At 41.1% G+C, this 53,272-nt stretch overlaps 1 protein-coding gene across 1 annotated transcript; it reads left to right on the top strand.

Moving 5' to 3' along the window:
• The first annotated feature begins 16,229 nt into the window (after nt 1-16,229).
• On the top strand, nt 16,230-49,521 carry nipsnap1 (nipsnap homolog 1 (C. elegans)). Its single transcript, XM_052032087.1, has 10 exons — nt 16,230-16,442; nt 18,860-18,993; nt 19,090-19,135; nt 22,277-22,371; nt 27,062-27,132; nt 28,493-28,633; nt 32,997-33,028; nt 40,543-40,637; nt 41,356-41,439; nt 48,385-49,521. The coding sequence occupies exons 1-10, from the start codon at nt 16,363-16,365 to the stop codon at nt 48,447-48,449; spliced, it is 843 nt and encodes a 280-aa protein (XP_051888047.1). The 5' UTR covers nt 16,230-16,362; the 3' UTR covers nt 48,450-49,521.
• Nucleotides 49,522-53,272: the final 3,751 nt, after the last annotated feature.

Here is a 53,272-nt window from a genome sequence, read left to right as displayed (position 1 = left end):
GATCCCTTCTGATGCCCTCAAAATTGGCCTTACTCCAATTTAAATCTCAACCTGAGGACTAGTACTATCCTTCTCCATAATTATCTTGAAGCTAACAGAATTATGATCATTAGATCCAAAGTGTTTCCCTACACACACTTGTCACCCACCCTGTCTCATTCCCCAAGAGATCCAGTATCATACTCTCTCTAGTTGGGGCATCTACATACTGATTAAGGAGACCTTCCTGAACACATTTGACAAACTCTATCCCATCCAATCCCTTTACAGTATGGGAGTCCCAGCAAATATATGGAAAGTTAAAAATCACCTACTATCACAACCTTATTTTTCTTGCAACTATCTCCCTACAAATGTGTTCCTCTAAATCCCATTGACCATTGGGAGGTCTATAATAAAGTCCCATTAATGTGGTCATCCCTTTCTTATTCCCCACTTCCACTCAAATTGCCTCAGTAGACAAGTCCTCCAGTATGTCCTCTCTGAGCACTGCCGTGACATTTTCCCTGATGAGTAAAGCCACCCCTCCCCCTTTAATACCTCCCTCTCTATCATGTCTAAAACAACAGAACCCCAGAAGATTGAGCTGCCAGTCCTACCCCTCCTGCAACCAAGACTCACTAATGGCCTCAACGTCATCATTCCACGTAACAATCCATGCTCTAAGTTCATCTGCCTTACCTACAATACTCCTTGCATTGAAAGAGACACATCTCAGAACATTAGTCCCACATGCTCATCAACCTTTCAATTCCAGTCTTTGCTTGTAGGCTTAACATCTACTTTCCCCACAGCCACTCCACTTGCTGTACTGCTACTGATTCCCACCCCCGTGTATTGTGGAGGGCCAAGGCTGTCACGTGACAGCACGGCCCAGCACCTGGTCGAAAGCCACACCACTGTCAATCAAGGCCTAGCTCCACCCCACCCATCAGGGCACACTTGATGACTGGCCTTGGTAACCACCTTTGTACCTGGCCTCAGGCCATTGGCCTGTTTGAACTACCTGGGCTGGGCCACCCCCAGCACCATAAAGAGTGCTCCATGTGTTGGTTCTGTCTCTTTGTTGCCCTGGAGGAATTGTGGAATAACGCTGAAGAGACCACTGGTAAGCTGTGCACTTCAATAGGCTTACAAGCGTTTTAAGTTGGGATTCCCGGTGACGTGAAGCCGTGCCTGCACTGAGTCAAGGGGTGGTGGGTAGTGTAGTGCTTTTCCATGATTGTTTGTACCCAGTTCATTGTGTGTGTGTGTGTGTGTGTGTGTGTGTGTGTGTGTGTATTTTACCCGTGATGATTTTCCCACGCATGCTATCACCAGTGTGTGTGTTGCCCTCATCAACTTTTCCCACGTTTGTCTTTGTAAATAAAATCCTTCCTTGCCAGACTGTGTTCAGAGTCCTTTACTTTTGAGAGCTCAAACTTGTCTCATAACACTCTGCAACTCTATTTTAAATGCTGCCCCCACCCGAGCAGCACTAGCAAACCTTCCCATGCAAGGATATTGGTCCCCCTCCAGTTCAGGTGGAGACCATCCCATTTGTACAGCTCTCACCTGCCCTGGAAAGGAGACTAATGATCCAAAAATCTGAAGCCCTCCCTGCTGCACCATCTCCTCAGCCATGTGTTAAATTGCACTCTCTTCCTATTTTTTGCCTCACCAGCACATGGCACAGGTAGCAATCTTGAGATCACCACCCTGGAGGTCCTGTCTTTTAACTTAGCATCTAAGTCCCTGAACTCACTTTGCAGGACCTCATCACCCTTCTTGCCTATGTCACTGGTGCCGATGTGGACCACAACTTCTGGCTGCTCACCCTTCCTCTTAAGAATGCAGTGGACTCAATCCGAGACATCTCTGACCCTAGCACCTGAGAGACAAGATACCATCCAGGAGTCTCGTTCTCATCCATGGAATCCCCTGTCTGTTCCCCTAACCAATGAGTCCCCTTTCACAGCTGCACTTCTCTTCCCTTCTGAGCCACAGTGCCTGACTCAGTGCCAGAGACCTGTCTGCTGTGGCTTTCCTCTGGTAGGTTGTCTCCACCGCCAACCCCCACCCCCCAAACAGTATCCAAAATGATATACTTATTATTGAGGGGAACGACCACAGGAGTACCGTGCACTGACTGCCTATCCCTTTCCCTCTCCTGATGGTCACCCAGCTACCTACATCCTGCAACCTAGGTGTGACTGCCTCCTTGTAACTCCTGTTTATCATCTCCTCAGTTTCCTGAATGATCCAGAGTTCATCCAGCTCCAGTTCTGTAACGCAGTCAGTAAGGACACACGTCTCACAGGTGTAGTGATCAGGGACACTGGAGGTCTCCCTGACTTCCCACATCCTACAAGAGGAGCATACCACTACCCCAACTGCAATTTCAGTGCTCTAACTGGGGAATAAGAGAGAAAAAACCTTACCTGAATCTCACCTTAGTCTCTGCTCACTGAAGCCTCCTGAGCCAAAGCCAAATCTATGATAATAACAAAATAAAATCAAATCCCTTACCTGTTCTTACCTATGCCTTCTCTTGGAAGCCTTTTTTCCTAAAGAGCTGCTTTCACTCTCCAAAATTGGACCACTTACTCCACCTCTTCATGCCAAAGCCTCCGCTCCCCACTCTAACACAGACCAACTCACACAATGGCTGCTCCACAAAGGCCACTCCACTTAACCCCAACTTCTTTTTATTGCCTGCTACTAATTAGCCAATCAATTATTACTAACAATATGCAAGTGTGCCTCTAAGTCTCCTGCTAGTTGAAACTGAACACAAAGCCCCAACATTCACCTCTTATGAAATCTCCCACCTCTCGTTCCAAGCAGTGGCTCCTGCAGGGTGAGCCAAGCATTTTGTTAATCCCACTACATAATGCAAATTCTCACGCTTCTTAATACCTACATGTAGTAATTTTCATGTCATAGCAATTGCATATCTTTGATTCATCAATGTGGCCAAGCAATTTTCAAATTAGTTCATGAACTACTTATCGGCCAATATACCACTTATTCATACTGTGAAACATTTACCAACTTTTCCTCATGTTTTACTTTCTTGGATACATGGACAGTATCAACCTTTTCAAACACGTAATGATTTCAATGCTAAAAGTGAATAAAAGTCCCAAATGCAAGAACCAATTTTTGTGCCAAGGTAGCCAACTGAACAACCTCAACTTACTGCAATTCACCTACTGCAAAAACAGATCCATGGTGGACACCATCTCCCTGGCTCTACACTCATCATTGGAACATCTGGATAACAAAGACACCAGAGTCATGAAGTGGGGCAGAATGCATGCATATGTCTGTATCAATGGTGCTGAGGGTGGAGCTGGTTAAGAGCTTCAAGTTCCCAGGTGTAAATATAACCAACAATTTGTCCTGGTCCAACCACATAGACGCTATGACCAAGAAAGCTCTACTTCCTCAAAAGGCTAAGAAAATTTGGCATGTCTCCAATGGCTCTTACCAATGTTTATAGATGCACCACAGAAAGCATCCTATCCAGATGAGTCACAGCTTGGTATGGCAACTGCTCTGCCCAAGACTGCAAGAAAGTCCAGAGAGTTGAGCACAGCGCCGTCCATCACAAAAACCACCATCCCCTGCATTGACTGTCTACACTTCCCGCTGCCTTGGGAAAGCAGCCAATGTGATCAAAGACCCCTCCCACTCCAATCATTTTCTCTTCTTCTTCCCCACCCCCCCCCCAACAATTGGGCAGAAGACACAAAAACTTTAACACATACCACTGGGCTCAAGGACAGCCTGCTGTTATAAGACACTTGAACCAACTTCTTGTACAATACAGAAGAACTCTTGATCTGTCAATCTACCTCATCATACCTTATTTGTCTACCTGCACTGTACTCTGTTACCATAACACTTTATACTGCATTCTGTTATTGTTGTACTACCCTGATGTACTTGTGTATGGAATCATGTCTGGATGCCATGGAAACAAAAGTGTTTCCACTGTATCTCGCTACATGTGACAATAGTAAACCAATGATATTCGTTGTTTCAAATTTCCCCACTGGCAAAAGCCAAAACCTTTAGCTGCCTCTCAGCATTCAATAAAGGTTTTGATACCTGTGTTAATTAAAATGTAATAAAAGATGTGGGATCCTACAGAATGAATTACAATGAAAAGTTGCCTGCCTCTCAGGTGTGCAGCAAAGATTTTAATCCAGGTAGTTATCAAGAGATAATGGTCGAGGATAATTTGGACTCCAGTTGAATGAAAAACTGGACCTTCCTTTGGGCAAGTTGTTTATAAAATATCCGCCAAAACAAACATTTCGCGGTAAGTATATTTTTAATGGAGAATTTTTGGTTAGAGAATGCAGGCCTTGCATGTTAATGTTTGCTGGTTATTCATACGACTATGAAGTACTTCTGGAGACACAAGAGACTCCGGATGCTGGAATGCGGAGCAACAATGCTGGAGGAACTCAGCCGGTCAGGCAGCGTCTGTGGAGGGGAATGGACAGTCTACGTTTCGGGTCGAGACCCTTCATCTGGTCCAGAGGCCTAACGTAGTCCATTTCCCTCCACAGATGCTTCCTGGCCCGCTGAGTTCCTCCAGTATTTTGTTTGTTGCTATAAACTGCTTTTCCAGCTTGCTTACCTATTCATATTGCAAAGGTCCTACTAACGCATTTTGAACTCCATTGGTACCATGCCAGCCTTGGAGCTGTGCCCCTCCTTCCCTCTCCGCTTATTGGCTCAGCAGCCGCATTGCGCTCAGTGCTGCGGTTTCATTGGTTGCCGCGCACGTCTATCATAAGCCGTGCTCAAATCGGCTGCTGGTGAAGTTTGTGTACGAAGCAACGCCGGATTGCAGTAAGGGATATTTGCACTCTGTATGCTTTACTTTTCCCTTTCTGTTTGCTTATTCCAATCAAATAGACGGAAGGAACTTTTTAAAAGGAGAGAAGGAGGGAAATAAGTTTAAGGTCTGACTCCCAACTATCAGCATGTGAAGAAAAACAAACGCTGTGGACATTAAACAAAATACTGTAAACGTGTACTAATCTGATTGATGATTTGTTTAAAATTTTATTATAGTTTTTCAATATTTTAAAACATTCTTTAGATTTAAATGGATTAAATATTAAAATATAACCTAATACAATTAAACACTGATTCAACACTATAAAATTTAAATATTTGCCATCACAAGCCATGTAACATTTAAAAATATAAATTTAAATTTAAAAAGTAAAAACTTAGATCAGTGGTTTGTAATGGATTGTTTTCCCTGGAGCATCAGAGGCTAAAGGGATACTTGACAGAGGTTTATAAAATTGAGAGGCATAGATTGGGTAGACAACCACAATCTTTTTCCCAGGGTAGAAATGTTGAATACTAGTAATACTAACTACCGTGTACCTCAGTGCTCTTTGTCCCTTGGTTTTCCACCATTTCCCCAATGTTTATTGCGGCTTATGCATTGAAGACGGATACAAAATACCATTTATTGCTTCAGCCATTTCTTTATTCCTCATCATTATTTCTCCTGCCTCTGCCTTTAAATGACCCATAAATATTTGTGCTACTCTCTTCCTTTTCATATAGTTGTAAAAGCTCTTGTTTTATATTTCATGTTATTTGCTTTCATTCAACATCTATCTTCTTTAGCGATTTATTGGTTGACCATGGCTGATTCCAAAGTCTGCCCCCATCCTCAGATTGACTAGTCTTCCTGGCAATACTAGGGGTTTCTTTTTTTAATCTAGTCTTATCCTTAGTCTTTTTAGCCACAAATGGATCATTTTCTTCCCAAGAAATTTTTATTTCAAAATTGAATGTTTATTTGTCAAAAATTTGAAACATTTCTTTAAAACGTTTACCATTATTTATCTCCTGGCAAATCTTTAATTACAGTACCTCAGCAAATTCTCCCATTATATCGATGTAATCAGTTCTATTTAAGTTCAGTGCTCTGGTTTCTGATTGAATTGCGTTCCTCTGAAAGTGAATACATAGAACTCCGACAATCCACTACCTGAATATTCAGAAATCCCAATAATTTGGCATCTGGCTCACCAGGTGATGTTTGCTGTGCTTCCTTCCAGATCACTGGGACCCCAGTGCCGACATTCCCTTCCAGCTCGTCAGGGCTCCATTTCTGGCACTCCCTTCTGACTCCCTGGGGCTCTGGTTCCCGCACTCCTTGCTGACTCACCAGGGCCGCAGTTCCCGTTCTCCCTTCCAACTCACTGGGGCTCCGGTTCCTGTACTCCCCATTGACTCACTGGAAAATATATTAAAATTCTGTGCAACATCCAAAGGTAGATAATTAAATGTGTGTTGAGGTATTTATAGGAATAACATCCTTTGGTCTGGAAAATCTGCTAGTCCAGCACAAGCAAAGTCCCAGACTGTATTACATTGTGATGACTTTTTCCTAGAGGGTCCCCTACTATGATGCAACAACTAACAATGCCTCATTATCCTGGTCCTAAATTCTACCACAAGAGGAAACATCCTCTTCATACCCAGTCTTCAAAACCGCTCAGAATCTTGTGTTTCAATCAAGTCTCCTCTCGCTCTTCTAAATTCCAGCAGATACAAACCTACCCTGGGCATCTTTTCAAGACAAGTCAAGTTTATTGTTATGTGCACAAGTCCAGTGAAGAACAGGTACAATGAAAAACTTGGTTGCAGCAGCATCACAGGCATGGAAGTCAGACAACACACAGAACATAAAATGAAATGGCACTGGAGAGAGGTGATATTCTACAGGCAGCAGAACACTTCTATATTCATGTCCTGAAAATGTTTGTCACATCTGCCCATTCAAGGTATTAGTCCAATAAGTCTGCTCTGAGCTGCTTCCAATGCATTAATATCCTTTCTTAAACAGAAACCAATATTGTACAGTTTTCCAGATTGTGGTCTCAGCAGTGCACTATACTACTGAACCATAACCTCCCTGCATTTGTCTTCAATGCCTCTAGCAATAAACAATAACATTTTGTGAGCTTTCCTATTTGCTTGCAGTACCCATGTACTTCCTCTTGTGAATCATGCGTGAGGGCACCCAGATCTCTACAATTTCTCGCCACTTGAATAATATGCTTTTTTCCCCCCACTTTTCCTGCTAAAATTTAAAATTTCGCATTTTTTCATCGTTTGAACCTATGCTGTTTCCTGTAACAAAATGGAGGGTGGCGGCTAGGGGGGTATGCTAAGGCCTCTTTAAATGGAAGGAAAGGGTTCTCAGCCTCTCCTGGTGGGGGAGGGAGGTGTGGAGTGATCGGGCATCTATGGTGAAAATAAGTCAATTGAGGACCAGAAACAGGAAATTGTTAACATGGTGTTGAGAAACAAAAGTATTGTGGATATAGGTGGAAACAGATAGTGACAAATTAGAAGTTAAGATGGGAAGAAATGAACTCTGTATACTGAAATGATGAGTATTTCAGGTTCATTCTGCTTGAGGTTCTTAAAGGAAAAGAAATTGACTTTGTCTGGTTGGGGACTATGAGATTAGGGAATGTCTCCAAAAGAGGGAATGTTGATAACTGTCTGGAAAACAATAGCCTGATGCACAATGGTGTTGACATAGTCAAGAGGGAGGCACGAGGAGGTGTAATAGAGAGAGATTAAGAGGGAGGTGTCCAAATGGTTCAGAAATCATGAAAGTAAGAGAAAGGGTCTACCATCAGGGGTGAAAACTGCTGGCAAAAGAAGTGAGAAGAAGAGCTCAAATGCTTTTTGAGCTCAATCTGGAAATTCATTAAGGTGGGGACACAACAGAATAAGGCTAAAAACTCTGCTGAATGCCTCCTGCAGGAATTTCTTTGTGGCTTCATGTCTACTTCAGGGCTTTTATCTATTTGTCCTGGGAGGAATTTAGAGTTATCTTATAAATAATTAACTTCCAGAAATGCCTGTGCCATTTTGCAATGTTGCTTTATAGTGATAAAGTGGGATTTTAAGTGAAAGTGCAATCTTTTTTTTACACCTTCATATTACATAAGCTTTCAGATAATGGGAAATGACTGTTATATCATGTGTTTTGTCTTTTTCAAAGGGAGACAAAAAAGTACGCTGATCAAATTAGCCTAATTGTAACCCAACAAACCCACTTATGTTAGGTAGAATACATAGTCAGACTACAACTTTTCAGCATGATCTCTCTATTCATACTGACCCTTATGCCATTAAGTAAAATTTCCAATATTTGAATCTCAACTACCTGCAAGTTAGTCTAAGTCAGTACAGAGATAAACAAGTTTTGGTTTTGAAAAGCATGGGTTCGACCAATCAATATTCAAGTTCCTGGTGACACAAGGTGGTGATAGATGCAGGTAAGAGATAGTGATAGGGAGGTGCAGGGGAGGAGGGGAGACCAGATTCACCAGGGGATGGGTTAAAAGTAAGAAGGAAAAAAGGGGATAGAAAAAAGAGAGAGAGGCTAGGAAAGGGAGGAAAAGAAGAGGCATGGTTGGGAGTGGTGTGGGGATTACTTAAAGTGGGGGAATTCAATGTTCATGCCGTTAGGCTGCAAGGTACCAAGACGGAAATGAGGTGCTGTTTCTCTACTTTGCGCTTGGAATTCTCCTGGCAGTGGAGGAGGCCGAGGACCGACATATCTGTGATAGTGTGGGTAGGGGAGTTGAAGTGACTGGCAACAGGGAGATACGGATTGTGGTTACAGACAGAGCGCAGGTGTTCTGCAAAACAATCACCTAGTCTGCGTTTGGTCTTGTCGTTGTAGAGGAGGCCACACTTGGAGCACTGAATACAGTAAGATAAGGTACCTCTATTAGTCACATGTACATCGAACCACACAAGATGATATTAAGGGAGGTGAAGGTGAATCTCTGTTTCACCTGAAAGGACTGTTTGGGTCCCTGGATGGAGGTGGTGCAGGGGCAGGTGTTGCACCAATGGCAGGGGCATTGTAAAGTTTCCGGTGTGGAAGCGGGATGGGTGGGGGAGGGGGTGGGGAGAGCGTGAATGAGGGAGTCATGGAGAGAGCAGTCCCTGCGAAAGGCAGAAGGGTGCGGAGGGGAAGATGTGCTTGGTAGTGGGGCCCCACTAGAGATGGCAGAAGTGGCAGAGAATGATGTATTAGATATGTAGGCTGGTGGGATGAAATGTGAGGCCAAGGGGACCCTATCCCTGTTGGGTCTGGAAGGGGTGGGGGTAAGAGCAGAGGTGCGGGAAATGGCAGAAATACAGGTGCGAGCTCTCTGGACTACAGTCAGGTGGAAGCCCTGGTTATTAAAGAAGTTGGACATCTCAGATGTCCTGGAGTGGAAAGCCTTATCATGGGAGCAGATGCAGCGAAGGCGGAGAAATTGAGAAAAAGGATCGCATCCTTGCAAGAGATAGGGTGGGAGGAGCTGTAATCGAGGTAGTTGTGGGCATCAATGAATTTGTAGAAGATGTCGGTGGATAAGGAAGCTCCTGAGATGGAGACGGAAAGATCCAGGAAGGAGAGAGAGGTGTCAGAGATAGTCCAAGTGAATTGGAGAGCAGGGTGAAAATCTGTGGAGAAATTGATGAAACTGTCGAGTACAGGTTCAAGAGGTGGCACCAATGCAGTTGTTGATATCGAGGGGAAAGAGTTAAGGTGTGGCCTCCTCTACATTGGCGAGGGTGTCCCAAATGTGGCCTCTTCTACAGGCACAAACTGGAGGAACAACACCTCATTTTCCATCTTGGAACCTTGCAGCCTAACAGCATGAACATTGAATTCTCCCACTTTAAGTAATCCCCACACCCCCCCCCCCCCCACCATGCCTCTTCTTTTCTTCCCTTTCCTAGCCTATCTCTTTTTTCTACCCCCCCCCCCACCTTTTTCCTCCTTACCTTTGACCCATCCCCTGGTGGATCTGCTCTCCCCTCCTCCTGCGCACCTGCCTATTACTATCTCTTACCTGCATCTACCATTCACTACCTTGTGCCCACCCCGCCTCCCCTCTTTTGTCCACCTATCACTGCTCTGCTTTTCCTTCCTATATATTGGGCTTCCCCTTTTCCTATATTCAGTCCTGAAGAAGGGTCCTGATCCAAAATGTTGATCGCCTGCTTTTCTCCATGGATGCTGCCTGGCCTGCTGAGTTCCTCCAGCATCAGTGTTTTTCATCATTGATCAGCTTGTTTTGTCCAAATCAGTATTTTCTGAGCTGCCTCTTCCAACCACAGGGCCATACTTAGTTTCACACTAAACCAAATGTGGTCAACTTGCATCCCGTTTACAAGTGTGGTCTATGCAAGTAAAACAAATTAGTCCAAACTAAGAACCTTGGGACATACCACTCCTACTTCTCTTTCACTCTGACATCATTTGTCTTTCCATGGTAGTCACTGCATTGGTTCTGTAATTGCCTGAATCAGTTTGAATTTCTTTCTGAAAATGAGCAACATTGTGGCCAGTTCTCAAATATTGGTCTCTATGGTGTCCAGTAGCTCCCCTTATAATGACATCAAAACTTTACAAATTTTCTTCATAGTCTTTGGGATAAATACAATTAACTTCCAGTCATTTTGTTCTGATCATTTTCAGCACTTTTACATATCCAGTTTAAATTTACATAATTGCATTTGCTTTGATTGTGCCTTTTTTTGGTGGTGATGATAGTCAAGCACTCCCATGTGAAAAATTAGAGTAAATAGTCATTCATTTGATTATCTTGAGGTTAACTGCAGTCTTAGATTATTTTTGTGTTTATTGGATATACAGCTAACATTGGCAGACTTCGCAAAACTTCACGGCAGATTTTGCGATTACATCTCAGGATAACTGCTGTTAGTTAGACTTTCCTTTGCATGTTAAGGTTTTTTTTATTATTCTGTGCAAGTTGCTTAAAGTTCATGGTATCTTCTGCAGGGAGGGAAGGAGGACATATGGGATCTACATGAGCAGGGCAACCAAGTGTGCACCTACTAAATCAATTGAAGGACTGCAAAATTAAAAATAACTTCCAATTTATATAATCAGCTTTAACACAAAAAATCCTCCCAGAGAGGGTCATCAAGCAACATTTGCTAACAAGCAATGTAGGAAGATGAAAATATATCTTAAAAAAACTGAGATGCTGGTAATCTGAAATAAAAACAGAAAATGATGGAAATACTCAGCAGGTCAGGCAGCATCTGTGGAAAGCAAAATGGTTCATGGTTCAGGTCTGAGACCCTTTATCAGAACTGGGAAAGAGAAAACAAGTTTGTTTTGAGTTGCAGAGCAGATGGTGGAGAGGTGAATAGGACAAAGGACAGATCCAGACTTGCCATTGGTGTAAAGTCCTTCAGGACACCATCTGGATGATAGCTTAAGAGTAGTTTTAGAGAGGAAAAAAAACAAAGGGACATGTAAAACGCTGTGAGATGCAGGTCAACCTTGTTGGAAATATCCAGCATGTTAGGTAGTTTTAATGGAGAGAGAAAAACTGAGTTAATATTACAGGTGGATAACCTACAACAGAACCAGCTAGTTCCAACACAGACAGAAAGCCAGTTGACTGAAATTGTTGAATTTGAATGTTGAGTCCAAAAGGCCGCAGTGTGCCCAGACAGAAGATGAGGGGCTGTTCCTCAAACTTACACACAAGGGGCCACAAGCAGAAGGTCAGAATGAGCTTAGGATAAAGAATTAAAATGACAGGAAAATGGAAGTTCAGGGCCATCCCTACAGTCTAAAAGCAGGGGCTCTGCAAAGCAGTCAACCAGTGCTCCAATGCAGAGAGACCATAGAAAGTTGTACATTAGATTGGAGAAGTGCAAATGAATTGCTGCTTCACCTGAAAACACTGGAGCCCTGGATGGTGGGAAAGGAAGAGGTAAAAGAAGTGATGCATCTATGTTTGCATGGTAAAGTGTTTTGAGAAGGAGACTGGCTGGTGAGGTGGAAGAGCAGACCAGAATCGTGAAAGGAATGGTCCCAGTGGAATGCTGAAAGGGGAGGGGAGGGGAAGATGTGTCTTCAGGTGGTATCTCATTGAAGGTGGCAGAAATTGTAAAAAAAATGTTAAGTATGCAGATGCTGGTGGGGTGGGAAGCGAGAGCCAGGGGAACTTTCTCCTTGATCTGACTGGGAAGAAAGAATGTGAGAGGTGCAGAAAATAAATGAGATGCATTTAGGGACTGTCAACTGTGGTAGAGAGAAACCCTAAGTTAAGGAAAAAGGAGGACAGCTCAGAGGCACCTGTATAGAAAGACTCATCATCAGAGCAAATATGATGGAGATGGAGGAAATGGGAGAATGTAATCTGGAGGCAATATAGGAGAAGTATATCAAGATAACTGATGGTTGTCACTAATCCACCCTGATATGGAGACAGAAAAATCCAAAGAGAGAAGAATTAGAGATGGACTATTTAAAGGTGACAACAGGGTGGAAGTTGGCAGCAAAAGTAATGAAATGTTCAAGTTCTGCACAAGTGCTGAGCTCAGTTTTATCATGCACATCTCTCTCCCTCCCTCTGTTCTGGGAATATCAAAAGGCCAGAACTGGACAATCACAGATACCTCAAAAGGTTGTAGGGCTGCAGAAAATTACAGAAAGAGGATGGAATGGGAGCATGGAGAGATTTTAAAACAAAATTGAGAATTTAATAATCAAGACATTATTTAATTGAAACCAAGTGCCAGGCCAAAAGTGATGGATGAATGTGACTTAATGCATGTAAGGATTTAGGCAGCAGAATTTTGATGAAACTTCAAAATTTTATCAAAATTTTTCAGTGGAAGGACCCAGTCTACCCAGAAGTGCTTTGGAATGGCTGCCTAAAGGTAACTAAGGCATGGGTGATGTTTTCAGCAACAGGTGAGCTGAGGCAAGAGCAGAGTTAGGGCATTCTTATTGGCAGCACAGGCAAATGACCTGAATTTCATGTTGGGGGCAATGTTATTTGTGTAAACAGTGCACCAGCCTCAGGCAAGTGACAGATTCAGTTAAATATGCATTTCCAAAATAGGGTTTAAGTTAAGCTACTCCACCAATTATTTTGCAGAAGCAGCATCTCATTATCTGTCTCACCATCAAGGTATGTGGTTGGTGCAGTTGCACCATAGCTACACATTAAACTGATCATGGTTTGTTTAATCTGCACATTTCAAGAGTAAGTTCTTCTTAAAATGACAACTATTAATTATTTCAAGTGCAGTCTTGTTGGAGATTTTGAAAAGTAATGTTTTCTTCTTTCAATTCCTTTCTTTTTTTCTCCCTTTTCCTCTCCTCTCTTTCCTGATTTGCCATTGAACTTACGTACTCTATTGTACAGCTCAAATAGTAACAGAAGGAAATGCAAGTTAGAGTAGGTGAATTCAATGTCAAATCAGGTGCAGTAGTGAAGGGGAAACACATTAAGGGAGAAAGAAGAAACAGAAAAGTTACCTTTTTAAAAGTGATTTTTAATATTTCCAACAATGAGACTTTACACTTGAAATGAGAAATTTTTCAGTGCTTGAGTAGTTAATTGCAGTAATTGTTAAAATGGTCTTTTTAGACGGTCCCTCAGGTTCAAGGTAACTCCCTTCCACTCAGATTTTGTGGACTCTGAGGTGGCTGTTGAGGCCAAAGTGGGGATTGCAGATCTGCTACAGATTGGTGGGGGGTGTTTCTGAAGGGCGAGTGGTTAATGAGGTGGTGTTCACTCCATTGTTTACTTAGGGTTTGTGTGTGCTCCCAATGAATGGGTTCTAGATTTTCAATATGTCAAGTGCTCCTTCTCCACCTTGAGTAATCATGGGCCAGAAGTTCCCAAAAAGGTCGGTGTGAATGTTGCATTTTTACAAGGTTTTGAATCTTTTCCTCTCTCTGCCTGGCAATCTCTTTTAAGCTCAGAACAGAGTGTCTGTGTCAGAAGTCTGGTGTTGGGCATTGCAAATAATATGGCCTGCCTAACATAACTGACTGAGTCTGATTAGAGCCTTGATGTAGAGGATGTTGTTCTGGGAGACAAACCCATTATTGGTTCACTTCTACTTCCAATGAATTTGGAAGATTTTGTAGAGAACATTGGTAGTATCTTACTATTGCCTTGAGGTCCCTGCTTTAGGTAGTCCAAGTCCCAGCATAATGGACATCAGGAGTCAATGTCACCTGGTAGCACTTGAGTTTTGTGTCAAGTCTGAAGGATTGATCTTCAAACACACTTTTGCTCAACTGATCAAAGGCTGTGCTAGTGTATTGAAGGCAATGGTGAATTTCACTATTGACATCTGTGTTCACTGAGAAGTGGCTCCCAAGACTGAGCAGTGGTCCATGTTTTCCAGGGTCTCATCATGAATGTTTATTGTCGGAGGGTGATGTTGTATATGAGGGCAGGTTAGTAGAGGAACATTGTCTTGCAGATGTTGATTGTAAGGCCCATCTTCTACTATGCTTCAGTGAATGAGTTAATAATGGTTTGAAGTTCAGCCTTTGAGATGCACAAATGCAAGTATCATCTGCACATGACATCTCAACTACTGAAGTTGCTTCTGGAGAGTAGTTAACCATAGGTTGAACAGTTTCCCATCAGTTCTGTGTGGCAGGCATGGTAGTGTAACGGTTAGCGTAACGCTACTACAGCGCCAGCGACCCGGGTTCAATTCCGGCCACTATCTGTAAGGAGTTTGCTTGTTCTCCCCGTGACTGCGTGGGTTTCCTCCAGATGCTCCAGCTTCCTCCCACATTCCAAAGACGTACAGGTTAGGAAGTTGTGGGCATGCTATGTTGGTGCCGGAAGAGTGATGACACTTTCGGGCTGCCCCCAGAACATTCTACACAAAAGGTGCATTTCACTGTGTTTTGATGTACATGTGACTAATAAAGATATCTTATCAGTTCTGAAAATCAACTCTACTCCCATGGGTAGTTTGTCAGAGGTGAAGTCCAGCATTTCAGCAGGAAAGACTGGGGAAAAAGTCTTTCAAGGCAAAGGCACCATCCTTTTTAAACACCAGTCTTCATAGGGATTGGTTCTATTGTAAACCTGTTGGTTAGAATCATGACTGACTTGCCTTCATGAAGGAAATGCAAGATGGAGACAAATTTTTGCATGCAACTGAATTTCTGGAAGGTATTCCATAGTCCAGATTAATGAAGTCAAAGGCTTTAGTGAGGTTTAAGAAGGCCATGCATCATAACTGCTGCTGCTCCCTGCCTTTCTCCCAGAGTTTTTCCACACAGTGCAGACCATGTCTACTGTGCCCTGGATAGATGGAAACCACACTGAGATTTGGGAAGCAGCTCTTTGTCCATTGGGAGAGGCAGTAGAGGAGGTCAAAGGTGATGACTTTCTGTCGTGCACTCTCTGTAGGTCAACAGTTGGACTTGTCTCCTTTCTTGAAATAGTCACAATTACAGCCTCCTCTTCCTAGCTGTGAATGATGAGATTGTGAACCTGGGACTGAAACTCTTTATTGCCAGTTTTTAGAACTTCAGTGGGGATATGGAGTGGTTCTGAGAACCTGTTTTTATTTAGTTGATATGTGATGTTTTGGACTTCTCGTCAATCAGTAGTGACAGCATGGCTGGACCCAACAGGCTGCTATCAAGGGCAGAGTTACGGTTGAGGAGGTCTTTGAAGTGTTCCTCCCCATGGGTGTTGATGGCCTTTCTGTCTCTGATAATTTTGCCTCCATCCTTAGCTCTCAGTGAGGTGGACCCTTGAGTGTTTGGATCATGGGTGGCCTTGACAGTGCTGAAGAACATGAGCATCTCATGGCTGTCAGCGAGGTGTTGAGTCACCCATGCCCTCTCCACTCACTATTTGAAATTGTTAAAATAGTACTTGGACTTCAAATGACAACATTTACCTCCTATGGAATATTTAGGTTGCAGTTACGACCCAACTTCCTGCCCTTCATGGCATTTCTATTGTCAGATGGCAATATGCAGTTTCTCCAAAGTTGGTGGCAGAGAGGCACGACTCAAGAAACAATTTCTGGATATTCATATTTAAATGTACATCTGTCCCTATCTGAAACTGCGTGCCCTATTTATTCACATATAACACTGAGCACCATTATGCACATCATGAAAAGAAATCTGGCACAATATCAAATGCCACAGTTCTACCTCTTTCAATATACGTTTAATGTTTAGACCAATATATTCAAAAATTTGTTGAAGTAGATTTGAAGAAAAAATGCATTCCTGTTGTTTCTAGAGATTTAACAATTAGGTTCCAAAATATATACCATACTGCATCGATCTGAAATTGTACCTCCAAAGTTCAATGATACAGTGAGACAGGAACACGACCAGAGCATTTCCCATTTCCTGCCTATGTGCACAGCTGTGGCGCTCACGTTCCCTGCTGAACGACGTTCGCCGAGAGGACTTTGGCAGACCTTGGCAAAAAAAACACACACACAAACGCCGACCTTTCCACCAGGAAAAACAAGAAGATGGCGGCGATATGGCCTGCTCGGATGTGGAAATCGCCGGCGTTATTAACGCGGAGTTCGGTGGCGTTGACTTTCAGCAGGTAGTGTGGGGCTGTGTGGCCTGGGTCCCTGCCTTGCCCATGTTACCTGTCCATTAACAGAGGACCGTGTGGAACAGGTCCGACCGAATGCTCCGCTCATGCAATCATTGTCGCCTGCTCCGTGTCCTCTTCAGATAAAACGTTGTTACCATTCTGTTTCAGAACGTCGTGTAAATGTAACCAGTTAAAGTTGGCACTTTGATACATTATCATGGTTCCAACCAGATCCTCACAAAGCCAGGCGCATTACTTAGTCCTTGCTGTTGTCTGCCAATGAGAAGTTAGTTTTCTGCATGTGTGTTGGGGCTCGCTCACTCTTCTCAATCAATTCATTTAAGTTAGTGTAATCATGGTGTTATTTAGATGTTTTATTTTTCATTTCGAGGTTTTAATTGCGATTATTTGGCAGTGAAAATTGCTTACTTTTCAAAGATGTTCAAAACAAAGAAAGGTTATTGTCTAAATAAACGAATATTCTCTTCATTGTTTCTAGCTGATTAGGCATTCACACTGTAAATGGAACTTTGGTTCAAAAACTAGGTTTTCTTTACCACCAAGTTAATTAAAGTGTAAATATAGCCTGATTTCAGACAAGTAATAGTTAAACATTTCTGAAATTGGGGGAGCCATTTAATCCATATTCATTAAAGTTTTGAAATTACATGCGTGTTTTCATCGCTATACTTTCTCTCCAAGTAAAAGATGCTTGGAGAATGGTTGGATAGTTTGCTTACATACACACAAGCAGTTCCAACGATAAACTGTGGGGTCTGATAAAAGCTGTCTTTGCTGAAGTACTCTGGTCGGATTACATTGTGGTTTGTTGACATAATTTAATTGGTTTGAGCACTTGGGTGACTTCAGACCCATATCTGTTAATAATCAACATTATTAGCTCCTATGGCGTTATTCTGATATGAATAAAGCAAAATTAAAAGAAAACAAGTCCAATTTCTAATGTATTTGCTGATTTTTGTTTTAAAGAGTAGTTTCTCAAAATAACTTGCTTTTAACACTAAGTACTGCAGTACAGAAAGCAGCCATTAATTTTGGTCAAAAATACCTTGCTTCTGAAATCTTTCTAATGTTAGGATAAAACATCTGCTTCTCAATTTCTTGGCATTAATATAACCATCAAAATAACATAATAGTATGCTCCAAACTTTGATGCCACCTTTTAGACTGAAATAATTTTCCAGAATTTTTTTCAATTGTGCCTGTCAGTTAACAGACATTGATGTTGAAGAGGTAATAGAAATTTCAGCAATATGCATGTCTTGAAATAGAATATCTTTCCCTTTCATTGCATTGATTGGTTTTAGGATTACGATAACCATATGATGTGCAACCCTGTAGCAACTTTGTTGCATGAGCTATGACAATATTTACAATGTAGTTCAAAGAACATATTTTGTATTACAGATTACAATGAAAAGGTTGAAACTCCTTATTGTATCTTTTCTGATTAAACTGTTTTAAATCAGATTATTTGATAAATATTCTCTTTTTAGTTGATGCATCAAATACATTAAAATAGAGACTTAACTAGATTACCTGTGCATTCAAAATCAGACTGGATGATAATCTCTACCTAATTTATTTTTTTCTTCTTTTTGAAGCCTTTGCTGTGACCACATTACTGATATTGTGGTGAATTCAAGAAAGAGTGATGCAGAGTTTATCACACTTTGATTTTTTTTTACTGTGGAAAATGTGGCAAGTGCTTTGTGGACAGCAATTATTAGTATTATTAAATTTCACCAAATGGATGTTATGCCATCTTTTCCTTAAACATCACAATAATTATTTTCTCCCTGGATGCATTATTATAAAGTTCAGACTCATTTTCCTAACAATCCAAAAACAACTAAACATTTAATTTGCCTCAATCCTACTGTCTCCTGCAAACTACATGGTGAATTTGTGATGCCCATCAGCTGCCAGGTTCTGCACTAGGACCCTCGCTTGAAAGCTGACCCCTTAAAACCGAAGCTTGTGCCAACTTGAATGTTTATTTTTTTGTCTTGTCCTTTGATGTAGAATTCAGTTTGTTTTACTGCAAAGAGCCTTTCAGCAATAAAGAAATGATACCGTTGCTGCGGTGCTATCTTCCAAGTGATAGTCAAGGCCAGTTCAAGATGGCTTTGAAGAGATAGGATTAATGTGCATCTGTGAGATTTTTGTCCTTGTTGTCCCTCTGTTTTGATACAGCTGCAGCCTGGAAATAGCCCTGCTACCATGTAGTGCATGGAATACCGTGCTTCATCTGCACAAAGAAGCTGAAATATTTTCCACTTCAGTGCCTGCTCATCAATGCCCATGCACTGGCCTCTGGGCAAAATCAGTCCACAATTATGCTTCTCCATATCTATGTGAATCCACATTCATTTTATTATCATTTTTTTGTGCTTTTTCAGGGCAAATAGTAAAGGAGAGAAAAATGACAAAGGATGGTTTCGGTCATTATTTGTCCACAGAGTAAATCAAAGAAAAGATGCTCACTCTAATCTTCTTTCCAAGAAGGAAACCAGCAACTTGTACAAAATGCAATGTAAGTGAGAAAACTTCTGCCAAGACTTTTACTCGTTATTATCAAAAGTCTACTGGTTGTTCAAATTGTACTAAAAATATTTTTTTTTTGTCTCAGTTCATAATGTGAAGCCAGAATGTTTAGATGCCTACAACAGCTTATCGTAAGTTCCAATCTCTTAAAAATTAGTTGATTTTGTTCAGACAGTGCCCATGGTCTTTGAAAGAGTGATGTAGCATTTTGTTTATTACTTTCACACCAGGATTCCTCCACACCTGAATATATCATGCCATTACATATTCTCACCACTGCTTGTGTCTATAATTTAGTCCATCTCTGCTATCCTAAGAGGTGTCTCAGCCACACTAATTGTGGTCTTCTGGGCATTCACCATTTGAATCACTGTTTTCAGCTGCTGAGGTCCTAAATTCTGGAATTTTCTCCCTTATTTTCTCAGCTTCTATTTTCACCTTTAAGATACCTTAATTTTTCATCGATTAAGCCTTTGGTTATCCACTGTAATATTTCCTTATGTGGCTCAGTGTTAAATTTACTGGATAAAGTACCAATGAAATACCTTAAAGATGTTCTATCAAATGAATGATGCTGTATAAATGCAGGTAGGTGTTGTAGTTGTTGCTATTGCTAATTTAGAAGCAGAGAACATTTACAGCAGACCAAAAGACCATTCGGTCAATCATGTCTGTGTTGGTCTGTAAAAAAAAAGGGCTTTCCAGCCTATTCCCACCATCCAGCACTGGATCTGTAACCCTGCAGTTCTCAGCTCTTCAAGTTTGCACTTAAATATGATGAATGGTTCTGCCTCTACCACCTTTCCATTCAGTGAGTTCCAGGCTCCTGTCACCCTCATCTCCCCTCTAATCCTTCCACCAAATACTTTAAATCTCTGCCCCATGGTTTTTGATCCCCCTGTTAAGAGAAATGTCCTTGCTCTTTAATCCTTCTAGGCCTCTCATTATTTCATACATTTCAATTAAATCTCTGCTCAATCTTCTCTGATCCAAAAGAAACAAGGGCAGCTTGTCAATGTTTCCTGAACTACAATTTTCCAGTCCTGACCACATCCTCATAAATCTTCACAGCACCCTCTCCCCTACAATTACTTCTTTCCTAAAAACATAGAGACCAGAACTGTGTACACTACTCATAACGTCTTGCTCTTGTATTCTATGCCTCGGCTAATAAGGGAAAGCATTCCATCTTAATTGAATTGACCTACATTTAAGGTTCTGTGGACATGTGCTCCAACTTCCTTCTGTTCCACCACATAAATCAATGTCCTTGCATTTATTGTTTATACATGTATTTTCTTGCACCTCCCTCAGTGCATTACCTGAGTCTTCACTGAATTAAATTCCACTCGCTACTTTTCTGTATAGCTGACCACACCAACTATATCTTCCTGCAGTCTAAATCTTTCCTTCTATCAACATTACGGGTATTTTGTTTTATTTTCCAGTTAACCCAATCCCCCAGCGTAGGATTACTTCCTGCATGCTTATGCACACTTTTATCAGAAATAATGAAACAATTAATACATTATGCTTGCACTTGTTTTGGTCAGATTACAAATGAACATTGGCCCAGTTTTTTTATAATCCATCACTCTTGCTCTGGCAGCAGAATCATGAGTGCAGTTCTTTCTAGGGGTGTTGAATTTCCCCTCGATGAGGAATTACTGTATATTTAGTAGGTTAATTCCAGACTTAGTTGACATTGATAGTCTCTATTTAATCTGACCTAAAGAAGTGTCAGTCTGTAAACAAAATTATAATTTTTTTTTACAATTATGAGGATTCAATTTTGACTGCCATTAAACAAAGGAATCGTTACTTACTGAAACAGGAGGGATGTTTTCATTGAATTTCAATAAACATTCACCACTCTACATTCATATAATTCAACTGATGAATGATTTTTTGGCTTGACCAGCGTGCATGAACTGACATGTGTAAATTGTAGTTTGGGCATGTTGCTTAAGTATGCATCTTTTTGTTTACTTAATTTTATGTGATGTGAGTACTTACATTTGACTGCTGAATAATGCACTGTAATCCAAGAAATCCATACCCACAAACACCCTGCAGGTTAACATTTATTTTGCTTTCTTTATATATCCCCCCACCAAATGTTTTGTAATTTTTAAGAAATATTTATTCCGAGCAATACTGACAGAATCATATAAACCCTTATTTCTAGATGCCTTGAAAAGATTTGGCCTTCTTGAAAAGCTATCGACCTTGATGTGATCATGCTTTTTCAATCATGGGAGGCAGAGAATCTCAAGGTCTTTACCCTCTGAAGCTCCTGAGCCATTCTGTCTTTCCTCTTACTATTTTGTTTTAAGTCATTGTCTTAGAACTCAGTTACTTTCTAAACCAATGCAGAGTGCATTTAACATCAGTGACATATTAAATCTAGGTTATATTTCATGGTGCCAAACAAAGGGTATGTGTAGGCCAGTTGAGTTTTTACAACATTGCGCATGACAGCCCAAAATTAGTATTTTTTCACAATTGCTGTGTTAGGATTTGCACAATCATTGGGTTGCTAGGCTTTTGTCCAGTAGATCCCAATGAACTTTGCCATTCCCAGCTGTGATTGGTGTTGTGCAAGGTTTGTCTGATCTCTTCTACTTGACTCACTCCAGATGATTCACACAGAACAAAATTACTGTAGTTTCCTTGCAGCAACCAGCAGAGGAAATCAGTAATGAGGTATTCTGAAAACCTGGAGATGAGTCATTTCAAAGTCTAAGTGTGATTATTTCCTTTAATTTCTAAGCAAGTGCAACAAAACATGATAAACTGGAGGAAAACTTATCTATTTACAACTGCGTTAGTTTTTCACACCCAACTCCACTTATTTCTGTCCATAAAATTTTACAATCTGACTTGCTGAGTTTCAGTAAATTCAACTCAATGATGTAGCAATATTTCATCATTGGTGGTCTTTAGGCCACTAATCCTTCAGGTCCTGGCAAATTATTTGCAGGTGAAATTTTGCACTGAAGGTTTGGTTGTGTTCTTTCTATACCCTCTTAAATATTAACAAACATTATTTTGTGTTTTCTGTAAACATCAGTTTGATTGTAAGATTAGAGCCTAACCAAATTAATAAACATGTAATTCCAAATTTCTTAGTAAATATACATTTTGTCATAAAATATTTTAGAATCAAATTATTTATGTTGATTAACAGCTTCACTTAAAGAAGCATTTGATGTGCTTAGATCTAGATTGTTTACTCTTGGGTTTAAAAAACCTTTTAATAATGACCACAGGGAGAAAATATTGCAAAAGCTACACAATGATCCTGACTACCCATGTGAGGTCGTAGGGAGCTGGAATACATGGTATGGTGAGCAGGATCAAGCAGGTAGGTCTGCTATCCAAGCTTAACTTAGTTCGTCCTAACCTTCCTTCCTACCATCATATTTAGTCCTTCATTATCATTCTTGGCCACAGGTGGATTTTCATCTTCCTACTTAAGCCTAGAGCTACTGCTGTGTCAGTTGATCACTGTGGAGCCTGGCCAGTTATTCCAGTTGATGTCAATGGAAGTGAATATCAGGTAGTTCCCATAACTGACACTGATTCACAGAACAGACTTTTCAACCTGACAGCAAAGTCAAAGTTCTACCTCACCATCTTCACTAAGGCTAAAGCTGCCTCCAGAGACCTCTATTCTCTTTATCACCAAATATTCCTCTTCTCTTCAGCTCTTAGAAGAACAAAATTTGAAGACTACTTTCATTATCTGCCCTCTAATGCTTTCCACACTTCTGAAGGTAAATAAAAACTGTTGATAGGTAACCATTCCCTAGTACCAGTTATCCTTTCAGTGTCACAACCATTTTGTTCCTCCAACTTTTCTCTTTGAAACCAAATGCACATTCAGGCATGCTCTCCCTCTGCTTTGTTATAGAACACAGAACAGTACAGCACAGGAATAGGCCTTTCAGCCCATGATAAACAGTCTACTGCATTCTAAATGACCTACTATTGAAATAAAGCCTTGCTGCTCCATATTTTTTGAATCTCAGAACTGTGGCACTACTCACCTACCTTCCTGTTACAATTTCAAGCCTTTAAAACCCAATAATTCTCAATTTGCCTCAGCTCTTTTATTCTTTCTCATCTTGATAGTCATAGATATTATGATACAGGAGGCTATTTGGTTCATCGAGTCCATGCCAACACATTGTTAAGCAATCCAGTCAATTTCATTTCTCCCCTACCCTGAAAGCTCAGTAGCCCTACAAGTTTATTTTATTAACACACATATCCAACTTCCTTTTTAAATTCAGTGATCATTTTAGCTTGCAGAGAGTTCCGGATCATTATCACTTTCTGTGTAGAGGAAGTTCTTACTCACGCCTCCCCTGCATTTCTTGTGCAATGGTCACCCATTTAAGACAGGTAAGGATTTTTTTCTGTCAGAGGTTCACAAGTTCTTTAAACTCTTTTCCTGAAATAAGTGTTCTTTTCAATATTTTCATTATGTTGCATTACCCTGATCTCAAGAACATTGATTTCAGTAAGTTAGCGCTGATAGAACTTGCTTTGTGCCAACACTGTGATAGGGTGGCACCGTGGCGCAGCGAGTAGAGCTGCTACCTTGCAGTGCCAGAGACCCGGGTTCAATCCTGACCAACAGTGCTGTCTGTGTGGACTTTGCACGTTCTCCCTATGACTGTGTGGGTTTCCCTTGGTCTTCTGGGTTCCTCCCACATGTCAAAGATATGGGGATCAGTAGGCACTGTAAATAGCCCATAGCATGTAGGTGAGTGGTAAATTTATAATGAGTATATCTGCAGAGAGTAGCTTGCAATGAGTCACCACGCTCCGGCGCCATCTTGCAATATATTGTTACAATCTGGGGGAGCTGATGAGAAAGTGGGGACAATAACAAAATGAAATTAATGTACGATTAGTGTAAATGGTCACATTGGGCTGAAGGGCCTTTTTCCCTGCTGTACCTCTGTATGATTCTATGACTCTGTCATTGAATATTTCTAACATTCAGAGGATACTTCATAAGCAAAAGGTTAGGAGCTTACAACAGGTAAGTGATAATGCAGAATTGAACTTGTAATAAGATCAATCATGATTTTATTAAATGGCGGAGCATCTCCATGGACTCTGGTTCAATCTGATGTCCGGAGCTGTGTATTTGGGGTTTGCACATTCTCTTCCTGACCATGTGGGTGCTCCAGTTTTCTCCCATGTCCAAGGGATGTGTTGGCCGATTAATTGGGTACTATAAATTAGCTCTTGGTGTAGGTAAGTGATAAAAAGATTCAAAGGCGAGTTGATAAGGAGAGAGAATAAGTTGAGGGGTCCAGGGAGAGGGATGGATGGGATTGCTGTAGTGGGAGCCAGGATGGACTTGAACGATCAAATGGTCTTTCTGTGTTGCAATGTGTAAGTGAGTAAGCAGGCCAGAGGTGCTGAGTGGCTTTTTCCTGCTCTGAATTCATATGTTATTGTGTTCCTTAGTAAAGATCATCCATAAAAACACTCACTATTTTGGCCATATTTTGCACCTTTAAGAATAAATACCTGCTCTATCCCTAATGGGCCCAGCCTTATTCGTTGCTGATCTAATTTTCCTCTTCGCTTCTCCTCTCAACAGCGAGTTTTACTTGGACTTTGCTTGAAGAAGCCATCTGACTTGCAAAATAAATTTTGTTTTATTTCAGCATATTCTCTATCTCCCTGTGATCCAACAAACCCTGGCTTTGGTCCCTCTATCTTTCTCTTTTGTGAGACTTTATCTAGCCTAGAACCAAAACATCCCCCCCCTGAAACTTTCCTGTTATTCCTTTGCAGTTTTGCAAGGCTGCATTTTGGCCTGGCAAGATTCCCTCTCCACAAGTGAAATTAGCTTTCTCCCAGATTAAAAGTTCTACTTTGAATTGTTTCTTTCTCTTAGGATATAATGATCACTTTTACCCAGGTGTTCTACCACAGCCACTTAGAACTTTGAACAGTACAGCACAGGAACAGGCCCTTCGGCCCATGATGTCTGTGCCAACCAAGGTGCCAGTTTAATACCATCTGCTGGCACATGGTCTATATCCCTCCATTCCCTGCCAGTTTATGTCCTTGTCTAAATGTCTCGTAAACGTAGCTATTGTATCTGCTTCCACCACCTCCCCTGGCAGCATGTTCCAGGCATCTACCACTCTGTGTTTCTTAAAAAAAAATCTTGCCTCATAAATCACCTTAAAGCTATGCCCTCAAGTATTTGACATTTACAACCTGGGTAAAAGACTCTGACCATCTGCCCTATTTATGCCTCTCATAATTGTAAATAGTTCAGGTTGCCCCTCAGCCTCCGACACTGCGGAGAAAGCTCTCCAAGTTTATCCAGTCTCTCTCTATAACTTAATATACTCCAATCTAGGCAACATCCTGGTGAATCTCTTCTACGCCCTCTCTAAAGCCCCCATATCTTTCCTGTAATGTGGTGACCAGAACTGTGCACAGTATTTCCAAATGTGGCCTTTACCAAGCTTTTAAACAGCTGCAACATGACATCCCAACTTTTATACTCAGTGCCCTGACCAATGAAGGAAAGTATGCCATCCACCTTCTTTACCACCCACTTGATTCACTTGCCTTCACTCAGGCAATGCCTTCTTCCTGGTTAGACCAAGAATGTACTGGTCAAAAATAATTCTCCTGAGCACATTTCAGCAATACATTCTTTTCTATTCCCTTTACTCTAACATTGGTCCAATTGACATTTGGGCATTAAGGTCTAACAATATCACCACTTGAAAGATATTGCACATCCCTGTAACTTCCCTGCAAGTTTGCTTCTATATCACTTTCCCACGATTTGGATGTTTGTACAATTCAACAAACACTACAGGAGCTTCCTAACCCCTGAACATCCTGCTTTTGCTTCTCTTTTACTATCTTGAACTTTGCCTGTTGGGTAGTTCCCTCTTGGAACGTAAGATCAGGAAGCTGCCATTCTTCCTGACGTTTTGCGGTGACCGCAAATACTTCCCAAACTTTGGAAACCCTGAACTCTAGCTCAAATACCAGAACCACTCCAACAGATGTACTTCCTTGAGGCAAATGCAGTTCCCTGCAGTTCCCACATGGTGCAGGAATTGTAAGCAGCAGGTCTCAGCTGCCCGTCCTCAATCTTACAAAATATTCTGTTGCCTCCTTCAGAAGCCAATTAGTATCTTGTTTAAAGTATTATTTTAAATTAATGCCATTGAACCTCTGCTCTTGGGCTTCCCTGTTCATTTCTCTCAGACTGTTCCTTGTTTTGTAAAGCACCTCTTCCCTCATTGCACCAAATCTCCCACTTGCCAAATTCTGCGTTCTGAACTCTGTGGAAGGAGTACTCATTTGAATCGAACTCTGCTTACTGACATATGGCTGACCCATTCTCTTTGGTTTCCTAATTTAGAAAAAGAAATGCATTTATGTGCAGAATACTCACTGCATTCAAATGTATATAAGTATGCATTTTGTCTTCTGACTAAATGGGCCTTTTAGAATCTTGGTTGTTAGAGTTAAATGCTCCGCTCCACATGTTTGGTTCCAAGTTCAGTGGAATCGGACATACAGAAGTAAGTACAACTCTGTTTAATGAATTGTACTTAACCTTAATGAAGAGTGAACGCCACACCTCCACCTCCCCATAAGAATTGCTTGAGGCTGTTGCGTCCAGAGGTGATCACTCAATGCATTCCTTGATGTTTTTAAGCAATTTGTTACCTGGTGCCAATTATGTATAGTGGAGGATCCATTGTATCATATCTAAACAGCGTGCTTCTGTGGAGGGGAAAACAGGTTGGAGACTTGAAACCTCAGCTGTTTTTCTCCATAGAATCTGCCTGATCCGATATTCACATTTCCATCATCAGCATTATTTTGGCTTTTACATTGTATTAGCGTGAATAAAGTTTCACTATTATCATGAGACCAAAATGCCTGTGGCATATAATTTATTGGTGAAAATATACAGATTTTGTCTTTCGTGCAGAATCATCGTTTTTGTGAAGTCTGCAATTTTGTCATCTTTTTATTTTGGACAGTGCATTTATGGAGGTTTTCTGGTGGTTATCCTGCTATGACAGATGCAATGGAGAAGCTAAAACAAAATAAGGTAATAGATGAAAGAAATCTCTTAATTATGAAGCATGAAATAATTAAATTTGGTTTGGATTGCAGAGTTGACAGCAAGCTGTGCAGGTACTTATGTTCTAATAAGCAGAGATCCTCTCCAGGTTACGAACGCCTGACTTGTATACAGCCCGTACGTACGAGCGAGCATTTGAGCTGGACTTGGTGGCTGCTGCAGAGCTGCAGAGATCTTCTGCCGCCTGAGAACTCAGTTCACAGCCACATTTCCAACATGCAAACTGTTTGGGTTACGGAGGCATGAGTAAGTTAATTGGGCCCTCTAGCCTGGTGCACCATTAAATAAGCTTGGGGCTGATCTTGATCTCAACACCCCTTATTTGTGTCTTCCAATACCCCATGGTATTTAAATGTCTGTAAGTCTCCATCTTGAATTTATTCAATGACTCTGCCATCAATGTTCCCTGGGATAGAGAACACTAAAGATCATCACCTGAGAGAAGTTGTTCCTCCTGATCCCTGTCACATATGGGTAACCCCTTTTTCTGAATCTATGCCCCCTAGTTCTAGAGAACCCCACTAGGGGAAACATCCTCTCAACATTCATTCTGTCAAGCCCCCTCAAAACATTGTTTCAGTGAGGTCATCTCTTGTTCTTCTAAACTCCAATGAATACAGGCCCAACCTACTCAATCTTTCTTCATGCACCAAGGCCATCATCCCAGCAATCATTCTTGTGACTTTTCTCTGCACTGCCTCCAATGCAAGTACATCATTCCTTAAATATGAAGACCAAAACTGTAAACAATACTCCAGGTATCGCCTCCTGTAAAGTTACATCAATATTTCCCTACTTTTGTACTCCAATCCCTTAGCAACATTCTATTAACCTTCCTAATTCCTTGCTGTAGCTATATGCTAAATTTTTTGTTTCATGTACTACAGCCCCTCCAGATCCCTTTATACCACAACAATTATTAGTTGCAGTAAATAATAATTTGTTTTTTCAATCTTCCATAATCTGACATCTTGCAAAATTATACTCCAACTGCCAACTCCTTGCCTACTCACTGAACCAATCTATACCCCTTTGCAAGCTCTTTGAGTCTGCCATTCAGCTTGTCAACAAATAAATAAATGCAATTAGTTTTTTGTCTGAAAAGACTGGTGTAATTGTCTATGCACTGGAAACCTTGTAACTCCTTCCAGTATACTTATTTTTGGGAATCAGGATTTGACTCCTCAGGACAGGTTTTGAATCATAGACTGTTTTGAAAGAGACTTAAGAATTTGAAGCAGGAGGAGGCCACATTGTGCCAAGTGCCTCCTCCAACATTCAGTAAGATTGCAGCTGATCTGGTGTCTATATTTTTCGATACTTTCAGGAATATCTGGAATTCCGAAAGGAAAGGAGCAAGATGTTGCTGGCTCGTAAGAATCAAATACTCTTGGAATTCAGTTTCTGGAATGAACCACTTCCAAGGCCAGGACCTAATATATATGAGCTGAGGACATACTACTTAAAGGTAGATTGCTCTAGTGGATAATTTTGTGTCCAATTTCTCATAGTAATACGCAGTAGTTTTCAAAGGCATGGCACGGTTAGCTAATTCAGGGAACAGGCCAAAATCCAATGGGCTGAATAGCTTCCTCTAGGTGGTAAGATTCTGAGTTTCCTTAGATTGCATGAATAGTTTCCAACCAGCAAATTTTTGTGGTGGGAAAGGAGCAGTTCTAAAGAGACTCCCAACCTCTAAGTAAGCAAATCAGTTGAACATAAGGAAATGCCTGTAAAAGCAAGATATCATTCTGCTGGAATGATGCTGAAATTCTACAGCGGATACAATTGTGATGTAGCACCGTTTTGTGTCTTCAAATATAGCTTTTGCATGGATGTATATTTGTTACCTTTCCAATCTCCCCCTCTGAGGGTGACTAGGGATAGGTCATTCCTTTTTTTTATTGACTCCTCTGCAGAACCCTCTCACTCTGCATTCAATATCGTCCCATGGGAATAAACTTCATTTGATTCCTAATTTGATCGTACTATTTTAGAAGATCAATAAATAAAAAGCCATATTTCCTTAAAGAAATCTTAGTAACAGTGGAGAAGGAAAGAATTTTGGGAAATAATGAATTGTCAAATTACTTATGAGATTTGGGGGTACATAACAAAGGGGGGAGTATGTTGTAGAAAAATACACCACTGAAGGCTCAAAGCCAAGGGTTGAATTTCTGTGTACTGTGGCAACTGACAAGCCACCTGCTGATAACAGGTCTAGGAGCAGATCCACACTGGAAATAATTTGTGGTACAAAGGGCATAAAAGGAAAAAACTGTACTCATAACCAAAAATTTATTAAAGATCTGCAAACAAAAAAAATGCACCTTATACTCAGCTCTGACCATGAGAATGGGCAATAAAACGTGTTTTTAATCAGGACTGTGAAACTCTGAATGTCCCCATCATCACAGAAGCCACTCTTTAGCTGATTTGGTTCCCGCGTTCTTCAAAAATATTCAAGGTCATTGAATACAGTAAAGACTGTGGGATCAGACACTGTTGTGGTTTTAACGATTTGCACTCTAGAATTTGTGATACCTCTATTCAAGCAATTCCAGTACCATTACAACACTGGCATCTACATGACAACGTGTCCAGGTATGTCTTGTATGCAAAAAGCAGGACAAATCCAATCTGGCTCGTTACTACCCAATAAATCTGCTCTCAATTGTCAGCAAAGTGCTGGAAGGAGTTGTCAACAGTGCTATCAAGTATCACTTAATTCACTGATTACTTGCTTACCAGTATGCAGTTTGGACCAAACAAATTTATTCCAGAGGTGAGGCATGAGTGACTGCACGTGGCATCAATGCACATTCAGTCGTAAATGGCATCAGAACTCCCTGTGAAAAATGAAACAAATGAGGAAAATACTTCATTGGCTCACCACAAAGGAAGATGGTTGTGTTTGTTGGATGCCAAACACCTCAGTCCCAGAGCATTATGGCAAAAATTCCAACCAATGGTGTCCTGGATCAAATCACCTCCAGTTGCTGCATCAATGATCTTCCTTCCGACATTGGTCAGAAGTAGGCATGTTCATTGATTATTGCATGATGTTGAATTCCACTTGGAAACCCCTCAAAAATGAAGCAGAGTGACCATCCTCAGTGAGAAAAAGGCTAACCAGTTACATTCAGTCAAATCACCATAACTAAGTTCAGTGTGGGAGGTAACATAAAAGCTTTCCTCACCCTTCATCCTCCCCTTCCCACATCTGGCTCCATCTGCCTTTTGTTTTGTCTGCCTCCAGCTATCATCCACCTGCCTCTCTCCCAAATCCATCCCCTACCTAGACTGATCTCTTTGCCCCCCCCCCCCCCCACCCCAATGGTTCATCAATCACCTCTGGTCCCTGTTTCACCACTCCCCCTCTCTTAATACTGGCCATCTCCGTTCTCCACATTTAGTCCTGATGCAGGGTTTCGACCCCACACATCGACAATTACTTTCCTCCCACAGATGCTGCTCGACCCACTGAGTTCCTCCAGCACCTTTGTGTGTTGCTCTGGGTTCCAGCATCTGCAGTCTCTTGCATCAGCATGGATAGCAGACAGGAAACAGAGAGCAGGCAAAAATAGATACTTCTCCAGTTGGCAAGATGTAGTGAGGAGTGTACACAAAAATCAGTGCTAGAGCCTCAACTTTTTACAACTTGTACAAATGGCTTGGATAAAGGCACCATGGTTTGGTTGCTAAATTTGCTGATGACACAAAGAAAGGTAGGAAAGTAAGTTGTGAAGAGGACATAGGGAGACTACAAAGTGGTATGGATAGTTAAGTGGGCAAAGCTCTGGCAATGTGGGAAAATGTGAAATTCTCTATTTTGGCAAGAGCATTTAAAAACAATCATATAATCCAAATGGGGAGGGACTACAGAGCTTTGAGGCATCGAGGGATCTGGATGTTCTGGTGCGTGATTTGCAGAAATCTGATTTGGAGGTACTGCAGGTAAGGAGGAAAGCTAACAGAATGTTGTTTATTGCTGGGAAATTAAATACAAAGATAGGCAGTTGTGCTTTACTATAGTTGAGACCACATCCAAAGTACTGTATTTAGTATTGGTCTTCTTTATGGAAGGATGTGAATGTGTTGGAAGCAGTTTGGAGAAGCTTTACTAGACAAACTACCAGATGGCAGGTTGTCTTATGAGGAAAGGTTGGATAGGCAGGACTTGTATTTGCTGGAATTTGCAAGTGATTAAAACATGCAAGATCCTGAGGGGTCTTAACAGGGTGGATGTATAAAGGATATTTCCTCATGTGGGGAAATTTAGAACTGGGGTAACTGTAAAGGTAAGGGGTCGCCCATTTAAGACACTGATGTGGTGAAATTCATTCTCTGAAAGGGTGGTGAGTCTTTGGATCTCTGATCCTCGCATCAATGAAAATCCTTCTATTTCTTTTCTTTCAGCAGTTATCCAGGTTCCTCTTATAAATACATCTCTGCCTTTCATCTCAGCTATCTCTGTGGTAGAGATTTCAGTACTCTAACCACCATGGATGGAGCGTGTCCTGAATATCTCCTTGCATTCACTGGAGAGTATTCTTTAGCTATGGCCTCTTGTTCTTTTCTCATCCACAACTGGAAACATCTTCCTACACCTACCCTTTCAAGTCCCTTCATGAATTTATGGACCTTTCAAGTCCCTTGTCTAGTCTATCTAGCGTTTCCTCGTAAGACAACCTGCCCATCCAGTTGTTTGACTAGTAAAGCTTCATGAATTTATTGACCTCTTCACTCCATTTTTCTAAAGAGAGCTTCATCCAGTTTTAGCTTTCCTGGTTGGTATAACCTCTCAGTGCTGGCATCATTCATATATCATTGTGACTTTTGCACCTTCAGTGCTTCAATATCCTTTTTACAATATGAAGACCATAATATACAGAGTACTTTATTTGGTTTAGACCAAAATACCAAACAAGGTTTAAAATAACCTTTTTCTACAATCCTATCCCCCGGAAGTATATCCCTATACCATGTTCGCATTTCTCATACCATTAATCTGTGTCATTACTTTAAGCAATTTGCATTCCCAGATTTTGTTTTTAAAAAATTTGTACATATAAAACAGAGCATATTAAATTCATATGACAAGACAGAGCACTCCATTTAGTTACAAGATTCACCTATCACAGCATGATATGATATTTCTTTTACATAATTTCCATGGCTTTGCAGAGGTTTTTGACGTGAGTAATGAGGCGAGGCCCTAAAACTGTGACCTTTCCCCAAACAGCCTTTGCAGCAGATGCACCAAGCATCAATGAATCCCTCGGTGTGGATTTGCAGATTTCTAAGTTTCCTACCACATTTGGATTACTTATAACTAGCACATTGCTTCGTTATCCTTCGTAGCAAGCTGTATCACCTCATGCTTGTGTATTGAAATCCATTTGCTGATTGCATACCCATTCTTTAAGTTCATTAAAGTACTGGTGCCTGACCCACTGAGTTCCTTCAGGTTTGTTTTTGCTCCAGATTCCAGCATCTGCAATCTCTTGTGTCTTCATTAAAGGCTTCTTCTGTTTGGCTATAACTGTACCCCCCTAATTTATTGCCATCAGCAAATTTTGAAATTCTGTTTCTAATTCTGTAGTCCAACATATCAACTGGTTAAAAGGGAGGTCCCCATCTTGATCCCTTTAGCTGCCAACCTGAGTATTATCTTTACCTTTGACATATATGACTACTATTCTCTCTTTAATATGTGGTATCATATCCAAGGCCTTTTGAACATTCAAATATGTTACAGGATTTATTTATTGCAACAATTATCAACCATGCAGTTAATCTAATGTCTTATGCATTTCTTTACCTTCCAGCCGGGGACCATGATTGAATGGGGTAACAACTGGTAAGTAAGTGTTTACAGGCCTATTAAAACCTCAGTGTGTTCTATTGTTGTTTGACATTGAGCTGAGATATGTGTCAAATTTAACAGATCTAATTTCAGCATGAATGACTTGTTCTAAAAAAATTCTAAGGTCATTCAGGAGTATTAAAATACAATGGGCAACATTGGAAAGCTGTTCTTGTGTTGTCTAATTTCATTTCAAAATGATGTGTAGTTCTGCAGTTTATTGTTTAAGGTTTTTACAATGCCCACATTTTTTTTAAATTGGTATAAAATGCTCTACAAGCACTTTAACGTGGAGAGGGAAAACATTTTAGAATTCTTGTAAGGCTTAATATAATGAAGTTCCAACTTCCTGGTCTTAATTCCATAAATATGTCAGCTCTTTTATTATGCAATGCCTTATACAATTTATATTCCTGTAAAGTACCACTAAATAAATCCTAGAGTTATATTCTCTGCCATGAAATGCAATGAAATACTAAAAACCTTTGAGATCCTAAACCGTTATAAGCTACAGATAGAATCACCACTGATGATGGCGTAAGTAAACACACACTCCACTCCTTTAATCCAAGTCTGCAATTGCCCTCGATGCTCCCCCAATTCTTTGTAAGTAGCTCTTCTATGGGGAATATATCTGACGCTATTTTGATCCTCACTATCAGATAGCACTATATGCCTGGAAGAAAATAGTTATTTATATTACACCATATAGAAGGAATATAGTCATCTGTAGGTGCACCACACTGCACACTAGTATCACAAATTAGGTACTTGAGTTCTTACTTTCAGACTTTGCCAGAAACTAGGCTACATTCTTGTCCATTTGGAAGGGATATTGGTTACTGAGCTGTGCCAAGTCACCAAGTCAACTAACTGCCTTCTGAGACTAGAGGGTATGGAACTGGAATAAAAAGACCAAAAATAACAATGTTTCATTAAGTACATTCAACAAAGACCTGGAAAAGATTACAATGAGTAGTTCATAGAGCAGTGGAAAATCCTGTTTGATCTTCAGCCTTGGAATGCACTTGTAATGAATCCTAAACCGGAGCAATAAAAGGGAGCAGTTTGGTTTTTATTAATGTAAAAGCATTTTTAGAAGATACTCCAAAAATTGTTTTAACTTGTGATGACTTTGGCTGTAGACCTACTCTCTGTTTTCTCTCTATGAAATAATCTATGGCAGTTAAGTAAAATAAATTCTAAGTAAGTAATTGAATGACATAGTTTCCATTCCAGTCTGCACAGTTGGTCACAGCCAATGTAGCAAATAAGTATTGCTGTTCAGTGTTTCACACTAGGTTAGAAAATGACACATCTGTTTTGGCATTTTGCTCCTAAACACTGTTGGACAATGCCCTTCTGATAACATCAGAATGGGGTCAAGTGGGATTTTCCATCACAGAAAATAGATCGCTATTGTTGAGATTTGCCTGTTATTAATGGCCACTTGGTCAAGAATGCTTAGCAATGGTGGAATGAACTCCCAGTAACAACATAACATGTAAAACAGAGGTTGCATATGATAGAAGAGTGAAATGTACCATAACAGTGGTTAAATACACAAATACTTGTAGGATGATGCATATATTTATATGATGCATGATGCCAATGTATGATGCCTTTCAACAATCTCAGGATAACCTAATGTGCTTTACAGCCTAATGACTACCTATTGAAGTGTAGTTGTTGCTGCAGTCTAGGAATCACAGCAACTGGTTTGCTAGCATTAAGCTCCCAGCAACAGCATCATGAAAATGACCAAATAAACTGTTTAGTTCAACAAAAGCACAAAAAAATCCAGGATTCTGATCACTAATAAATATCCAGAGATGTATTTTTCAACAGCCAAAGCTGTTAGTAATGAAGGATTAGCTCAATTGTGTCCTTCCAATGGTCAGATAATCTAATGGTTCTCAGTGTTGAAGTTCAGGAGTAGAATTACCATGAAGCTGCAGAGAGATACCAACACTTTTTTTTACCTGTCACTGTATACAGCTCGTATCTTCACCATAGAAGGCGAGAAATGTGGCTGAAAAAAATATATTAATATTTGAATTGCATACATGAGAAAAATACTGCACATGCAAAATCTAAAATAGAAAACAGTAAATGTTAGAATTGCTTGCAGGTCAGGTCGCATCTGTGGAGAGGAACAGTTAATATTTCAAGTTCATCTTCAATGGAACTGGAAAAAGTTAGTGAAAATAAGTTATAAATATCAGAGATAATATCGGGAAAGAGAAAATAATATAAGGGATAGGATGAAAAGCAGTACAGATTAAATTGCAAGGCAATGAAGGTTGGTATTGGGGTCCAAATTGTGTTCCCTAATGACCTATTCCCCTCTTCCTGCTGAGGGTATTCCAGTTCACTTCTTCAACTCTGCCTGACTCTTCTCCTGGATCAGCTGAACCCTTCATCCAACCTTAGTTACCTCTGGACTTAACTCTTTCCGTTGTTCCCTTTGCTGTTCTCCCATTTCCTGTCCTCCACATGCTTGAGATTATCCAAAACTTTGCTACCCGTATCACATTTCACACAAGTCATGTTCAGATACTACTCCTCTGCTCACTGCCTACACTGTTCTGGCAATACTTTATGGTTTTATAAATGAATACACAATTAAATGGATCAGTGATATGGAATTGTTGCCTAACAGGTTACACCTGCTGCTGTAAACTTTCAAAAATCGGGAGAAATTTTGCAACCAATTCTTCTAATATTACAGCTGATAATTTTCCAGTTTTGGATTAGCCAACCCAGGAATGTAAAATGTCTTTTAAAGATATAGTAACATTAAGAGTAAGTATAGATAAAGATATAATAACATTGAAGGCAGTGCAAAGGAGATTTACTAGGCTAATACCTGGGATGAGAGAGTTGCCCAGCAAGGGAGATTAAACTTGGGTCTGTATTCCTTGGAGTTCAGCAATATGATCGTAAAGGCACTTAACAGGGTAGGTTTATGGTAGGGGTTAGGGTTTCCTATCAGATTCCATTTGCAACCCTTTGTTACCTCTAGCCTCTATCGGTATATCTGCCTATCACCCCCTGTACCTCGATCCACCCATCTAGCCAGCTCTTGCTCCATCCCTTCCCTTCACCTCTTTATACTGGCTATCTACCCTCTACTCTTCCATTCCAGACGAAGGGTCTCAATCAAAACGTCAGCTGTCCATTTCCCTCCACAGATGCTGCCTGACCTGCTGAGTTCCTCCAGCAGTTTGTTTTTTGACAGGGTAAATGTTTTCACTATTGGGAGAGCCTCAGACAAGGGGACATAACTACAACATAAGGGGCCGATCATTTAAAAATGAAGTACATAGAAAATTTCTTCTAGTGGAGTGTGGTGAAGCTCTGGAATCCTCTGCCCTGGTGGTCAGTGGAAGCTGAATTATTAAAAGTATTTAAAGTGGAGATGGATAAATATTTGATAGGAACAGAAGGGTGTGGAGAAATGACACAGGAGAGGAATTGATGCCAGCAAAGGTCAGCCATGATCATATTGAATGGTGGGGCAGGCCTGATGGTCCACTCCTGGTGCTATTTTCTTGTATATTTAAATAATGTCTCTCATATAGGTAAAATATAAAACTTTATCAAATGCACTTCTGCAGCTCTCAGGAAGATCAGTCACAAATTTGAATTCTATTACTGCGCTTTTCCCACAATGTTGATTCTGCAAGAATAATGAAATAAATTGATAAATTGCTGCTCTTCAGCCATTCCAGTTGCTCTTGTAATAGATGTGGCATCATGATTCTGGATAATATTTGCAATGTTGTCTCACTTGGGATCCAGTTTCAATTGGTATACACACTGCACAAATTGCGTTTAAACCATATCAACACAGTTAAATAGGAAAAGATGGGAATGAATCTCTATAGAGATCCTATCGGTCTCCTCTGGGAGACAGGTAGAACCCTGTGGAATAAATGCATCAATCAATATATTATTGTTTTTTTAAGAAATCGTATCATGTTTTCTCTGCTGGCTTAGTAGAAAGACCATCTCTGTGGTATTCACATTCGCTATGAAATATTTTTGTTGAAGATGGCAAGTGACTGTCGGTGAAGCCTTACATTTTTAGATGAAGGATCTAAGCAGTTTATATAAATCTTACAATACCAGTAAAGAGACCATGTATTGGTAACAAGAGCTACAATGCAACTGACTTCCAGCCTTGTAAATGCATTCACACCATGGAGGAAATGATCAAAAAGTAAAACACTGTAGATGCTGGATATCTGAAATGGAACAGAATATGCTTGAAATATTCAGCAGGCTGGGCAGCATCTGAGGAGAGACTATAACAGAGTTAAAAGGCTGAATTGTGCACATCCCAGACTGTTCCCAGAGAACTCTCCCTGCACTATTCCTGCAGCCATTCAAATGAAAGGATTTGGACTATAACTGAGCCTCATCCCTAGACTTGGTGCTGAGTCAAGCAGTGAAGTGGGAGGTCAAATGTGTCAGCATCTGTCTTCCAGCACATTCCTGTCTTCCATGTTGTGATGCACAGGTGTTAAAGTCAGGAAAACACTGACCTCTGCACTGCAGCTTGCTGATGTAATTAGTCTGTTTGGGGGAGAAAGGTCACCCAAAATTTTTCACCCTATGCTGCTACAGAACTGTTGTTTTAAATGGGCACACAGACTTGGACATTAGTTTATTTGCTGAACAGAAGGGAAAATCTGACTACTTTTATTTGGGGAAGGCCTGCAGGTCCAAGTTGTGTAAAGTAGCACATTTGCTGTATCTGGACCCCCACTGTCGATTCTGGAATAGGAGGCAGGAGAAGGGTATGGTGTGGCTGAGATGTGAGGCAGAGAACAGACCCCTGGATGTTGGTGGTGACCTTCATTGAATGCAGCAGTAAGATTTGGGCTACGCCCATGTTCCCTGAGCCTGTTGACAAATGGTTGAAAACTGAAACCGTGGAATCTCCACACCTCTTGCTGTGCCTTTTTGAATCTGGCCCAGAGCCCAGCCAACCCTGGCATAAATGCAGGAATGAACAAAAATGCCTGCAGCTTGAGGGCATCAAGTGGGGAAAGGGGTGGTGAGTGGGTATGGTCTTCCTGCTTCTAAATACTTTGTTTCCTGAAAGTGCTAACACTTCATGTCAGCTGGATCTTTGAGAAGTGCTTTGACAGGGCTGGCACCAAACATCTTTATCTAAAGATTGATATCACCAACTGTCTATTCAATATTCCTTTGGTTTGGGTGTGTTTTGTTTTCTGCAACCCACTAAGCACTCAACATACCTGGGAAATCCACCCTATATTGCCCAATTTCATGGCCACACCCTCAAACAGAAGATTCCATTCCATTCTTTGCAGATGTAATCAAGCAGAATGAGTCATTTGATTTGAACTTCAGCTCTTTATTTACAAGTCTCATGATAAATACTATTGAAAATATTAAGCCTTGTTAAATGAGACACATCGTGTTTATAATTGTGTGCTAAGACATGGTTAATAACCTCTTAGACCCTGAGTGTTCAATCTGTAAATGCTCATTCCCTCACAATGGCATTTGGAAATTCCAGGCTTCTAAGATAATTATATTATTTTTTAACCATGATATTCAATTTCAGGCCCTTTAATTCCACATGCTTTTCCTAGTCTTTATTTCATTTTCATTAAACTATTTTAATTTGTTTAATCTGATTAGCTGAGCAGTCAACTTATTGACATCACTGGCTGAACATCACAGATCCCCTTTAGAAAGCATTAGACTACAAGTCACATCAGAAAAGAGAAAATCCATGCTGCAGAGTTTGCTCAATCTTTATAACCAGGTTTCTTTGTCAGTAGTGAGAACCATTGAGCAGAACGTAAGGGCCTTTAAAATGATAAAGAACAACCTTCAGTTCTTCCCTGTTTTGTTTTTCCCCTGGTACACTATAATGTGCACCCTGGTGGTTATTTTTCCTCTTCTGATTTGATTTACTTTTTTTGTCAGTTAAGCTACCGTAATCAACAATTCTATCTGAAAGCTATCCATATGAGAAATGGTTTTAAGTCTATTGGTTGCATCATGAGCACCTAACTTGTGCCTTTATTCTTTCTGATTCTTTTAGTTGCAAAAACACTTACTATTACTCATAAGCTTCATCAATTTATGTTACACATTGACTTGTAATTAAGACCAGCTTTGGAATAATGGTATTTGTTTCCATTTTAAAACTGGAATTTGTTTCTGTTATGGAGCTTTATTTTCATTTTTATATCTTTTGTGCATTTGTGTGACCACAGAAGGATTTACTGAAATTGGTAGATGCTGTATCTTACTTTGCATTTAGAAAATTATTTTAATTAAATATAGTAAAATATTAAAGAGCTTCACAGGGGCATAATTGGAAATAAGTTAAATTATGCGCTAAAGTGGGGATTACAAACTTGTGTTTTAAAGGAAAATCTTGAAGAGAACTTAAAGGCAATAGACTTTAGGGAGGGAATTACAAACTCTGGGGTTTCAGTGGCTGAAGTCATGGTTGTCAGTGGCAAGTGAGAAGCATAGAATATAAGCCAGATCCGGAAAGGATGGAGTGACATTTAGTTAGTTACTGCGAGCCAGTTTAGGTGAACTAGGATCGGGATGATAGGTAAGCAGAATTTGATGTGAGATGGGTTGCATGCACACAGTTTTAGGTGAGCTGATGTTTCGCAAGGTAGAAGTTGGGTTGTTGGTAACAAAAATATTTTGTATAACTGAGTCTATCGGTGACAAAGGCAATTTCAGAATGGGACAGACTGAGGGAGGGGCAGAGGTGAGTGAAATTATCGTGAAATAAACTTTACCACTCAAGTGAACTTTTAGATGGTAAGCTTATAGGTAAATGGGAGTTGGATTAGTGCCAAGGTGGCACATGCTAAACAGGTGTCTTTGATTTTCTTAATGCTTGGTTCGAAGCAGTCCAAGAATGTAAGTTGGATAAGCAGCTTGACAACACAGAGCAGTGGAGAGGCTTACTTGAATAGTTAGTGGAGAAGTGCTCAGTGTCATAAGCCCTCTTGTGGAGTGCAGTATTGTTGAAGGTGCACTTTTGTTCATATTGAACCTCAGATGAGCTTCTGACTGTACACCAGCCCTCCAGTTCTGTAATGTCACATCCCGCCTCAACTCGTCTGTTGCTGAAACCCTCAGTGTTACTATTAATGTTTCCAGATTCAAAAATCCCAGTTCTCCTGTAAGGTGTAATAACCTCCAAATCTCTGAAGCCCATTGCCTATATTGAATCCAAAAGGCTGCAGATGCTGGAAATATAAAAATAGAAAATGCTGGAAACACTCAGCAGGTCAGGCCGCATCTGTGGTAAGAGAAACAGAGCTAATGTTTCAGGTCGAAGACCTGAGAAATGATTGTAAACCATTAACAAAAAGAATTCATCCCATCTTTTTTTATGGCATAATTCACCAACAATCAATACAAGAACAGGACAAAAGTTAACGCAACTTTCACTTTTTTTTAAATAATTGTCCACCTTTGATTGTCTTCAGGGCAAGAGCTATTCGATTCCGCCAGGAAAACAATGAAGCTGTTGGTGGATTCTTTTCACTGGTCGGTGACCTCTATGTAGTGCATCACATTTGGGGTACGTTAAATGAAATATCTTACAATAGTGTTTGGGTTAAATTTTCAGTCTGCCTCCCAAACACATAACAGACATTGTGGATGAGCAGACCAGATGTCCAATTACATTATACTTGAGCAGTAAATTGAAACCTCCTTCTGGGAAGTAGTCTTCTACTGCTGAATGTTTAAGGTATTATTGATCTGACTGAATCAAATATTCAATTTCTCGACATCCTTTCCAATAAATTGATATGGCAGTAGTAAGCACAATTGTTAGTTTTGACCAGTTCTACTGTTGAGATATCAAATAATCCACACACGAACTGACTGAGGTTAAATTACTACATGGGTTGATGACGTGATTGAATGTATTCCTTGCACTGCCCCAGAACATTGTAGTAAGTCAACAGGTTATGCGGTAAGAAGGAAAGTCAATTGGCCCACTGGGCCCCTGCTGTCTTTGGAAACCAATTGGCTTTGCCTTTTCCCCACAAGCTTGCAAATCCCTCCTTTTAAGTATGTGTCCAGTTCCCCTTTGAAAAGTATTTATTCATTTTTTCATATTGTGCATTCCAGATAATAAAAACTTTCTATATTTTATTAATAAATTCTTAATTCCATCACCTGATCATGTGTACAATGCAAACTTACTTAGTCATACTAAATCTTTCAAAATTGGTGTGAACAATGAACAAATAATAGCTATTTTCTTTTTCCCATGTTGTTAATCACTCCAGCTTACAAAGACCTTGAGTCCAGGCATGAAACAAGGAACGCAGCCTGGCAGAAGGCTGGATGGGATGAATGTGTCTATTATACAGGTAACCTCAACCTATTGACTAACTGCTGAGAACTACCATAATATTGAAAAAGAAACAACAAATGTTTTGGGTGCTTCTAATAAATAAAGGGGAAATCACAGAAAATTGAAGTTCAATTTTCTTAAATAAAACACCAAAGGCTTTCAGTAACCTCTGGTTGCCAGTAATTGAGTATTTGTAACCAAAGATCAGGGAAAGGGCCAATGGTATATTTAATGATTGTAAACATCATTGGAGATTGTTGCCTGATTTAATTTGCTTTCAGACAGTCAAATATATATTTATGAGTTTCTTGTATTTGACAGTCAGCTGTTGGTGGATGAGGTTTACAGGCCTTATCTGGATAGCTCCAGATTAATGCCCTGAAGGACAGCAGTTCTGCTCTAACTTGATAACTATTTTGGTTACAACACAGATTCAGCTAGTATGAACCCTGGCCCAGATATAACTCACTGAATCAGTCGCCTTCTTTGGGCACTGTGACCCCATTTTCAAATCAATCCGCACCAAAACTCTAACCTCAATGCCTTTATTCTTCATTCCTGGTCTTCCAAACATTGGCCAAGAAGTCTTCCACTGCATGGTTCCATGCCTGGAATTCTTAAACTTCTCCACATCCCCCTCTAAAAAAACAAAATAACAAAGTAATTTAGTGTCAATTAAAAACATAATAAACCTCATGGGGTTTCACAAGATCTCAATCAGACAGCAATAAGAACTAACCGAAAGAGTTATGTACAATGAATGACCTGTACAAAAGGGACGGGTTACACCTGAACTCGGGAAGGACCAATGTCCTTGTGGGCGGGTTTGCTAGAGCTGTTGGGGTGGGTTTAAACTAGATTGGAAGGGGGATGGGAACCAGAGTGTTTGGTCAGATGATGGAGCAGTTGGTGTAAAGGTAGATGCAATGTGCAGAGAGACTGTGAGGAAGGATAGGCAGTGGATAGGGCACAAATGCAGTCAAAAGGATGGATTGAAATGTGTTTAATTTAATGCGAGAAATATTAAGAATAAGGGTGATGAACTTAGACCATGAATCAGTACATGGAATTATGATGTTGTGGCCATTACAGAAACTTGGTTGTCACAAGGGCAGGATTGACTGCTTGATGTTCCAGGGTTTAGATATTTCAAAAGGGATAGGGAGGGAGGTAAAAGAGGGGGGTGGGGAGTGCCATTGTTAATCAGGGATAGTATCACAGCTGCAGAAAGGGAGGACATCGTGAAGGGATCGTTTACTGAGTCAGTGTGGGTGGAAGTCAGAAACAGGAAGGGAGCGATCACTCTATTGGGAATATTCTATAGGCCCCCCAGTAGCCACCGAGACAGAGGAGCAGATAAGTCGGCGGATTTTGGAAAGGTGCAAAAATAACACAATTGTTGTCATGGGTGACTTCAACATCTCTAATATTGATTGGCACCTCCTTAGTGCAAAAGGCTTAGATGGGGCAGAATTTGTTAGGTGTGTCCAGGAAGGATTCCTGACACAGTATGTGGACAGGCTGACTAGTGGAGAGGTCATACTGGATCTAGTGCTAGGCAATGAACCTGGTCAGATGACAGACCTCTCAGTGGGAGAGCATTTCAGAGATAGTGACCACAACTCCCTGACCTTTAGCATAGCCATGGACAAGGATAGGAGCAGACGATATGGGAAAGTATTTAACTGGGGGAGAGCTAATTATGATGGTGTTAAGCAGGAACTTGGGAGTGTAAATTGGGAACAGATGTTCTCAGGGAAATGCACAGCAGAAATGTGGAATAGGGACCACTTGCAAGGGGTTCTGGATAGGTTTGTCCCACTGAGACAAGGAAAGGATGATAGGGCGAAGGAACCATGGTTGACAGAGGTGAAATATTTCTTCAAGAGGAAGAAGGAAGTATACTTAAGGTTTAGGAAGCAAAAATCAGGCAGGGCTCTTGAGAATTATAAGATAGCCAGAAAGGACCTTAAGAAGGGACTTATAGAAGGGGACATGAGAAGGCCTTGGCAAGCAGGATTAAGGAAAACCCCAAGGCATTCTACACATACGTGAAGAACAGGAGGATGAATTAGAGTGAGGGTAGGACCGCTCAGGGATAAAGGGGGAAATGTGCCTGGAGGCGGAGGAGGTAGGGGAGGTCCTTGATGAATACTTTGCCTCAGTTTTCACTAGGGAGAGGGACTTCGATGAATGCGAGGTCAGCGTAGAACAGGCTAAACTGCTGGAGCATGTCGAGGTTAAGAAAGAGGTAGTGTTGGGGCTTCTGAAAAACATTAGGATAGATAAGTTTCCGGGGCCAAATGGGATATACCCTAGGTTACTACAGGAAGCAAGGGAAAAGATTGCTGGGGTGTTGACACTGATATTTGCATCCTCCCTGGCCGCAGGAGTGATACCAGGGGATTGGAGGGTGGCAAATGTTGTTCAAGAAAATTAATAGGGATTATGTCAGTGGTGGGCAATCTATTGGAGAGGATTCTTAGGGACAGGATTTACAAACATTTGGAGAAGCATAGTCTTATTAGGGATAGCTAGCATGGCTTTGTGAGGGGCAGGTCGGGCCTCACAAGCCTAATTGAGTTTTTCGAGGAGCTGACAAAACAAATTGAAGGTAGAGCGGTGGATGTGGTGTATATGGACTTTAGTAAGGCAATTGACAAGGTTCTCCATGGTAGGCTCATCCAAAAAGTCATGAGCCATGGCATCCATGGACACTTGACTGCATGGATTCAGAATCGGCTTGCCCACAGAAGGCAGAGGGTGGTAGTAGATAGAGAGTATTCTACTTGGCAGTTGGTGACCAGTGGTGTTCTGCAGGGATCTGTTCTGGGACTCCTGCTCTTTGTGATTTTTATAAGTGACCTGGACAAGGAAGTGGAGGGGTGTGTTAGTAAGTTTGCAGATGACATGAAGTTTGGAGGTGTTGTGGATAGTGTAGAGGGTTGTCAAGGGTTACAAGAGGATATAGACAGGATGTAGAGTTGGGTGGAGAAGTGGCAGATGAACATCAGTCTGGAAAAGTGTGAAGTGATACACTTTGGAAGAATGATCTTGAAGGCAGAGTATAAGGTTAATGGCAGGATTCTGAGCAGTGTGGAGGAACAGAGGGATCTTGGGGTCCAAGTCTATAGACCCCTCAAAGTTGCAGCACAAGTTGATAGGGTGGTTAAGAAGGTGTATGGTGTGCTGGCCTTCATTAGTCAGGGGATTGAGTTCAAGAGGCGCGAGGTAATGTTGCAACTCTAAAACAATTAGACCACACTTAATGGTGTTCAGTTTTGGTCATCTCATTATAGGAAGGATGTGGAAGCTTTAGAGAGGATGCAGAGGAGATTTACCAGGATACTGCCTGGATTGGAGAGCATGTTTTATGGGGAAAGGTTGAGCAAGCTAGGGCTTTTCTCTTTGGAACGACGCAGGATGAGAGGCGACTTGACAGAGCTGTATAAGATTGAGGGGCATAGACAGAGTGGACAGCCAGCACCTTTTCCCCAGGACGGCAATGGCCAATACCAGAGGACATCAGTTTGAGGAGGAAAGCTTGGGGGAGATGTCAGAGGTAGGTTTTTTTGCACAGAGTGGTGGGTGCCTGGAATGCACTGCCGGTGGTGGTGGTAGAGGCTGATACAACAGGGACATTCAAAAGACTCTGAGATACGTAAGTGGATGTAAGAAAAATGGAGGGTTATGGGCTGTGTTGGAGGGAAGGTCAGATTGATCATGGAGGAGGTTTCTATAGATTGGCACAACGTTGTGGGCTGAAGGGCCCATACTGTGCTGTACTATTCTATGCTCTAAAAGAGGTGTGAGGAGGCATGACTGAACCTGTGTAAAGCTCTGGGTTTTTATGGGCCTTCAAGGAAAGGAGGTTTAGGGAAGGAATTCCAGAGCCTGTGGTCCTGACAACTGAATGCACAGCAAAGGCTGGAGCAATGGGATCAAGACAATGTGGATCAGAGAGTTATAGAACCAGAGGAGGATACTGAGAGAGGGCAAGGCCACAGAGGGGTTTGAATATGAAGATGAAAACCTTAAGTTTAAAGTGTTAGTGAATGGATGCCAAATTTAAGTCAAAATCTTCTGGTTTTGACCAAACTTTCAGTCACACCTCATTCTCTGGTTCAGAGTTTATTTTCTTAACTTTTACGATAAGATATTGGCCTAGAAATTCCTTTGCACATCTGCAATAAAAGAACAATGCTGTGCAGTTGAAAATAGGCTGAATTGAGAGTAGAACAGGATAGCAACAATTTCTGGGCCACTCATGCCCAGCAGAAAATTCAACCCCTTGTTGTCACAGGAAAATTTTTGCATTAAACACCCCAAATACCATCAAGAATAGTGCAATACCTAAATATTGTCCCTCCCCATCTTGATCCAAAAAGCAGCGGTTCTTATTTACTTACAGAGCAACCAGGTTTTACTAACGCCAATTCACCTGAAACGGTACTATTTAAAGGGATGACACTCACTGTGCACTCTTTTTCTGCATTGAGTTATGTGATCTGCCAAGACCTGAAGTACAGTCCATTCCTGGACTGTTTTGGCCATGAAGTCAAGGTGATGATCACTCTCAGATTTCTAGTCTGAGGTTTATTCTGTGCTGCTACCACTCTCAGAGAGTGATCTCGGCACCTCTAGTGCAGCCAAGTAGCAAGATTCTCCAGTTGCTGGAATAATCCTCCTTGAATAACAGCCTTCAGAGCTGGCTGCCGAGAGCACAGCTCTACACTGTGGTACAGACACTTCATCTAACAGACAGTGGGCTCAAACACTGCCCTGAGTTGTCAGCTTCTGCCAAGTAGAGGCATTCAAAACTGTTTGTGTCATCTTACTCCGTTATAGAAACCTCTCTTGCAACCTCTGTCTCTGTGGTCCCCTCACACCAAGAATATGCCTCCTCGTATTTCCTTAGCACGTAGGAGGAGGCCATTCAGCCCATCGTGTCTGTGGCCAACTCTGAGCAATCCCATTCCCTGATGTTATTTCCTTGCCGCCTATCCACGCTCAGCTGCCCATTAACTCCCCTCCGATTCTCCCGTCACCCATCTACACTTATGGTGAATTTAGAGTCACCAATTAACCTACCAAACCCTTGCAATGTGGGAGGAAACCAAAGCTCCCTTTCACACCTGGCTGCCAAAACCAAAGAACAGAAGAAAATGGGAGCAGGAACATGGAGCATTTCAATTATGAGGAGAGACTGGAAAGGTGTTCTGTCCTCCCCGGAGCGGAGGAGGTTAAGAGGGGACACGATTGAGGTGTATAAAATTATGAGGGATATAGATAGGGTAGACTGCAGGAGGCAGATAAAACTAGAGGATATAGATTTAGGATAAGGGGGAAGAGAGTTAGAGGGGATCTGAGGGGAACCTTTTTCACCCAGAGCGTGGTGGAAGCAGAGTCACTGTCAGGATTTAAGAAGTGTCTAGATGAGCACTTGAATTGCCTGGACACAAGACAATGGGCCAAGTGCTGGAAGATGGGATTGAAACAGATGGGTGCCCAGTGGCCAGCATGGACATGTTGGGCCAAATGGCCTGTTTCCTTGCTGCATGACTCTGAGTAGGCCTCTCGGCCTCCCAGGCCTGCCCCACCATTCAATATGATCATGGCTGATCTGCCCAGGCCTTGCCTCCTCTTCTATGCCGGTTTTCCATAACCCTCAATTTCCCAATCTTTAAAAGATTATCTACTTCCTCTTTAAATATCCCCAATGATCTACCTTCCTCAACCCTCCAGGGTAGAGCATGCCATCAATTCTCCACCCTCTGCCAAAAAAGTTCCTTCGCACCTTGGTTGTTTGCCCTCTAATTTTGTAACTTAGTGATTCTTCCACTTGTGGAAACATGTTGATGTCTACCCTGTCTTGCCTCCTAAGGACCTTCAATAAAATCACTCCTCATTTTTCTAAACTCCAAAGACAACAGATCTGATTTCTCTATCCTCTTATGAAAGGACAATCCTCTCAGCCCAGGAATTATCCCAGTGAATGTTTTGGATTGCCTCTAATGCAGAATATCCTTTCTTAGATAAGGGGACCAAAACCATGCATAGTACTCTGGTGTGGCCTCACCAGAAACCTGTACAATTCTAATAATACTTGCCTATTTCTAAACTCCAACCCTCTTGTACCCGTATGCTAACTTTTTGTGATTGGTGCACAATAACACCCAGATCCCTCTCCACTTTGCTCATCTGCAATCTTTCTCCATTTAGAAAATAGTCTGCCTTTAGATTTCGTACCAAAGTGCATGACCTCACACTTTCTCAAAGTTAAACTCCAGTTGCCAAGTTATTGCCCACTCACTTAACCTGTCCATTTCCAGTTGCAGGATACTAATAAGCTCATTGCAACGTGCTCTCCCACCTATTTTCATGTCGTTGGCAAACTTGGACACCCGACACTCTGCTGCCTCCTCCAAGTAGTTAATAGAAATAGTAAATAATTGAGGGCCAAGAACTGATCCTTGGGCACTTCACTAGTAACATCCTTCCAGCCTGAAAAAGACCTGTTTATTGTGACTCTGTCTTTATGCACAAACCAGTCTTCAAACCATGCTAACGCGCTTCCCCCGATACCATGAGTTCTGTGCAGCAGATGAATGCAGGCAGCTGGTGGAACTTGTGATAGGTCAATAGAGTAGCACTGTGGTCGCATTGACAGTGCGCTGGGAACCCAGCAGGTTGTTATGAAGTGCTAAGGTATCTAGGAAACTAAACTTTAGCTGTCCATGACATAAAATCTTAACCTACATTATCTAAGTCTGTTTCACCTCGTTTGGTTCTGCTTTGGTGCAAGGCTCAAACAATTCCTGAACTGGATCAACCTGGTATTCCTGTTAATCTGCCTAGATTTCACTAAGATTACAATGCACACAATATACCAAGTGGCAAAGAATAAATGCTGTATTGATTTTATGATGAAATAGATAACTCTACTCTTTAATTCTTACAGTTCCATTGATCCGGTACATGGAATCAAGGATTATGATTCCACTAAAAGTCTCCACCTTACAATGATGATCTCTTCCTTTACTTGGGTGCTTGTATTCCAGTTGGATGTAAAGGCTGCACAAATTCAATATAGTCATCAGTGTTTCCTCAAATCTTAGCCATCAACAAATGTGTAACCATTCTTGTGGAAAGATTGATGTTTACCAGATATAGTAGCAGGTTGCACTTTAACCAAATCACATAATTTTCATCATGCCATTTGGAAAAGTCAATCTGTTCCCAATGGATGATCCCAGGACAAGGATTATATAGCAAATGATTAATTACACCCCATTTAAGAATACACCATTAATGTTGGATTAATTCCACTTTTTCTAACATTCTGATGTAACAATTTTCAGGTGTTTATATGGGCACATAGATAAGCTACTTCCAAACTGAAGAGATGATATTATTTGTTGTTAACATTTCCTAAATGTGGCCATTTATCTATCTCTAGGGACAGTGTGTAATGTAGAAGATCACTGGTGCTTTTCACATTTCTTTCTAAATTCTAGTAACATTTGACAACAAAGTGAACACCTTGCTCACTTTAAAAGAACCTTTGTATTAAAATTCTTAAATCACCTTGTGATTCATGTAGATAATTTTGAAATACATGGTACTTTGTTAAGTAGTGTCAATCACCCACAATATTATTCCTCTTACACGTTCCCTAATTCCTTGATATGTTCCCTTTTTTAATGGATATTTTGTATAAATCCACCTTCCCGTTAGGTAACATGATTAATATTCAATGATACCAAGTGTTGACATCAGAAAGCCAGAGTACTGAAAAGTAAGGCACAGGAACTGACTGATGTTGCAAACAACACTTGGCGCTGCAATAAGTCAAGAAGCATTTTTTTTATTCTAATTGAAGCTGCTTATGTGACTGATGCTGAACTTATGGGTAATTTTTCTAATGTGATGGTTTAATGCATCAGGTATTGAATGAATCTTGAATTATTTCACAATCTGTTTACAATTGAAGTTTTGACTGTGCTGTTAATTTTTTTGTGATTAATGTTTGTGATGTATTTTTAAAAATGTATAAATTTTGATGATGTAACTAATTAAAAGTATACATTTTGAGGTATTTGTAAGCTTAATTTTTCAGTGCTGTAGCATTTAAAGGAGAAATCATTTTTATTTGGAGGAGATGGCAACTTATAAAATACTGTCTTTAATCATGAGTGTTCTTATCTTAACAATGTAGAAAATTTGCATCACATACAAGTCAAATAGTATGTGGTAACCAAAGGTTCTGAGTGCAAAAATAACAGGGTTATTATCATGGGAGACTTCAACTTCCTAAATATTGATTGGCACCTGCTTAGTGCCAAAGGTTTCGATGGGGCAGAGTTTAAGTGTGTCCAGGACTGATTCCTGTCACAGTATGTTGACAGGCTGACTAGAGGGAATGCCATATTAGATCTAGTTTTAGGTAATGAATCGGGTCAGGTGACAGATCTCTCGGTGGGTGAGCATTTGGGGGACAGTGACCACTGCTCCATAACCTTTAGCATTGTATGGACAGGGATAGGAGCAAAGAGGACAGGAAGATATTTAATTGGGGAAAGGCGAATTATGAGGCTCTAAGGTGAGAACTTGAGAGTGTAAATTGGGATGACATTTTTGAAGGGAAATGTACTATAGAGATGTGGTTGATGTTCAGGGATCTCTTGCAGGATATTAGGGATAAATTTGTACCGGTGAGGCAGAGAAGGAATGGCAGGGTGAAGGAACCATGGGTGATGAGAGGTAGAGCAACTAGTTAGGAAGAAGGCAGCATACGTAAGGTGTAAGCAGCAAAGATCAGATACGGCTTGTGAGGAATATAGAGTAGCAAGGAAGGAACTTAAGAAGAGGCTGAGGAGAGCAACAAGGGGACATGAAAAGGCTTTGGCGAGTAGGGTTAAGGAGAATCCCAAGGCTTTTTTCTCGTACGTGAAGAGCAGAAGGATGGCTAGAGTAAAGGTTGGTCCGATGAAAGACACAGGTGGGAAGATGTGCCTGGAAGCTGTGGAAGTGGGTGAGGTTCTCAATGAATACTTCTCGTCAGTATTCACCAAGGAAAGGGGTCTTGATGACGCTGAGGACAGTGTTGGTAAGGGGAATGTTCTAGGGCATGTAGATATCAAGAGGATGTGTTGGAGCTGTTAAAAAATATTAGGACAGATAAGTCCCCAGGCTGCTGTGTGAGGTGAGGGAGGAGATTGCTGAACCGTTGGCTAGGATCTTTGAGTCCTCGTCCATGGGAATGGTACCGGAGGATTGGAGGGCAGCAAATGTTGTCCCCTTATTCAAAAAATGTAGTAGGGATAGTCCAGGGAATTACAGACCAGTGAGTCTTACGTCTGTGGTGGGTAAGCTGTTAGAAAGGATTCTAAGAGATAGGATCTATGAGCATTTGGAGAAACATGGACTAATTAGGGACAGCCAGCATGAATTTGTGAAGGGAAGATCTCGCCTCAAGCCTGATAGGGTTCTTTGAGGAGGTGACCAGGAAGATTGAGGGTAGTGCAGTAGATGTGGTCTACATGGATTTTAGTAAGGCGTTTGACAAGGTTCCACATGGTAGGCTTATTCAGAAGGCCAGAGGCCAAGGGACCCAGGGGGACTTGGCCATGTGGATTCAGAATTGGCTTGCCTGTAGAAAGCAGAGGGTTGTGGTGGAGGGAGTGCATTCGGATTGGAGGGCTGTGACTAGTGGTGTCCCGCAGGGATCGGTTCTAGGACCTCTACTTTTCATGATATTTATTAATGACTTAGATGAGGGGGTGGAAGGGTGGGTTAGCAAGTTTGCAGACGACACAAAGATAGGTGGTCTTGTGGATAGTGTGGAGGGCTGTCGAAGCTTACAGAGGGATATTGATAAGATGCAGAGCTGGGCTGAGAAGTGGCAGATGGAGTTCAATCTGGAGAAGTGTGAGGGGGTACACTTTGGAAGGACTAACTCCAAGGTGGAGTACAAGGTTAATGGCAGGATTTTTGGCAGTGTGGAGGAGCAGAGGGATCTGGGGGTTCATATCCACAGATCACTGAAAGTTGCCACACAGGTGGATAGGGTAGTTAAGAAAGCTTATGGGACGTTAGCTTTCATAAGTCGTGGAATCATAAGAGCCACGAAGTGATGATGCAGCTTTACAAAACTCTGGTTAGACCACACTTGGAGTACTGTGTCCAATTCTGGTCACCTCGTTATGGGAAGGATGTGGAGGCATTGGAGAGGGTGCAGAGGAGATTTACCAGGATGCTGCCTGGATTAGAGAGTATGAATTATGAGGAGAGACTAGAGGAGCTAGGGCTTTACTCATTGGATAGAAGGAGGATGAGCGAAGACATGATAGAAGTATACAAAATATTAAGAGGAATAGATAGTGGACAGCCAGCACCTCTTTCCCAGGGCACCAATGCTCAATACAAGAGGGCATGGTTTTAAGGTAATGGGTGGGAAGTTCAAGAGAGATGTCAGAAGGAGGTTTTTCACCCAGAGAGTGGTTGGTGCATGGAATGCGCTGCCTGAGGTGGTGGTGGTGGAGGCTGATATGTTGGTCAAGTTCAAGAGATTGTTAGATAAGCATAGGGAGGAATTTAAAATAGAGGGATATGTGGGAGGAAGGGGTTAGATAGTCTTAGGGGTGGTTAGATGGTCAGCACAACATGGTGGGCTGAAGGGCCTGTATTGTGCTGTATTTTTCTATGGTATGATCTCATCCTCAGTCTTAAATTGCATTGCCTCAATTGATATTTCTAACTGTTTGATAATTTTATACTTCACAAAAATAAGACATTCAACCCCAACAAATTCAATTGAATTTCATCACACCTTATCAGCATTTCCTACTATTTCATGCACACACCTAGATTACCCTTAAATGTATCTGTTCTTTGCCTCAGTGGGTTCTATACTCGCACAAAAACATAAGAAATAGAAGCAGGAGTAAGCCATTCAGCCCCTTGAGTCTGTTCTGTTCCTCAATAAGTTCATGGCTGATCTTTTACCTCAGCACCACTTTCCCGTAGTAACCCCACAATCCCTTGATTTCCCCTTAAAATCCAAAAATCTATTTACCACTATTTTGAATATACTCACTGATTGAGACTCCACAGACCTCTTGAGTAAATAATCCTAAGGATTCACTACTCTCTTATCCCTGTCTTGAATGGCCGATCCCTTGGTTTAAGATTGTGACACTTAATTCTTGACACCCTGGTCAGAAGAAACATCATCCCTGTTGAGCTCTGTAAGATTTTTGTATATTTTAATAAGGTTGTGTCTTTTTCTAATCTCCACAAACTATAAGGCTAAACTACTTAATCTTTTACAGGATAAACCACTCTATCCCAAGAATAACAAACCTTTGTATGTCCTTCCCTAGGCAATGAGACCACACCCATTCACAATTTTCCAGCTGGGTCTCATGAAGGACCCATGTAATTGGAGAAAGATGTCTCTACTTTTGTACCCTGGTCCTCTTCCTAAAAAGACCAGCAGGCTATTTGCCTTCCTACCTGCTGGTTGTAGTTGCTTGTTAACATTAAGTGATTCATCACAAGGACACCAAGATCCCTCTGAACACCAATAACTTTCAAACTCTCATCATTTAAAAAAGTACTTCACCTCTTTTATTACCAAAATGGATGACTTCACACTTTTATAAGATAAGACGTCTTTATTAGTCACATGTACATTGAAACGCACAGTGAAATGCATCTTTTGCGTAGTATGTTCTGGGCGCAGCCCGCAAGTGTTGCCACGCTTCTGGTGCCAACATAGCATGCCCACAATTTCCTAACCTGTACGTCTTTGGAGTGTGGGAGGAAACCAGACCACCTGGAGGAAA

The sequence above is a fragment of the Pristis pectinata genome, chromosome 17 (assembly GCF_009764475.1).
Source record: "Pristis pectinata isolate sPriPec2 chromosome 17, sPriPec2.1.pri, whole genome shotgun sequence".
Classification (NCBI taxonomy): domain Eukaryota; kingdom Metazoa; phylum Chordata; class Chondrichthyes; order Rhinopristiformes; family Pristidae; genus Pristis; species Pristis pectinata.
The sequence above is the reverse complement of the archived record's forward strand: the minus strand, read 5'-3'. Positions and strand labels throughout refer to the sequence as shown.

What these genes read in the sequence shown, in the direction of transcription:
- nipsnap1 (XM_052032087.1), top strand. Translation starts at nt 16,363, where the DNA reads ATGGCGGCGATATGGCCTGCTCGGATGTGGAAATCGCCGGCGTTATTA. An exon ending in GTGGCGTTGACTTTCAGCAG is followed by an intron (nt 16,443 to 18,859) that starts GTAGTGTGGGGC and finishes GTGCTTTTTCAG; the next exon opens with GGCAAATAGTAAAGGAGAGA. An exon ending in CAACTTGTACAAAATGCAAT is followed by an intron (nt 18,994 to 19,089) that starts GTAAGTGAGAAA and finishes TTTTTGTCTCAG; the next exon opens with TTCATAATGTGAAGCCAGAA.